Source organism: Nannobrachium achirus, assembly GCF_963921795.1.
Source record: "Nannobrachium achirus genome assembly, chromosome: 5".
Classification (NCBI taxonomy): Eukaryota; Metazoa; Chordata; class Actinopteri; order Myctophiformes; family Myctophidae; genus Nannobrachium; species Nannobrachium achirus.
The window spans coordinates 3837215-3909303 of NC_137814.1; the positions used below are offsets into that span (position 1 = coordinate 3837215).

Genomic DNA, 72089 nt, shown 5'->3' on the forward strand with positions numbered 1-72089 from the left:
CGTTCAAAAGACTCGATTCGTTCGCGAACGTCCCACCCACTCGCTTCCGTGTCACAAACACTGAAACAAAAACAGAACGGATTGCACTGACCTACACAAACCAACCCACGGGAATAATTTAGGAGCACTTCATGAGAAAATATAACTGGTAACACTTGTGTACTGTATGTTAATCTGACTTCAGTATAGGCTATTGTTTTCTTCCTGGACGTTTGTGGCAGGTTAGTCTGCAGCTGGGTGCTATTGCTGCACGCCGCCATGGCAGCTTGCCAAGGCACCCGCCTTAGTAACCTGTCGCTAAACGTGGCATTGGGCAAGCACGGCTTTAGGAGGGGCATAGCGATCGGTCAATTGGCAGCTGAGAGCCATACTGCTTAAGTACTGCTGTCAATCAGTGGACCAACCAGTGGGAGGAGGATGGGTGGTGGAAAACGCCCATACTGCTACACAGTCAAAACTGCCTACAAATACCTACACGTTCTTCTTCATTCAAGGCGTTAGTGTGGTGGTTCACAAACTTCGGGTCATTGTGAAAATAGCAGATCTACAAGCTCACAATCTACAAGCTCACAACGTTGTGACTTGTGAGCTTATGTAGATATGCTAGTTTCAATTTTTTTTATCTATGGAACCGAGTCACATTAAATGCAATAGGCCTACCTACAATTCCAAGTGCTTGTCAGGGTGGAGGTCCCCAGTTCAAATATGTTTATGTTGGGGGTCACGGCCTAAAAAGGTTTGAGAACCCCAGCGTTAGTGTGTCGAAGCTTGGAAACAAAGTGCAATCTTATTCATCTTTGAAATGGACCTGTCTATATTAGTGGAGCGAAAGCCTCGCGCTTCAAACGTGTAGATCTGCTATTTTTGATGCTTTTGTGTGAGCGCTGCGCTGTTCATTTGCAGAGGAAAAGGTAAACAAAAAGTTCGAACATGGCAGTCCCAGTCTGTCTGTCTGTCTGTCTGTCTGTCTGTCTGTCTGTCTGTCTGTCTGTCTGTCCAGGAGGTGTGAGGTAGAAGTTGGCGCGAACGAATCGAGTCTTTGAACGGCTCTTTAAATGAACGATGAGATCCGGTTCACACTATAGGGAGCCGTTCCCTTTTCTTTCATTTTTTTTTCTTTTATTGAGGAGGGGGAATAAATTCTTTACTTAAGTAAAAGTATCAATGGCCTACTGCAATGTAGAAATAATGTTACAAGTAAAAGTGTGGAATTCAAAATGTTCGTTGAATAAAAGTACAAAAGTATCGGTATCAAAATGTACTTAAAGACAAGTAGCCTACCAATAGTAGAAAGTATTCATTATGCAGAATGTCCCATTTCACAGGTTTTCCAATTAATACAATTTAGAAAAATCATCTGAAAATAGCCGATCTACAAGCTCACAATGCGTCGCAACGTAGATCGGCTATTTTCAAATGGCGGAAATGTAGGCCTATATATGGCCGAAATGTATATAGGGTTGAAGTGATTTGTAATTACAATCCAAATCTACAAAGTAACTGGTAACTAAAATGAGCCAGTCTTTTGAACAGCTCTTTGAAAGGAACGGCTCCCAGAGATCTACTACTCACTTCAAAGAGCCATAAATCCCATCTCTAGTGTGAGGTTTGTGTTGTTATCCAGTGATTGTCCTGTGGTTACCGTGGTAACCCAGTGTGAGGTTTGTGTTGTTATCCAGTGATTGTCCTGTGGTTACCGTGGTAACCCAGTGTGAGGTTTGTGTTGTTATCCAGTGATTGTCCTGTGGTTACCGTGGTAACCCAGTGTGAGGTTTGTGTTGTTATCCAGTGATTGTCCTGTGGTTACCGTGGTAACCCAGTGTTTGCATTAGTGAGCTTGTTGCTCAGGTTGACCTCTCACTGACCCTGTCCTGCCTGAGGTCGCCTGGCTGAGTGCCAACCAGAGGGCGTGGTTCTCAACCTGTGGGTAGGGACCCCCAGAGGGGTCCCCAAATTATTTTGGGGGGGGGCAAATATTATAGGCAGAAATTGTGAAAATAGCAGATCTACATGATGGGTTACCCTAACCCAAAGGAATGATGATGAACACAGGAGGACTGTAAAGCCCGGTCACGGAAAACAAATAGCCCAGTCAAACAGCATAATGTGGCGGAACACTGCATTCAATCCACATTGTCCCCCAAATAGCCCAGTAGAACACTTTAGTGGGGAGGGACACTTCAGACTAGCCTGGTTAATAAACCAGACTGCACAACACCACCCCCTGGCGGTAGTGGTGGTGTTGTGTAGTCTGGCCCTTCACATTAAATAAGCTTTTTCCACCAGCCCTCAGAAAGTGCTAGCCAATCAGGGCTGTAGGCTTGGGGCACGTGGTGGGTGGTGGCCTGGTTCAGAACCATTCAGCCAATCAGGCGAGTCTGTGTGTATTCAAACACATTCACCACTCCACTCTATTACAGACATCACACAGATCGTAGTCTTTGATGCTTTCATTGAACTAACGAGCTATTGACACTTGTAAGGCTCAATCAATTACCACAGCTCACAACCCCTTTGAAGTTCAGAGGGAGCAATTAAGAGCAAGTCACCTTGACATTTTTTTAAACCACCCCTTGGAAATGAAAATTCTGCTCCCGAGTCCAGACTAATATCCGTCACGCAGTGAGGAATTAGTACTAGTAAGATACCTGAGGGTGACATGCGACCTCAGGGTGACATGCGACCTCACCCTAAAGGGCGAGGTCGCACCAATTCTTGGCCATCTGGCCATTCATGATAGTTATGTTTCATGATAGTTATATGTCCTTAATATTAATAACATAATATCCTTAATAATGTCCTTAATATTGACAATATAGGAATCTCCATTTATGGCCATAAAATGTACGTAGGTAATGTCAAGCAGGGTCTTGGTGAGTTAGGGCTTTGGTTTGATGCCTGTGGATCTCCATATATGGACATAAGGGGTTACACTAACATTCTCATTTGTTACCTCTGAAGATACCCAGACAGTCAGACAGACAGCCATTGACTCTGGCCTAACAATGGCCTACTGTCTATGACGGTAGTCCCATATGACATGATGGACTGGACTATCTCCATATATAGTGTTCTCCACATCTCCATGTTTAGGCCAAACAGGTTCGCTCTATTTCTCCATGTATAGGTCCAAATGCCCAACGTTGAGCTTGACAACGAAACGTTCTTAACACAGTCGCCCCCATATTTACTTTAGAAAATATGTTAAATTCTAAGAACGTTTCGAGTACCGGTTTGATACAAGAGGGAATAAGCGCTACACTTCTGGAATCCTGTACGTCGACTTAAAGTCGGATCCAGGCCTAACGCCCCGTTGCCACCTCCTTGTTACATTTTCTTTTATCCAGGTGGATGGACATTCTTTCATAGGTGATCTAAGTCCAGCTGCCCCGTATCAGATCGGAGGATTTTTGTGTTTCTTAGTCTTGTGTATCCTTCTCTTTTTTTGTGTCTTTCTTAGTCTTGTGTAGCCACCCCGTACAGGAAGTGATGTCACGACTCACTGACATCACACTGACATCACTTCCTGTACAGAATACACTCAAGCGACAAGGTTTTTGAGGATAAATGCGACCTTCGGTCGCAATGAGCAATGCCAGGCTAACTTCAGACCACATTACCCACCGTGCTTCTCTTCTGCTTACAACTAGCGGATAAGAAAGGCGGGGCTACTAAAAAGCAACTAGTAGAAAACAGCAGGAGCGCTTGAATTCACCTCCTTTGCAGCGCCGTTCAATGGAAACGAACGTGCTGTGAGCCTAGCTCCGCCTTCTGTCTCATTTTTCGAGCGCTTCATGATGTCGCTTCGGGACAGTTTTGGAACCTGGTTATTGGTTTTGTCGCTTTCAGCAACAAAACAATAATGTGAGGATACTCTTTGTGTCTCCATAGAGAGGGCACCTACACATTGTGGGCAGCTTGTAGATCTGCATTTAGAGTGGGAAGCTTGTAGATCTGCATTTAGAGTGGGCACCTAAACATTGTGAGCAGCTTGTAGATCTGCATTTAGAGTGGGCAGCTTGTAGATCTTTATTTAGAGTGGGCACCTACATGTTGTGGGCAGCTTGTAGATCTGCATTTAGAGTGGGCACCTACACATTGTGGGCAGCTTGTAGATCTGCATTTAGAGTGGAGCAGGCTCAGAGCAGCTCACGAATACAACTATTTCTGAACAATTGAGACCTTTATAACATACTCAGCTCAGGAAAATAAAATAAGGCATGTCACACATTTTCTTTCTGCTGTGTTGATTTTCGATGTGTGCACTGTGTCAGTTATAGCAGTATCTAAAGAGCAACAATTATTTTCTCTTTTATATTCCTGAACAGATTATATGACAAGGTCTCAGTCGTTCATAATTAGTGTTTGTTCCAGATTTGATCTAGCCGGCTCCATTCACTGTCACGTTTTTCCACACTTCCGGTGCGAGTTTTGGAACCCATGGGGAGCGTCCATGGAGCTTCATGGCCGGTGGTCACGTGTTTCCCTTCCCTTCCTTCAGAAAGAGTTTCCTTGTTTGATACCATGTCTGACGAAGACCCAGTGTGGGTCGAAACGTTGCTAATAAACTTACCTGGGAGCCTAAGACGGTGTGCGAGCCTCTTCCTTCACATTCTGTATCTGTGACCACAAATGTACAGGTTTACCAGTCTGAGAGATGTTATACAAACATGTCATCAGGATAAGAGGCAACCTTTGTTCAACTTTAAGGTTATAAGGGATCATAAGGTAGTATAGGTTCAGTAACAAGGGAACAAAAGGTGTGTGTATGTGTGTGTGTGTGTGTGTGTGTGTGTGTGTGTGTGTGTGTGTGTGTGTGTGTGTGAGAGAGAGAGAGAGAGAGAGAGAGAGAGAGAGATGTAGCGCTTTATGGACTATTGTCGGTTTAAGTCCAGACGCCAAGTTTCAAGACGGTACCATGCTGTGAACTGGAATTATGCATGTTTAAAGCCCAGCCAATAGGAATACAGAGGGGCGGGGCTTAATCAATTACAGCTTGTCCCTATTGGCCGGAAAAAGTCCAAAGTCGTGTGAGGGTTTTAAAGTTTAAATCACGTTGCTAGGCAAAAGTATGCCAGAGTAATGTGGCGCCAAAGTTTCTGTTTTTTGTTTTCGGAGTCCCCAATTCAAAGTGAATGGGGTTTTTGGGCGTTGTTTTTTGTAATAGCACCCCATCCCCGGCCAAGTCGCACGTTTTGATGTATATATTGCGGGGGTGGTGTAAATTGTGCGGCAGTTATTACGCAGCGAATTTCGTGGCGACATTACTTACTTACTTACTTACTTAAGTATTGCTGATTACAATAAGTGTTTTCCATTGCATGGCAGGCACACATAACATACTGGTCTATAAAGTATAACATAATATACTGATATAACATACTGGTCTATAAAGTATAGTACTAGAAAAGAAAATGTATAAAAATGTTAAGTGTGCCTGCAGCTCGCTAAGTGTGTGCAACCTTGTGTAGTGGTTGATGTTAGCATTAGCAATTTTAGCATTACCATTAATATCAGCATTAGTATTAGAATTTTTAAAATGAAAATTTTTAGCATTAGCTTTAACATTAGCATTTTTGCATTAGAAATTTATTAGCATTATCTTTAGCATTTTTTTGCATTATCATTAACATTTTTGCATCAGTGTTAGCATTTTTAACATTAGCTAGCATTAGCATTTTAGCATTAACTAGCATTAGCATTTCTAACATTAGCATTGTTAGCGTTAGAATTAGCATTTTTAACATTAGCATTAACATTTTTAGTATTACCTTATGTTAGCATTAGCATTAGTTATCATTAGCATTAGCATTTTTAGCATGAGCATTTGTTAGCATTAGCATTTGTTAGCATTAGCATTTGTTAGCATTTCGCAAAAACCCCATTGACTTTGAATGGGGGAAAGCAGAACAAAACAGATACTTTGGCATACTTTTGCCTTGCAACGTGATTTCAACTTTAAAACGCTCACACGACTTTGGAATCTTTCTGGCCAATAGGGACAAACTGTAATTGCTGAAGCCCCTTATTACTTAGCCACGCCCAATTTGACTTGTTCTTAATTGGTTTGACGTAGCCCAGGGTTCCCCAATAGGCAGCCCGCGGGGGGTTCTGTCCGGCCCCCACCAACCCCAGTCAAAAAAAATATTTTCGGGGAGTAGTGAAAGTTACAGGTAAGGTGAGTGCGATATGAAACGTAAGCTTACCATAATCACAGTAATCCTTACTCATTTTCAATCATATTCAAGGGCTTTTGGAGAAATGAGAAACACAGAACCCTGCAGAGGGAAGGTGATTCTGTGTCCAGCTGGCAGCTGATGCCAATAAGTAATAACGGCCCCTTGTTAATGGATCAAAGGAAGGCAATTATGTCTCTGCACTGTCAACTAGCTGCAACAGATGCATACTTTTTATACAGTTTGTTGATTATTTTTGATGCTGTAATGGTCTATTTTATTTTATTTCTTGAGGTATTAAACAGGTTTTAAAGTCCTTCAATCATGACTTCACTGTCAAATTTCAAAGGCCACACCAAAGGCACTTTGGAAACACTGCACTACTAGGCCTATATCTGAATTGTCGCTGGAGTAGCAGGAACACCGCCGTCGCCACCCGCAATGTTGTGGCCCTCGGCTTGGTACCCTAGACATAATTCGGCCCTTGGCGAAAACTAATTGGGGAACCCTGATGTAGCCCCTCCCCCTCTTCTGATTGGTCGAAACTTGATTATTCCTCTATTTGGATCTAACTCATCAACCGTTTGTCGTACAAACTTTTGGGTGGCGTCATTTGACTTGTTTCAGAGTTCTTCACCTTAATTGATTTAACTTAGCCCCGCCCCCTCTTCTGATTGGCCGAAACTTTGTTTGGCTCTAACTCATCAACCGTTTGTCTTACAGACTTGTGGGTGGTGTCATTTGACTTGTTTCAGAGTTCTTCACCTTAATTGGTTAACTTAGCCCCGCCCCCTCTTCTGATTGGCCGAAACTTAATTTGGCTCTAACTCATCAACCGTTTGTTGTACATACTTGTGGGTGGTGTCATTTGAATTGTTTCAGAGTTCTTAACCTTAATTGGTTTAACTATGTCCCACCCCCTCTTCTGATTGGCCGAATCTTTTTTGGCTTTATCTCGTCAACCGTTTGTCATACAGACTTGTGGGTGGCGTCATTTGACTTGTTTCAGAGTCCTTCAGCTTAATTGGTTTAACTTAGCTCCGCCCCCTCTTTTGATTGGCCGAAATTTTATTTGGCTTTATCTCGTCAACCGTTTGTCATACAGACTTGTGGGTGGCGTCATTTGACTTGTTTCAGAGTCCTTCACCTTCATTGTTTTAACTTAGCCCCGCCCCCTCTTCTGATTGGCCGAAACTTTATTTGACTTTATCTCGTCAACTATTTGTTGTACAGACTTGTGGGTGGCGTCATTTGACTTGTTTCAGAGTCCTTCACCTTCATTGGTTTAACGCCCCCTCTTCTGATTGTCCAAAACTTTATTTGGCCATAACACTTCCCAACACGTTACTGGTCTCAAACTTGGTGGGTGGTCCCAAGGCCTCGATGGCTAACCGCTAATGCTAACCGCTACTTCCAATAATGCTGAAGCTAAAAATGCTAATCATAAAAATGCTAATTATAAAAAAATGCTAATGATAAAAAATGCTAATTCTAAAAAAGCTAATGTTAAAAATGGTAATGGTAATGCTAATGCTAACAAATGCTAATGCTAACAAATTCTAAAGCTAATATGTTAATGTTACAAATGCTAATGAATGCTAAAAAAATGTAATGCTAATGCTAACACCAACCGCTACACAAGGTTGCACACATATAGCGAGCTGCAGGCACACTTAACATTTTATTTTCTAGTTAATAGATGTTTGCATCTCTGGCCAGACTGCATACACCAGGGGTGTCCAAACATTTTTCAAAGGGGGCCGTATTAGATAATGTACTTTTGGTCGCACCATAACAAAGTCACATACATATGCATCACATTTAAACGATTTTATTTAACTATCATCATCAATATTTAATATCAATGCATGGTCTTTTGTCACGTGTCTTCTCTTGACAAAACACAAATAACTAAGCCTTATTTAGCGTTATTATTCACACAAAATAAAGATAAAATAGCCTTTCTTTGACTCAGAATAGGGAACAATCCTTACAAATTATACACTGGGGAAATATATTTGATGGTGCTGGCGGGCCGCTTATGATATAATTTGGGAATGAAGCCCCGTGCCGTATAACATTTGTCCTCGGGACGCATTTGGCCACCAGTACGGACTTTGGACACCCCTGGTATACAGTTATTGCTACTAAAAACAACCTTTATTATCAGAGATTTTCTGCTTCTACATCTATGTGGCACCACGGCCCATGATGGATTTCTTAGTGTTTCTCTCAGGTTTGAAAAGCATTAAATAACACTTTGGTGCAAAGAGCACCCCTAAAAGGCCAAAACTCGATGCTAAAATGGCAAACACCTCCACTACATCTGCATATTTGCCAGGAGAGCTGATATATGCTGGGATGAAGGCTATCCACACGGCACAGAAGATCAACATGCTGAAAGTGATCAACTTGGCTTCATTGAAGTTGTCTGGAAGATTCCTTGCCATGAATGCAAGGAGGAAGCTAAGGAGAGCCAGTAAACCGATATAACCCAGCAGCACTGCAAAACCAGCTGTTGATCCCACATCACACTCATATACTATCTTATGATTGTGGTATTTTGTGTTTTTATTAGGAAATGGTGATGCAGATGAGAGCCAGACTAAGCAGACAATTCCCTGAATGACAGTAAGAACCAGAACCGTTCCTCTCTGCTGCACGGCACCGAAAAACCTCATAATGTATGCTCCTCCAGGCTCGGAGGCCTTGAACACGGCCAACACCACCATAGTCTTTACCAAGATGCAAGCCACAGCCCAAACAAATATGATCCCAAACGCTGCATGCCTCATTTGGCAAGTCCAGAGCCGAGGACGTCCAATGAACAGAAGAGAACACAGGAAACATAGTTTGAGTGACAGCAACAGTTGGAAGCTGAGTTCTGAGTTGTTGGCGCGCACCATGGGCGTGTCTCGATGATAGATGAAGATCCCCAGGACAACGGCGCAGAGAAGCGTGCCTAGCAATGACATGGTTGTCAAGGCGATACCCAGGGCCTCGTGGTAGGAGAGGAACTCCACGCTCTTAGGGACACAGCGGTCACGCTGGGGATTGGACCAGAAGTACTCTGGACAACTGGTGCACTCTCTGGAGTCTAACAAAGACAGCAAGGACAAGTAAAGTATTGTCTTTTATATATATATATATATATATATATATATATATGTCACGGTTTGATAGAGAAACAGTACGATCGAGAAACGGAGCACTCGTCGTGCGGCACGGGGCGGAACAAGCGGTCGCTTTGAGCCACAACAACGTCGCGTCGGCAGGAATGATAGCGCCTCACCCCACGGAGGTTAGGGTTAGGGTTAGGCATAGTTTTACTGAGGTTAAGGTTAGGGTTAGGGTTAGAGTAAGGCATAGTAAGCTAATGGCTAAACACTGCCGAGCTAGGCTAGTAAATAAAGAAAGAGAGCAAACGAGTGACGTCAGCGCCTTCACTAGTGAATGGCTGTCGTCGCCATCTGGTGGTGATTGGTGTGTGGTAAACGACAAAACAAGCGCTCTTACCATGAACGTACTGAGTTACCCAAACGTACTGTAACATATATATATATATATATATATGGATCCTATTGGTTCACGCCACATGTATTTTTTTTACATACAATACAATACATATACTCACACACATTCACTCACATTCACATACATGCTTATTGAAAATAATAATACAAATTAAAGCTGCAAGCAGCGATGACCGGGCCCTCGCAGCTCTACCCATGTCACAAGAGGCAGCAGCCAATCAGAAGAGGGGTGGGGCTAAGTTAAAATAATTAAGCTGAAGGACTCTGAAACAAGTCAAATGACACCACCCAAAAGTCTGTACGACAGACGGTTGACGAGATAAACCCAAATAAAGTTTCGGCCAATCAGAAGAGGGGGCAGGGGCCAAGTTAAACCAATTGAGCTGAAGGACTCTGAAACAAGTCAAGTCTGTACGACAGACGGTTAACGAGATAAACCCAAATAAAGTTTCGGCCAATCAGAAGAGGGGGCGGGGCCAAGTTAAACCAATTGAGCTGAAGGACTCTGAAACAAGTCAAGTCTGTACGACAGACGGTTGACGAGATAAACCCAAATAAAGTTTCGGCCAATCAGAAGAGGGGGCGGGGCTAAGTTAAACCAATTAGGCTGAAGGACTCTGAAACAAGTCAAATGACTCCACCCACAAGCCTGTACGACAAACGGTTGACGAGATAAACCCGAATAAAGTTTCGGCCAATCAGAAGAAGGGGCGGGGCCAAGTTAAACCAATTACGCTGAAGGACTCTGAAACAAGTCAAATGACTCCACCCACAAGCCTGTACGACAAACGGTTGACGAGATAAACCCGAATAAAGTTTCGGCCAATCAGAAGAGGGGGCGGGGCCAAGTTAAACCAATTACGCTGAAGGACTCTGAAACAAGTCAAATGACGCCACCCACAAGCCTGTACGACAAACGGTTGATGAGATAAACCCGAATAAAGTTTTGGACAGTCAGAAGAGGGGGCGGGGCCAAGTTAAACCAATTAGGCTGAAGGACTCTGAAACAAGTCAAATGACTCCACCCACAAGCCTGTACGACAAACGGTTGACGAGATAAACCCAAATCAATTTTCGGACAATCAGAAGAGGGGGTGGGGCCAAGTTAAACCATTTAAGGTGAAGGACTCTGAAACAAGTCAAATGACTCCACCCAGAAGTTTGTACGACAAACGGTTGATGAGTAATACCCAAAAAAAGGAACAATCAATTATCGACCAATCAGAAGAGGGGGCACTTGATGTGTGTGAAAAGTTGCGCAACTTTTGGAGTACGTTTTGCGCCTCAAAAACGCGATTCTTTATCGGGAATAATAATTAGGGCCCGAGCACACACAGTGTGTGAGGACCCTATTGTATTTGCAAAGATTATTCTTCTTCTTCCACCGAATTAATCGTGTTGTTGAGGCGCCAAACGTACTCCAAAAGTTGCGCAACTTTGCACGCACATCACAAGTGGCGAAAAATTACGTATTTAAAAAAAGGATTAAGGGGGCGTGGCCTAATGGCGCAACAGTGCCCCCTACGTGCCCTTCAACGGCGCAGCCCCACTATACGGTTTCACCTACACGTTCAAAAATCGGTAAACACCTGTATCATGTCCGGACTCACAAAAAAGTCTCTTGGCGCCACGTCCGAAACCAAACAGGAAGCCAGCCATTTTGACTAATTTGTGGCATTTTGGCGCATTTTTGGCCGTTTTCACGTGTCGCACTTTAACAAACTCCTCCTAGGGGGTTAATCGGATCCACGTCAAATTCGCTCGGTATACTCAAGACACCTTAACGATGAAAAGTTGTGCGAATCGTGAGTTTTCGTAAAACGGCGTGCCCGTGGCGAAGCGTCAAACTTCTTTCGCCAAACAGGAAGTGCCCTTCACCAAACAGGAAGTGCCTCTTTATCTCATCAACCGTTTGTCGTACAGATAGTCTTGCGTAACCAGAGAACTATTCCACAATCTCTGAATGCTATATAGAGTCTGGAACAGCAGCTCCCGAAAGGTAATGGAAACGGGCATTACCGTTCAAGAAAAATGTCATCTATGCTAAGCAGCAAGCTAAACATGTTTATATGATTTTTATTTATATAATGATAAATGTGTGCGATGTGAGACGGAAACGGAAGTGACGAGGAGGCTTCACTTCCGCTTTATCTCGCACTCATCGTACAGACGTGTGGTTGGCGTCAAATGACTTGATTGAGAGTCCTTAACCATAATTGGAGCCTATTTCGCCAAACAGGAAGTGCCCCTCACCAAACAGGAAGTGCCTCTTTATCTCATGAACCGTTTGTCGTACAGACGTGTGGTTGGCGTCAAATGACTTGATTAAGAGTCCTTAACCATAATTGGGGCCTATTTCACCAAACAGGAAGTGCCCCTCACCAAACAGGAAGTCCTTCTATCTCAAGAATCATTTGTCGTACAGATGTGTGGTTGGCGTCAAATGACTTGATTAAGAGTCCCTAACCATAATTGGGGCCTATTTCGCCAAACAGGAAGTTCCTCTCACCAAACAGGAAGTGCCTCTTTATCTCATGAAACGTTTGTCGTACAGACGTGTGGGCGGCGTCATATGACTTCATTAAGAGTCCTTAACCATAATTGGTGTTTCCTTCACCAAACAGGAAGTGCCCTTCACCAAAGAGAAAGTGCCTCTTTATCTCATGAACCGTTTGTCGTACAGACGTGTGGGTGGTGTCATATGACTTGATTAAGAGTCCTTAAGCTTAATTGGCTTAACTAAACCCGCCCCCTCTTCCGATTGGCTGCTGCCCCTTGTGACGTGGGTAGAGCTGAGAGGGCCCAGTCATTGCTGCTTGCAGCTTTAATAATCTTTGCAATTACAATAGGGACCTCACACCGTGAGGTGCTCGGGCCCTAATTAGGGCCCGAGCACACACAGTAGTGTGTCTTCCGCCGAATGAATCGCGTTTTTGAGGCACCAAACGTACTCCAAAAGTTGCCCAACTTTGCACGCACATCACAAGTGGCGAACATTTTCGCATTAAAAAACAAACAAAAGGGGGCGTGGCTTAATGGCGCAACAGCGCCCCCTAGAAAATCTTAACGGCGCAGCCCCACTATACGGTTTCACCTACACGTACAAAAATCGGTAAACACCTGTATCATGTCCGGACTCACGAAAAAGTCTCTTGGCGCCACGTCCGAAACCAAACAGGAAGTCAGCAACTTGATTGTTCCTTTTTTTGGCTAGAACTCATCAACCGTTTGTCGCACAAACTTGTGGGTGGTGTCATTTTACTTGATTCAAAGTCCTTGTTCTTAATTGGTTTAAGTTAGCCACGCCCCCTCTTCTGATTGGTCGATTATTGATAGTTCCAATTTGCTATCTTTTCAATGGTTTGTAATAAGTGCAATAGTGTAACTGTGTCTAGGTGTAATAACTGTAATAGTGTAATAGTGCAATAAGTGTAATAGTGTAATAAGTGTAATAGTGTAATAGTGTAATAAGTGTAATAGTGTAATAAGTGTAATAGTGTAATAAGTGTAATAGTGTAATAGTGTAATAGTGTAATAGCGTAATAAGTGTAATAGTGTAATAAGTGTAATAGTGTAATATGTGTAATAGTGTAATATTGTGATAAGTGTAATAGTGTAATAAGTGTAATAGTGTAATAGTGAAAATAGTATTAGAATTTTTACCATTAGCATTTTTAGCTTTAGCATTAGTGGGAGTAGTGGTTAGCATTAGTGGTTACCCATTTGGGCCGTGGGACCACCCACCAAGTTTGAGACCAGTAACGTGTTGGGAAGTGGAGTTATGACCAAATAAAGCTTCAGCCAATCAGAAGAGGGGGCGGGGCTAAGTTAAACCAATTAAGGGAGTCATATGACACCAGCCACAACTCTGTATGACAAACGGTTGATGAGTAATAGCCAGAAAAGGAACAATCAAGTTTCAGCCAATCAGCCAATTAAACCAATTAAGGTTAAGGACTCTTAATCAAATCATATGACACCACCCACACATCTATACGACAAACGGTTCATGAGATATAGAGGCACTTCCTGTTTGGTGAAGGGCACTTCCTGTTTGGCGAAGGAAGCACCAATTAAGGTTAAGGACTCTTAATCAAATCATATGACACCACCCACACATCTATACGATAAACGGTTCATGAGATATAGAGGCACTTCCTGTTTGGCGAAGGGCAATTCCTGTTTGGCGAAGGAAGCACCAATTAAGGTTAAGGACTCTTAATCAAGTCATATTACCCCACCCACACATCTGTACGAGAAACGGTCGATGAGATATAGAGGCACTTCCTGTTTGGCGAAGGGCACTTCCTTTTTGGCGAAGGAAGCACCAATTAAGGTTAAGGACTCTTAATCAAGTCATATGACACCACCCACACCTCTGTACGACAAACGATCGATGAGATATAGACCCACTTCCTGTTTGGCGAAGGAGGCACCAATTAAGGTTAAGGACTCTTAATCAAGTCATATGACACCACCCACGCGTCTGTACGACAAACGGTTCATGAGATATAGAGGCTTAATCAATTACAGCTCATCCCTATTGGCCTGAAAAATACCAAAGTTGTGTGTGCATTTTAAAGTTTAAATCACATTGCTTGGCAAAAGTATGGCAGAGTTATGTGGCGCCAAAATTTCTGTTTTTTTTTTCCCAGAGTCCCCCATTCAAAGTCAATGGGGGTTTTTGTGCATAGTTTTTTACGAATTACGTTTCCATGGTAACGCGGATCGGAAAGAAAGGTAATAGCACACCATTCCCGGCCGAGCTGCACGTTTTGATGTATATTTTGCGGCATTAGCATTTGTTAGCATTAGCATTTGTTATTATTAGCATTAGCATTTGTTAGCATTAGCATTTGTTAGCATTAGCATTAGCATTAGCGGTTAGCCGTTGGGACTGTGGGACCACCCACCGAGTTTTAGACCAGTAACGTGTTGGGAAGTGGAGACATGGCTGTTTAAAGCCCAGCCAATAGGAAGGCAGAGGGGGCAGGGCTTAAGCAATTACAGACAATTCCTATTTACCATGTAAGTACACACAGCGAGTTTCGAGACGGTAACATGCTGCAAACTGGAGATATAGCTGTTTAAAGCTAAGCCAATGGGAAGATGGGGTCGGGGCTTAAGAGGGGCCGGGGCTTAAGTAATAAGTCCCTATTGGCCGTTTAAGTCCAGACACCAAGTTTCAAGACGGTACCATGCTGTGAACTGGAGTAGTGGCTGTTTAAAACCCAGCCAATAGGAATGCAGAGGGGGCGGGGCTTAATCAATTACAGCTCATCCCTATTGGTTCTGTGTGCATTTTAAAGTTTAGATGACATTGCTAGGCAAAAGTATGACAGAGTTATGTGGCGCCAACGTTTCTGGGGTTTTTTCCGAGTCCCCCATTAAAAGTCAATGGGGGTTTTAGCGCATAGTTTTTTACGAATTACGTTGCCATGGTAACGCGGATCGGGAAGAAAAGTAATAGCACCCCATTCCCGGCCGAGCCGCACGTTTTGATGTATATATTGCGGCGGTGGCGTAAATCGTGCGGCAGTTATTGCGTGCCGAAATTCTGTCAGAACATTATATATACTAGAAAAGACAATTTCTAAGAAATTTTAAGTGTGCCTGCAGCTCGTTAGTGTGTAGGCACCAATTAAGGTCAAGGACTCTTTATCGAGTCATATGAAGCCACCCACGCGTGTTTACGACAAACGGTTCATGAGATATAGGGTCACTTCCTGTTTGGAGAGGGGCACTTCCTGTTTGGCCAAATAGGCCCCAATTAAGGTTAAGGACTCTTAATCAAGTCATATGGCGGCACCCACGCGTCTGTACGACAAACGGTTCACGAGATAAAGGGTCACTTCCTGTTTGGTGAGGGGCACTTCCTGTTTGGCGAAATAGGCCCCAATTAAGGTTAAGGACTCTTAATCAAGTCATTTGACGCCACCCACGAGTCTATACGACAAACGGTTCACGAGATGAAGGGTCACTTCCTGTTTGGTGAGGCGCACTTCCTGTTTGGCGAAATAGGCCTTAATTAAGGTTAAGGACTCTTAATCAAGTCATATGACGCCACCCACGCGTCTGTACGACAAACGGTTCATGAAATAAAGAGGCACTTCCTGTTTGACGAAGGGCACTTCCTGTTACAGAGGGGGCGGGGCTTAATCAATTACACCTCATCCCTATTGGCCTGAAAAAGACCAAAGTTGTGTGTGCATTTTAAAGTTTAAGTGGCAAGGCAAAAGTATGTCAGAGTAATGTGGGGCCAAAGTTTCAGGGTTTTTATCAGAGTCCCCCATTCAAAGTCAATGGGGGTTTTTGAGCGTAGTTTTTTACGAATTACGTCGCCATGGTAATGCGGATCGGAAAAAAAAGTAATAGCACACCCTTCCCGGCCAAGCCGCACATTTTGATGTATATATTGCTGGGGTGGCGTAAATCCTGCAGCAGTTATTACGTGCCAAAATTTCCCCCATTCTAAGTCAATGGGGTTTTTTGGCGTAGTTTTTCGCGAATTACGTTACAATGGTAATGCGGATCGGAAAGAAAAATAATAGCACCCCATTCCCAGCCGAGCCGCACGTTTTGATGTATACATTGCGGCAGTGGCTTAAATCGTGCAGCAGTTATTACGTGCCGAAATTCTGGCAGAACATTATATATATATATATATATAAGTATGGCGGATTACAATAAGTGTTTTGCCATTGCATTGCATGGCAGGCACACTTAATTAAGGTTAAGGACTCTAAATCAAGTCATTTGACGCCACCCACAAGTCTGTACGACAAACGGTTCATGTGATATAGGGTCACTTCCTGTTTGGTGAGGGGCACTTCCTGTTTGGTGAAATAGGCCCCAATTAAGGTTAAGGACTCTTAATCAAGTAATTTGACGCCACCCACAAGTCTGTACGACAAACGGTTCATGAGATAAAGGGTCACTTCCTTTTTGGTGAGGGGCACTTCCTGTTTGGCAAAATAGGCCCCAATTAAGGTTAAGGACTCTTAATCAAGTCATATGACGCCATCCACGCGTCTGTACGACAAACGGTTCATGAGATGTAGAGGCACTTCCTGTTACAGAGGGGGCGGGGCTTAATCAATTACAGCTTATCCCTATTGGCCGGAAGAAGACCAAAGTTGTGTGTGCATTTTAAAGTTTAAGTGACGTTGCTAGGCAAAAGTATGTCAGAGTAATGTGGGGCCAAATTTTCTGGGGTTTTTTCAGAGTCCCCCATTCAAGGTCAATGGGGGGTTTTGAGCTTAGTTTTTTACGAATTACGTTGCCATGGTAACGCGGATCGGAAAGAAAAAGTAATAGCACACCATTCCCGGCCGAGCCGCACATTTTGATGTATATATTGCGGGGGTGACGTAAATCGTGTGGCAGTTATTATGTGCCGAAATTTCCCCCATTCTAAGTCAATGGGGTTTTTGGGCGTCGTTATTTGCGAATTACGTCGCAATGGTAACGCGGATCGGAAAGAAAAGTAATAGCACCCCATTCCCGGCCGAGCCGCACGTTTTGATGTATATATTGCGGGGGTGGCATAAACCGTGCGGCAGTTATTACGTGCCGAAATTTGCAAGAACATATACTTACTTAAAGTTATACCATGTAACTTTTTTTATAAAAACAAATCTTAAAATTGTACTAACTGTTAAATCGCTAAAGTTTTAGAACCCCCAAGCCTTCTCTTTAAATGTTTTCTATGATCCCTACCGGGGACCGGTTTTCGCGGAAAAATTGCGTCATCACACTACCAGCCAATCACAGCGAGGGTTATACACTGCCGGCCAATCACAGCGCATCTTGAAGTGGGGTCGCTATGGCGGCCATATTTGTAGCCGCCCGTGTGTCTCTATACTCGGGTGCACGGTGAAGCATGGGTGAAGGAGTGTATCTCCGGAATGGCTGAACGCACAGGAACCAGGGACCCCTCAAAAGATAGATCTCGGCGAGGTGGAGGCAGACGTGGGGGTGTGAGAACCGAAAAACGGCCGAAAGACGCGGACGCGACCGAGGTTTGCTATAGAGCTACTGACCACAAGTTGAGCAACTTACACAGTATAGCTTTAAGTATGGCGGATTACAATAAGTGTTTTGCCATTGCATTGCATGGCAGGCACACTTAATAAGTATGGTGGATTACAATAAGTGTTTTGCCATTGCATTGCATGGCAGGCACACTTAATAAGTATGGCGGATCACAATAAGTGTTTTGCCATTGCATTGCATGGCAGGCACACTTAACTAACCGGTCTGATTGCTGATCTCTCCATCCGCACAGGCAAAGCAGTCAAAGAAGCACACAGGTTTTCCTTTCCTCAAGGCCTTCCAGGTTCCAGGGGAGCAGCTCTCACTGCACACTGACCGAGGAGGCTGCAGAGGATATTATCTACGATCAGTCTGCAATCTCAGTCTAAACTCACATTCACATCATGAGATCAACATTAGTTATTTTAGAAAGCTGAAGTGACCTCTGTGGATTCAAAGCTCCAGAAGATTCTGTCTTCATCAAGGATGAGTTCTTCATCTCCGGAAGCTGACTTCTTGAACACTCCTACATTTTTTACTGTTACATTTCCATCAGGGAGCCACTCCCAGTTCATGACATCATAGGTCGGTAAAGCAGTTCCCTGCTCATCAAACAATACATTTTCCCCAGTTGTAGTCGTGAAGTTGACCTTTTCCATGTAATACGCAAGCTAGACATTATGTATAAGACAGACTTTCAATGACACCCTTGCAGTTATTATGCAGCTATTTACAAAACAACATAAACATTATATTGCAGTGGTGGACGGGGAATTGCTCACCCGCTTTCTGATCTAGTCTACTTGCCAGCCCATAGAGCCCCATTGTGAACCCGGACATGTTGAGTACACCAATGTTTTATGTTAGAAATGTTGAGTATGGGTCCCCAGCATTTAGAAACTGCCGGATGCTAACTTGCATATGTTGAGCAATTTTCAGAATTTGCATACTTAGCTTTAATTAGCATAATCACCTATATGGATAATATGTCAAAAACTGATTGGACGATTTGAACAATATTGGAGTGGTTTTGGGAGTAATTGAGGATGCTGAATCCATTTCTGACATTTTCTAAATTCAAAACAGACGTTTTAAACCCGAAATGGCTATATACCAATTAAATTCCCAGATAGCAAAAAATGTAGATTCAACGTTGACATATAGTGGGTAGTGTTGAATTTTGGTTACGATTGAAGACTGATGGTTTTTCTACATTGATTCACTGTTGTATTGCAGCGCAACATTCAAGGCTCGTTTGCCTTTTTCTTTTTCTTTTTTCTTGATGGGGGGAGGGGGGAGGCACACCCCTCCTCACACCCCCCCCCCTCCCCCCATATAATGATTGAAATGACAACATTGATTCAACGTTTTATCCATGCAGTTTGCCATTTTCTTTTATTTTTTTCTTGTTGGGGGGAGGGGGGCAACCCACTCCTCCTCCTCCCCCCTCCTCCCTCCCCCCTCCTCCTCCTACCAACATTGATTCAATGTTTATCTATGACATTTGCCTTATTCTTTTTTGACGGGTGAGAGAGGGGGGATGCCTTCGCCTCCCCTCCCCTCCTCCCCCTACCTTCGCTAACCCTAACCTTAGCTGCCCTTGGGTTAGGGTTAGCCTTCTGGAGCCCATGGAGTGAATCTAAAATCAGATTCTCGATCAGTGCGTCGCTCCGATTCGCCCAATATAAGTTTCCTTCCACACAGACCTACGGTTTACAACTATAGGCTCTTAAAGGACAACTCCGCCCTAAATCACTTCTAGGCTGTGTTTCTTACTTGTTTTGATCCAAAATGACTGTCCATGGGGTCTATTAGGCATAAATGCTCCTGTTGTCTGATTTCCACAGCCAAAGCCAGCAGTCCGCAAAGCATAAAGTGGAACCCATAAGCCTCTTGCTTTTACACTCTTTATTTCTAGTCAAAAGTAATTTTCTTTTTCATGAATGTGTTACTAGTTGTCATTACAAACACATCCATGCCTTTGTTATCCCATACAAGCCACCACAGTCTCTAAAATCATGTTTTGAGGTCAGCACTCTGCTGAACTGTCAATCAAAGTGAACGTACTGGCCAATCACAGTGCGTCTTTTCCGGGACTTGGCAAAAAGCATAACAGCCTAACATCTGTTTAGCAGTGTGTGGTGTCTTTTTTTGAGACATCCAAGGCATGGATGTGTTTGTAATGACAACTAGTAACACATTCATGAAAAAGAAAAATCACTTTTGACCACAATAAATAGTGTACAAGCAATATGCTTATGGGCTCCAGTCTATGCTCTGAGGGCTGCTGGCTTCGGCTGTGGAAATCGGACAACAGGAGCATTTCTGCCTAATAGACCCCATGGACAGTAATTTTGGATCAACACAAGTAAGAAACACAGCCTAGAAGTGATTTAGGCGGAGTTGTCCTTCAATTTCCAAGTGCAGCGGTTCTCAAACTATGGGTCGCGACCCAAAGTGGAAGGAAAAAAAGACGATGTCCCTCACTCGGATATTACACCAGGCAGTCGTCTCGTGCATCAACTGACGACGATAGGCCGTGCTTCAATACACAATGTCACATCATGCATGTATAATTTGGGGGGCTGCGTCCACGACCAACGTGAAACCTCTCTCTCTCTCTCTCTCTCTCACACACACACCCCGACACCACACACACACACACACACACACACCCACACCCACACCCACACACACACACACACACACACACACACACACACACACAACTAGGCAGGAAATATTATTCATATTAAAGAGATGGAAAATTCAATGGAGTTGGTCCTGAATGACTGCGACACTTGTAAGTGTGAAAGGTCACTGAAAATATTGAAAACGTGACCTTTGGGCCTAAACAAATCATGAGATATTAGAAAAACATCAAAGGGATGGTGGGGGTGATCATCACTTGGATCTCAATACATAAATATCACAACACTGACCTCATCAAACCCTACATAGTCATACATGGAGATGACTGGATCATCACCTAGATATCCATATGGAATGACAATGACTCAACATCTCATGTCACCCTCGGGGATCTCCAAATATGGGCATATATGGGCCCATATATAGGTAATGTCCATATGGACACATTCGGAGATCCCTTATGTGTCTCTCCATAGATGGAGCTGACTATAATCACCTGCCATATCCCTGCCCATATATGTTTCTATGCATATATGGAGCTGACTATCTGATCCTCATATATGAAGATCACGTCACTGATCTCATCAAACACTGGCCTACGTCATGTTGTAGTCATCAGATGGACTACACTTTAACTTTATGCATCGGGTGGAAGCAGTTTACCCTCAAATACTTCCATGTGTTCAAGGGCATGGTCATTTTAGTTCCTACAAAATAAAACAGATGAGGTGTAGTTTAGCTTATTCTTTTAAGATGCAAAAATAAATATATATGTGAGTGTACTTTTCAGAGTAGCAATTGATTGCTGTTCAGGTGACAACAGATTGAATATTAACACAATATCTTAATGCTACTAAGTCAAAGAGAGTCAGTTAGTGTATAAAACGACTGTTTTTCGGTATAAAAATGAACTCTGCTCTGGCCAGGAGAATTCGGCAAATCTTTTATGGCCTGGGAACAAGTTTATTAATGGCCAACTATTTTCCTACGTTGATTCAACCATATTTTGCTATCTGGGTAGTATCAATATTCAAGTAGTAGTAGTATTAATATGCAGCCGGAACAGGGGGTCCCTGGAGCTCCGGGGGTCTTGGGAGGGGTGGAGGTTGTGGTTTGCCAGGCAAGGACTGTGTGTGCAAAGTTTGGCATGGTTGGGGCAACGGTGGCAGAGATATGAGTTGGGGAAAAGTGTGACGTGACGGACAGCCAGCATTTTCACGCGACAGGACCAACTACATCGGACTCAATGTCAAAAATCAAGTCAGAATAAGTGTATTTTATCTGAAAAAATATATAATTGATGCTGTGTGTTTTTTTATAACATTCCTATGTAAAATAAAATCCGGATTTATTAATATAATTATAGGCTATTAATGATATTATTAAAATTATTTATAGTATGTATTATAATTATAATAGTTGTAATAATTATTGTTATTATCATTATCAATCAATTTATTATCTAATATAATCTTTGCATAAGTGTTGTTCATCACATGAGAAACAATGCATTGTTGCATCAGCAGTTACAGGGTTAAGTTCGCAAACTTGGTTAGACCAGTGACATCACACAGAGTGACATCACACGGTGCTTTGATGTGCCTGCAGAGTGAAACTGGATTGAACCGGTTTGTTTGAATTGACTCAGTGACTCACTGCCACTGCTAGTGAGTGTGAATGCAGGCTGAAGGCTCTCTCATGGACTATATTTATATCTCCTTTTGGTAGGTGAAATTTAAACAATACTTAACCACTGGATAATGTATGTTAAGAATGTTGTCTGTGGTGTTTTTGTTTGTGGTGTTTCCTGAAGGGCCCATGCTAACCAGTAGACAAATACAAAGCTAATGCTAACTGATGCTAAAGTTACAGTACATCCTAAAGGAACTGAATGTTCCAACTGTGTTGAATAACTTATACTATGCCCTTTTGATAGAAGTGGCAGTTTTTTGGTTTTGTGTTATCATAGGTGCTTTGCTGTGTACTGTAGTATGTGTGGCTAACAAAGCTAACATTAGTTAGCAATTGTTCCATGTTAGCAGCATGTGTTGTTTGTAGCTAGCTAGCTAATGTCAATGTGCTAGTTGTTCAATGGTAGCAGAGAGTGTACAAATGGAACCAAACAACTCCTAACAGGTTAATTTGGTTCCATTTGTACACTGTTAGAGTTAAGGGGAGACCTTGACATTTTAATCTGTTGTTGACTGTTAGCCCCCAAAATAATCACATTTGAACTGCATGGGGAGTTTTGGGGACCTCCCAAAATATTCACATTTTATGGGGACCCTCCACCCACCAAGCACTTGGACTGCAGTGAGCTTGTAGATCTGCTATTTTCACATTGCCTCTTTCTTATATCAGCTGACAATTTGGCCAATGTTTGACCAGTTTGTATTTAGTGTTGTTTACTTTTGATGTTAGATCTTATAGTGGAGCTGATGTTAACACCACTGACACCAGCCAGACAAAATGACACATCTGACACTCAAAGGAGGCATGTGCTTGATCCATCATCATTTGTCAGATCATTTCATTTAATTTCTGGAATCAAATTGGTTTAATTAATTGATAACGTGTGTGTGTGTGTGTGTGTGTGTGTGTGTGTGTGTGTGTGTGTGTGTGTGTGTGTGTGTGTGTGTGTGTGTGTGTGTGTGTGTGTGTAATTGATAATGTGTGTGTGTGTGTGTGTGTGTGTACACTGTAGGAAGAGTCCTTCAAGGCGTGTTAAAGAGGACTACGCAAATCACTGCCTTGTTTCCATACCTGGCCGATCCCTAGGGCACTTTGGGCTATGTAAGTACATAATACAAGTCTAACTTCTTTACTCCTCACTCCTGGAATTGCTCGAAAAGACAAGAGTGAGATTTCAACTAAATTTCAACAAATGTTCTATATGCTGACCCCAACAAGTTGATCGCCACAGATGTCAGACCTGTTGACCTTGATTTTAGCAATTCTCCAGACAAGGGCATGTGTTTAGTTTTTTAAGGAGAAAAATAAAACACGTTCTTGTTTTTTAGGAGCAGTATTACAATCCAGTAGATGGGAGTGGGTTTCTTGCATGGAGAGTTAAAACACTTCAAAACGAAGCCTCAGAGGGACAAAAGAAGAGAAGAAACACTCAGCCACTGACAGGTATGTGATTTTGATTATAGTTTGAATTTCACATGTTAAGTTATTTTTTAATGTGCAGGCCTATAGTGCATTTTTGCTACTGTGGTGGGCATCGCAAGGGGGTCCAGTAAAAAGACAAGTGGCCCTCTGGTGTAAGGGGTATAAACTGTCTTAACGTTTTTGAGAAACTAAACCCAACATCACATTGTAGCAAATCGCGTGGGTGCCCACTAGGCCACTTGTTCCCAAGCAGTGGGTCGGGATCCATATGTGGGTCGCAGACAATTTTTTTAACGTCCCTTATATTTGTATAAAAAAGTAGTTAGTGAAAATGGCCTAAACTAGTGAAAACAGCAGATCTACAAGCTCACAATGCGTCGCACCGCATTGTGAGCTTGTAGATCTGCTGTTTTCACTAGCTTGGGTCCTGGGCAAATGTCTAATTTCTCTTGAGCTAATAGTTTGGGAACCACTGCTCCAAGCCATGGCCCATTGGTCAGAACTAGTCCCAAGTCCCAACATACCTTTCTCCTAACCCCTACAAGTACATACCTTTCTCCTAACCCCAACAAGTTGATCGTCACAGATATCAGACCTGTTGACCTTGATTTTCGCAATTCTCCAGACAAGGGCATGTGTTTAGTTTTTTTAAGGAGAAAAAATAAAACATGTTCTTGTTTTTTAGGAGCAGTATTACAATCCAGTAGATGGGAGTGGGTTTCTTCAGCTAACGACAGAAACCCAGTGTCTTGAGGGCATCGCACTGATGATGGTCAAGGAGAAGATGAAACAGACCTTCACCCATCGCCAAACAATGGTTCATGACCCAGTGAAGTCCTCTGAAATATTCACCACCTTTACAAGATTTCTTGACATTGCAGGAATGGTATGTCGCTCTTGAACTGTCTTGCCTTAAAGTCAAACTGAAATAAAAAATGACTTTAAACAGATCACATCCCTGGTCATAGGGTGAACCCATTAAAATGTATGCCATGTTGTTTGTATTCCATCCTGTCTGCAGATACAGGATTTTCTGATGTTTGGTGATGACATCGCTGCAGAAGTGGCCTACTTACTCACTACATGCAGTAAGTCCTTGAACAAAGCTGTGGACTCGCCCAGACAGGCGACCATGTAGATCTGCTTCATAATGCTGAATCCACAACAGAAGAACTGGAAAATGGTACGCTGGAATTAAAGGAATAATACTAATGGAAGAGGGGATGGTTTTGAAACCAAAATGTAAACAGATTTTAGTAAAAATGTCTTTGTTTCCCCCCACCCTTTTATTTTCAGGATGGGACAGTGAGATGTCCTCCATCTTGCCTTATCCACCACATGCCACCCTCACCTCAAGGCCGCAACGAGACCAGGAAATCTCTCAGCCCGACAAGCCATTGACCACCTTTTGAAGTTTATCTAGGTAAGGTTACAGTTCAATTAAAGTTTTTAAGATGGCTCACTGTACTGTCCCTAATATTCACCCTTAAAACTATACTTTTCTGAAATTATGCGATGACCATGCTCATCTGTAATCAGCGACTGCCCTGTGATATGTGTCTGCTTCTAAATCTAAATACAGAATGAAGAAATTCAAAAACTGTCCTGGGTGTTCCCAAAATTAGATGCTAAAATGACAAAAAGTAATTTTGAAATTGGAATATCTCTTTAAGTTACTCTAGACCCCCGGGTGTGTTGTTATAAATATACCCTACCCTGGCTGGGTCACCCACCATTCACAAAAAATGAAGCATAGTGTTGCAGTTGTCAATTCTGTCAGCTCATTTCTTTGTCTCACTTGAAACTTTACATTTTCTGTTTACTGGAGAGATGGGGAGAGAAGGTTGCCATTGAACAATCCCTGCTACTGAGAAAATAAATATTCCATAGCAATGGCATAGCAATGACTGTTATCAGAATATAGCGCTATTTAACACTTATTTGTTGTTACTCAACCTTTGAATATGTTGGGATTGCCATAATATTTTTTCCTCTTCATTCCAGGCATTGAACACCTGCAAGCTCTACAGGGACTTGTTGAGATGGTTGGGGACATGGAGATGGCAGATCCAATGTGAAAAGTTTATGTGTTGGCCATTGAGGTGCAAGAGCTATATCCAGGTATGTATAAATGTATTATGGATTTTACATTTTTGATGGTACGATTATAGTCCAGGTAAAAATTTGGGAGGTAGACGAACATGTTCAATATACATTTCACACTACAGTGAGAAGATTAACTATCTTAACTATATCCCATACTACGCGTTGTGATCTGTTAGAGCTAGAAAGTTAAGTTTCCTTTAGGCCTGCTTTACACTGGCAGTCAAATCCAGCCTAAATCAGATCTGAGTCACATTCAGATTGGAATCTGATTGGCTTAAATGGTCACATGGAACCAATCAGATTCCAACCCGGATGTGACACAGATCTGATTCAGGCTGGGTTTGGCTGCCAGTGTAGTCTGTTTCCATGGTCCACTTGAAGAGCAGAAACTTTGTGAAATGTGTTAATCATGGAATCTCTGTTCACTGGCTGTGGACTCTGTGTTCTCGTTGGAACAGGTAGCCATTCACCACAGTGCTAAGAAGGACTGCAGTCGCCTGTTCCACCAGTTGTTTGACAAATTCTTCACGACTGAAGAACTGAAGGATGCAGTTGTCACAGGGAGGCATGGTGTTGTTCCAGAGCTCGAGGGCAAACATATGCTGGACCCCACCAAAGTGGAAAAGATTCAAAGTAAGTTTATCTTACACTTACACGTTTTGTAAAGTATATTCCGATATACAGTATGATGTCACCATTGCATTGGTTATATGTGGGAAATAATGTGTCTGATACATTGTGCAGTAGTTAGTAAAGAAATGCTGCCCAGCTTCAACATGATGTTGCAGTGGTGAGAGTCTCTCCCAGTCTAGTCAAATACTTTTTAATGTAATATTGTAACATCCCCCACTGACTGAGCAAAGGACCGAACATGGGGACAACTAGCCCCATATAGAACCTCACTCTCCCCTGCATACCGTTGTGCTCCTCGAGATGAGGTCGTAAGCGGATATCCCTATGCCTCCACAAAAAGTAAAGGTAGTTCCATGCTCCCAGAGTATGATTTTCCATCCCGCGGTGCATAACAGTATGCAGCAGAGGTTCTATATGGGCTAGGGGAAAACATGTTTAATGTGCTATTATAGCTAATTTCATCTTCTCTGTCTCCAATCTTACGGTATAGCACCGAAGCTGGATGGAAGGCAGTATCGGTGGACTGGTTGGACAACGCTGAGGTGATTCACCGCAAGGGGAAGAGCAGGCTGTTCTTCCTGAGAAGACTGGGATCGTTTAGCCACCAAACTGTTATGCCAGGGTTTTTTTTTAAATTAATGTGGAATAACGTGCTGGGGAGGAACTGAGCGAGTGACACCTTCAACTCAACAGACTGGTGAGGAAGGCGGGCTCCGTTGTTGGGTTCTCCTTGTAGGGGGTGGAGGATTGGCCAGGGTGGAAGCTGGACACAAACTTGAAGAAATCCTCCCACCCCCTCCACCTTAAGACAGAGGAGCCGATAGATTAATCTACCCAGGATGGAGATGTGAGAGACTGGGAAAGTCCTTTGTGAATGTTATACAATGAGAGAGAGACACAGCGGTCGTTTGGACAACTGTAACTTAACTGGAATAATTGTTACTGACTGTTCCTGTGCGGCTTTGCTGGGAGTCCAGCCCATGTCACTTCTGCTTTTTTGCACTGACCAATGGACATTTTGCATTCTCTGTAAGTATGTGCCTGTATGTTACAGTTTTTTTCGATTGCTAAAACACATTTTTCAAAACTGTACGTTTGTTTCAAAACTGCACACACAAAACTCCAAACATCAAACACAAATTGCTAAACCCTGGCATCCCTTTGCAAAACAACTCTTTGCCATCAAATCTCTTAACATGTTCACAAAATGGAACTCGTGTTTTCATTTGGTAAACACAGCCATATTTTCACATGACACACACATGCATTCATTGAATAAACACAACTAGCTTTTGGCTGAACACTACCAAGCATGAACAGAACACTGAAGAGCAAAATTGAAAACACAATTGTCGAAATGGAACACACTGAATGAATGTCAATTACTCTGGTAAATGAACCAATTCCCTTTTTGTAAAATGACCCAGTGTATGCCCACTTCTCTCATAGACAAACATAAAACACCACACAAATATGCAGACAAAACATTTTATTGACTGTAGGTCTAAAGGTTTACCCCCAAACACTCCAAACAAGCCCACAACGCGTTGTGTGCTTGTAGATCGGCTGTTTTCAATAGTTTTGTGCGACAGTCTTGTATGATGTAGCAGGGCTTTTCTTTACCAAAAGCCGTACACATTTGAAACTTGGAGATACAAGTTTTCTGCCCGACAGTGACGATATTTTTGATTATGTTGCGAGGAAAACGTTGAGCCATTACATAATAGCCATTTTGGTTAGAACTGACTGAAAATAACTTTGTACTTCAAGTTTAAAATTATACTAAATAATATTTGAGTGTCCAAATAAATTCCAAATATTATCAAATGATCTCGCGGCACCCCTGGACTGCCGTCGTGGCACCCCAGGGTGCCCCATCACCCACTTTGAAAACCCCTGGCCTAGAGTGCCGCATGAAGCCCTGACAGGCCTCAAAGCCCACATCTCCACAAGCCTCCTCCATGGCCTGAAGCAGTGGGACCTGGCTCTGAATTGCTCGCCTGACCCGAAAGTTTAGAGATTTGAATATTTGTGTGTTGTGGATTGATGCTATGAGATTTTATGTGAGAAGTGTGTGCAAACCTGAAAAGTGTGTCTTGTGTTTTGACAACAAGGTGATGTGAAATTTGTCTTAACCCATCTAGACCGGGACAGCGTTTTGTTTTTGAACTTGGACTTTTTTTTTCCTTCTTTTTGCAGATTTATAACCTTGTATGTTCTATATTTCATCTGTTTTGTTCTATATATCATCTGTTGAAGCAGTTCAAAGCAGGACTAAATGCCTTCAATTCAGTTTAATAAATGTGAAGATTCTAATCTCATTGTATTTTTATATTTTCACATTTTGGGAAATGTATGGTAATTTTGAACAAGATCTAGCCTTACAGTGATCAGCATACACATAATTTAAAATGTACATGCAGATTACCATTAGGTTGTTGGATGATCAGGATAAATATTGATTCCTAACATGATTCAGTATGATCAATTTATAAATTAAATCTGTGTTCTATTCCTGATGTTGATTCAACATAAAATCAACTAAAATGTGCATGCAGATTACCATTTAGATGATGGTTGAATCAATGTTGATTCCTAATGTTGATTCTACATTAAATCAACTAAAATGTGCATGCAGATTACCATTTAGATGATGGTTGAATCAATATTGATTCATAACGTTGATTCAACGTAAAATCAACTAAAAATCAGCTTGCAGAATACCATTTAGATGATGGTTGAATCATGGTTGAATCAATGCTGAAATAGTGCTTAAACACCAATGTTGAATCAATATAAAATGGCGTTGTGATTTCAGCATAGTTTCAACGTTGGTGTTGAATATTGATTCAACCGTTCTGGCCAACTATTTTGCTACGTTGATTCAACCATATTTTGCTATCTGGGTTGGGATGATTTTGATACTTTTTTGTTGATTTTGATCATGAATTAAATTATAAATGTGGTTATTCATATGCTTATACATTATCTGCATTTCAAAAGCAAAATATAGACAATCCACACTAATTATTAGAACAATGACTGCCACAATAGCCTACCAAAAATAGTCACTTCATCATTTGGAAAATCAACAAAAAAGTATCAAAATCATCCCAATTTAAGTTGGTATATGGCGAGGGTGGTCCCTGGATGTATGGTGGTTCCAGGGACCCCTTGGGATATGGCCATTTCCGATTTAAAAGGCCATTTTGAATTTAGAAAATGTCACAAATGGATTTAGCATCCTCAACAACCCCCAAAACCACTCCAATATTGTTCAAATCGGCCAATCAGTTTTTGACATATTTTCCATTATTATAGGTGATTATGCTAATTAAAGCTAATTATGCAAATTATGAAAATTGCTCAACATATGCAAGTTAGCATCCGGCGGTTTCTACATGCTGGGGACCCATACTCAACATTTCTAACATAAAACCTTGGTGTACTCAATATGCCAGGGTTCACATTCTGGCAAGTGGACTAATCTGGGAGAGCCTGGCTTAAAAGTCTGAATTCATATCATACCTGCCATGGTTGTATTGACTGCAGGCTGGCACAGCTGTGCCCAATGAAAGGCCCTCTTCCTGGCACACATTGCAACATGTCATGAAGTGCATGGGCCAGTGCATACACAGCCTTGTACACACTGTACTCTAGACTGTCTGAATTATCAAACATGTATGATACTTCTGCCAGGTCCTCTTGTCCAGTACACTCCGGTAGAAAACCATCCCATGGAGAACCCGGAAACGCACACCCAAGCATCAGCTCCCAAAACTCCATCAGCTGATGACACCAAACCATGACAATTAGTTTAAATCAGTTTAACATTGCAGCTTAAAGGTAGGTTAAGTGATATTTTTGTTGTTAAAAAATAGACGTTTATTTTGCCACATTTATTAAGTGTGCCTGCCATGCAATGGCAAAACACTTATTGTAATCCGCCATACTTAAAGGGGGAGTTCAGTCAAATAAAGATGATAACAAGGGTATTCCCAGTTTGTCACACAACAGAGTAATGTATTATTAACCAACAGACAAAATTTGAATGATGAAAAAAATCTAAAAGTGAAAAAAATTACGTTTCAAAATGTGTCAAATCCAATACATATTTTTCTGTCCTTTCTGCCTAGGGCTGTAGGGGCGTGGCCTATGTACAGTATGAAGCCACGCCCATTCACAGAGGTTTCTGCTTTGGTTTTCAGTGATGTTAAAAAAAAAAAAAAAAAGGCACTAAAGTACATTTACTCAAAAAGAAAGTAACTAAGTACATTTACTCAAGTATTTTGTACTCAGGTACTTTGTCTTTACTTGAGTATTATTATTATTATTATTTTCAAATTAATAAAGAAAAGTAAAAAGCTCACAATGTGTCAAGCTTGTAGATCTGCTATTTTCAAAATACTTGATACATTTGAAAACGTTTGCAGTAGTAGTGATACTTTTACTCAAGTATTTGAGTACTTTTTCCATCACTCGTCACAGGACGTGCAGCGTGCGCGCGCACACACGGGAAGAGGAAGAGGGAGAGAGGACTTTCTGAACGTGGCTAATGCTAGCTAGCAGCAGCTAAACTCTGTGGACTCGTGTGGAGGCATGGAGGCACGCGCTGCGTGTGGGTGCTGTGTGTGTGTGGGGGTGGGGTGTGGGTGTGGGTGTGGGTGTGGGTGTGGGGTGGGGGGGGAAGCACTGCAGCAACAACAACAGTGTGGAGTCTGTGGACGTTAGCGTTTGTTTAGCGTCCAGGCTAGCAGGAAGAAGGGAAGTTGCCTAGTAACTGATCTCATAGGCTATTCAGTAGTAGTAATTAACTAGAAAAGAAAATTTCTAAGAAATTTTAAGTGTGCCTGCAGCTCGCTAAGTCTGTGCAACCTTGTGTAGCGGTTGGTGTTAGCATTAGCGTTATTAACATTAGCATTTTTGTGCATAAACTTTAACATTATTGTTCTTCATATGACACCACCCACATGTCTGTACGACAAACGGTTCACGAGAAAACGGGTCACTTCCTGTTTGGTGAGGGGCACTTCCTGAAAAAAAAATTGAGAAAAAAAAATTTGAGAAAAAAAAATGTTTTGAGAAAAAAAAAATAGTGAGAAAAAAAATAGTGAGAAAAAAAAATTGAGAAAAAAAATTTTGAAAAAAAAAAATTGAGAAAAATAAAATTTGAGAAAAATAAAATTTGGGGAAAAAAAAAATTTTAGAAAAAAAATTTGAGAAAAAAAAATTGAGAAAAAAAAATTTGAGAAAAAAAAATTTGAGAAAAAAAAATTTGAGAAAAAAAAATTGGGAAAAAAAAATTGAGAAAAAAAAAATTTTTAGAAAAAAAAATTTGAGAAAAAAAAATTTGAGAAAAAAAATTTGAGAAAAAAAAATTGAGAAAAAAAAATTGAGAAAAAAAAAATTTGAGAAAAAAAATTTGAGAAAAAAAATTTGTGAGAAAAGAAATTTGAGAAAAAAAAAATTTGAGAAAAAAAAAATAGAGAAAAAAAAATTTGAGAAAAAAAAAATTTGAGAAAAAAAAATTGAGAAAAATTACACCAGCCGCGAGTCTGTACGACAAACGGTTCATGAGTTATAGAGGCACTTCCTGTTTGGCGAAGGACACTTCCTGTTACAGAGGGGGCGGGGCTTAATCAATCATCCCTATTGGCCGGAAAAAGACCAAAGTTGTGTGTGCATTTTAAAGTTTAAATCACGTTGCTAGGCAAAAGAATGGCAGAGTTATGTGGCGCCAAAGTTTCTGTTTTTTTTTCGGAGTCCCCCATTCTAAGTCAATGGGGTTTTTGGGCGTCGTTTTTTGCGAATTACGTCGCAATGGTAACGCGGATCGGAAAGAAAAGTAATAGCACACCATTCCCGGCCGAGCCGCACGTTTTGATGTATATATTGCGGCGGTGGCGTAAATCGTGCGGCAGTTATTACGTGCCGAAATTTCCCCCATTCTAAGTGAATGGGGTTTTTGGGCGTTGTTTTTTGCGAATTACGTCGCAATGGTAACGCGGATCGGAAAGAAAAGTAATAGCACACCATTCCCGGCCGAGCCGCACGTTTTGATGTATATATTGCGGCGGTGGCGTAAATTGTGCGGCACTTATTACGTGCCGAAATTTGTGGGATCATTATTATTATTATTATTATTAAGTATGGCGGATTACAATAAGTGTTTTGCTATTGCATAGCAGGCACACTTAATTAAGTGTGCCTGCTATGCAATAGCAAAACACTTATTGTAATCCGCCATACTTAATTAATTAAGTCTTTCGCCACGAATTTCTGCACGTAATAACTGCCGCACAATTTACGCCACCGCCGCAATATATACATCAAAACGTGCGGCTCGGCCGGGAATGGTGTGCTATTACTTTTCTTTCCGATCCGCGTTACCATTGCGACGTAATTCGCAAAAAACGACGCCAAAAAACCCCATTGACTTAGAATGGGGGAAACTTCGGCACGTAATAACTGCCGCACGATTTACGCCACCCCCGCAATATATACATCAAAATGTGCGGCTCGGCCGGGAATGGTGTGCTATTACTTTTCTTTCCGATCCGCTTTCCGATTGCGATGTAATTCGCAAAAAACAACGCCCAAAAACTCCATTGACTTTGAATGGGGGACTCCGAAAAAAAACCAGAAACTTTGGCGCCACATAACTCTGCCATACTTTTGCCTAGCAACGTCATTTAAAATGTAAAATGCTCACACAACTTTGGTCTTTTTCCGACCAATAGGGATGAGCTGTAATTGATTAAGCCTCGCCCCCTCTTTAACAGGAAGTGCCCTTCACCAAACAGGAAGTGCCTCTATAACTCATGAACCGTTTGTCGTACAGACTTGCGGCTGGTGTCATACCTTTTCTTTTTTTCTCAATTTTTTTTTTCTCAATTTTTTTTTTCTCAAATTTTTTTTTCTCAATTTTTTTTTTCTCAAAAATTTTTTTTCTCAAATTTTGTTTTCTCAAATTTTTTTTTCTCAAATTTTTTTTCTCAAATTTTTTTTTTTCTCAAATTTTTTTTTCTCAAATTTTTTTTCTCAATTTTTTTTCTCAAAAATGTTTTTTTCTCAAAAAATGTTTTTTTCTCAAAAAATGTTTTTTCTCAACATTTTTTTCTCAAAAATTTTTTTTTCTCAAAATTGTTTTCTCAAAATTATTTTTTTCTCAACATTTTTTTTTTCTCAACATTTTTTTTTTCTCACATTTTTTTTTCTCAAGATTTTTTTTTCTCACAATTTTTTTTTCAAAATTTCTTTTTCTCAAAAAAGTTTTTTTCTCAAATTTTTTTTCTCACAAAACAATTTTTTCTCAAAAAACTGTCGTTAAAGTGCGACCCGTGATAACGGCCAAAAATGCTCCAAAACGCCACTAATTAGTCGAAATGGCTGACTTCCTGTTTGGTTTCTGATTGGCTGCTGGCCTTGTGACGTGGGTAGAGCTGCGAGGGCCTGGTCATCGCTGCTTGCAGCTTTAATTCATTAATCGTCCATGACCTTAATTGGGGCCTATTTCGCCAAACAGGAAGTGCCCCTCACCAAACAGGAAGTGACCCTTGATCTCGTGAACCGTTTGTCATACAGACACGCGGGTTGCGTCAAATGAAATAACGCTAATGCTAACACCAACCGCTACACAAGGTTGCACAGACTTAGCGAGCTGCAGGCACACTTAAAATTTCTTAGAAATTTTCTCTTCTAGTTAATAACTATCACCGTGATGCACAGTTTTGCGCACCACGGTGACAAGCATTAAAATATGACACCCCAGTTATGATTAAAAAACGTAAAGCAGTCTTATTCCACAATGCTTTAATATAAAGTTCCAATTTTTTTATAGGGGTTCAGAAATGACTAATTCTACATGTAAAATGTGTCTATAAAGAAATAGCTTAATTCCCTGAACTGGGTCTTTAAGTAAGTAAATAAGTAAGTACATAATGTCGCCACAAAATTTCGGCACGTAATAAGTGCCGCACGATTTACGCCACCGCCGCAATATATACATCAAAACGTGCGGCTCGGCCGGGAATGGGGTGCTATTACTTTTCTTTCCGATCCGCGTTACCATTGCGATGTAATTCGCAAAAAACGACGCCAAAAAAACCCCATTGACTTAGAATGGGGGAAACTTCGGCATGTAATAACTGCCGCACGATTTACGCCACCCCTGCAATATATACATCAAAATGTGCGGCTCGGCCGGGAATGGTGTACTATTACTTTTCTTTCCGATCCGCGTTACCATGGCAACGTAATTCGCAAAAAACTACGCGCAAAAACCCCCATTGACTTTGAATGGGGGACTCGGAAAAAAAACCCAGAAACTTTGGCGCCACATAACTCTGCCATACTTTTGCCTAGCAACGTCATTTAAAATTTAAAATGCTCACACAACTTTGGTCTTTTTCCGGCCAATAGGGATAAGCTGTAATTAAGCCCCGCCCCCTCTGTATTCCTATTGGTCGGGCTTTAAACAGCCAATACTCCAGTTCACAGCATGGTACAGTCTTGAAACTTGGTGTCTGGACTTAAACGGCCAATAGGGACGTATTACTTAAGCCCCGCCCCCTCTTAAGCCCCGCCCCTAGCTTCCTATTGGCTGAGCTTTAAACGGCTATATCTCCAGTTTGCAGCATGGTACCGTCTCGAAACTTGTTGTGTGTACTTAGATGGCCAATAGGAATGAGCTGTAATTGTTTAAGCCCCGCCCCCTCTGTCTTCCAATTGGCTGGGCTTTAAACAGCCATAACTCCACTTCCCAACACATTACTGGTCTCAAACTCAGTAGGTGGTCCCACAGGTTGCACACAAATAGCGAGCTGCAGGCACACTTAAAATTTCTTCGAAATTTTCTTTTCTAGTTATTTATTATCTTTCAATGTGGTCACACAGTGTCCATTGTGCACGATCGCACTAATGTTGTGCTTTCTGTGGTACACCGCCGTACAGAAGAAAGAAATCCTTTGTTTGTGTGACAAAGAATGTCCGGGCAGGTGGCGAGCGAGCTCTGAACCGTTTCAATAGTGAAGTCAGACAGGATCAACAAACAGAGAAATTGGCATTTTCCTGCCAAATGGGAGAATGAGCCCGAGACAATGGAGATTACATTTAGTCTAGAGCTAGAGTCTCTAGAGCGGGTCCGCACCATCAATTAAATGATGACGCATGTCTTTCGATTAAATTATATGAAATTATGTCTCATCAAACTCATTGGTGGCGCATTGGACGGACCTTTGTATCTCGTCATGTGGCAGTAAATGAGTTTTAATTGTGGGCTCGCTGAAACTTATTAGTGTGGTTGCCCTAACATGGCAACACACTAGTTCTGGGGAAACTTTATTAGTGTGATTGCCCTAACATGGCAACACACTAGTTCTGGGGAAACTTTATTAGTGTGGTTGCCCTAACAGGGCAACACACTATAGTCCTGGGGAAACTTTATGACTTACTAGAGTGACAAAAGTTTGTTCGCCATCTCCTCCCACAGTTTTTGCGCTACACACTCGCGCCATACGTCAAATCGACGATTCATCGGGAATCGTGTGCTATCATTTTGCTAAGGGAAAGGTTGTATAGTTTAATTGATATTAATTTATTAGTGAATTAATTTTCCCCATTGACTTATAATGGGAATCGAAAATTCTGCCGTTCAAGTATTTATTTCTTCTCGGAAACCGTAAGGCCTAAATTTACAATATTAGGGGGGAAGATTTATAATAATTCCTAGAATGTATTAAAAAATTATTACATCAGTCGGCCTCATGGTGGTGCTATAACAGCCCACTTTACGTTTTGGCCTATAACCCATATAGGTCCCGCCCATTTGCGTCAGGATAGATTTTCCGCCATTTTGAATTTTCTTCAAAACACACTTTTTGCTCCTTTTCCCACATATTTTCTCCAAATGTCACAAAAATCGGTACACAATATCTCTGCACCGATGCGATAAACATATTCAAGCGATATTTCGATAGTCCATACCGTTCGTCCGTAACAGGCTTCCAAAGTTAACGGGAGGTGCCTGTTTTGCAAAAAATAGCCATGAATCATGAACGAAACGTCCAGTCAACACCACATTTTCTCCACAAGTCGTGGGTGGTATACTCAACAAATTCCCAAAAGCAGTTCCACTTCGACCCATAGGGGGCACCACGAACGACACGACCCTCTCAAAACAAAACACAAAGGATCTCGGGAGCGACAGGACAACGCAATCGCTTGGCGAAACTTGTGGGAGGAGCCCATTTCTTAAAAACAAGACGCCGTATCCTTACATCACAAACGCAGCATCCGAACGGCACCTTTCAGAATCGCGCATCGCGCGCCCCCGACGGTATCCGTCCCGACATCGTCTCCCTCGGGCCCCGGCGTTTTCCTCTGGGTCACGGCGGTGCATCCCCGCGACTCGCGCCGGGCGGGGCGGGCAACCACACTCGCAATTTCCCAAATTGCTATTTTTCTAGTCTATCAGTCATATCAGTCAGTCAAGTAAGTTCTCCTCAAATCTTTGGCACCTATCAACTCCTACATATTTACACCGAAAAACACCATTCAAACTTTAATGTGTTCAGCTTACTGTGGTGACGTGTGCTATTACTTTTTACAACACTTGGCCAAAGGGTGGCGCTGTAGGAAGCCTTTGAAAGTGCAAACTTTTAACAGGTATAGCTCATGCTCTATTTGACATACAGCCATGAAACCTGGACACATATGCGTCTCCTCATGCCGAACAACTTTGCCACACAACTGTTTTTACATGAACTTTGGACCAAAATCTAAAGATCGGTCTAATCGGATTTCTTTTAAATTGAAACATTCTTTTTTAATAATTCAATGAATATTGCAGTTTTATGAAAATTATTCTTCTGCCTCAAAAACATACATGCAAAATAACATTTTCATGATGAAATACTGTAGAGGGTTAGTCCAAATAGCACTGAAATCAATCTTACCCGAAATGGCCAAAGGGGGGCGCTATATTATTTTGAGCAGTTTGTAAAATGCTTAAACCCGTTTTTATCCTGGGATTTTTGAGCGATTTGCATGAAACATTCTACACGCAATCTAAGGACCTTTATCTAACATGCCTATGAAGTGCACCAAAAATAAATAAATAAATAATAATAATAAGGGTAATAATAATAACAATAATAATAATATACCTGCAAGCAGCGATAAAGTGAACGCCTCAAATCATGAACACATGAACATAAATGTTGCAGGCACATTCCCACTAGGTCAAGGAACAGATGCCACCCTTCTCACATTGGCCTGTTATAGCTCCACCAGCGGGTCAACTTTTGCATAACACATTTTTGGAACAAAATGCCTCAAATCACGAATGCAGCGTCTGATTGCCGTGAAAGGCTCAAGAACACGTGGCACCCTTTTCACATTGGCCTATTATAGCGCCACCAGGAGGCCAAAAAAACCTACCTGACCTGCCGGAGACCTGTACTCAGAAGAACACTGCTTTTATTTTTTCTTTGATTTCTTTTCCCACTTATCTTGCTTTTCCTGCTTTTTTCCTGCTGCTTTTTTCCTTTACTACTTTTTCCTGGCTTGGCCACTTTATCGCTGCCTGCAGCTATATTTATTATTATATTAGAACCAATTACAGAGTAGTAGCTAACTCAATATTTTTTGACTAGTATGAACTCAATAGTTTTGCCTAGGTGTTACTTAATTTTAGTACAGTGGATAACAGGAGCAATCGTTCACTTAGTGATACAAGCGTGAAAATTGGTACACATCATCGTTGGAGGCCACTCTTCGATTTAAGAAACCGAGACACTTGAAAATCAAAGATGGCGGCCCCCAAAATCCAAGATGTCTGTCCGAAAACGTGGTTTTTCCATTATAACTCCAAATGCATTGATTTTAAGACCCATAAATGTATTGAAGTTGAATATAAAGCTGGGCATTGCGGATGTTTTGGTACCAAGTATGTGTCTCTATTGCAGTTCTTGAGATACAGCATATAGGTACTTTTACAGACTCTGGTGCACCTATATGCTGTATCTTAAGAACTGAAATAGATACAGACATGTACCTGGTACCAAAATATCCGCAATGTCCAACTTTATATTCAACTTCAATACATTTATGGGTCTTAAAATCAATGCATTTGGAGTTATAAAGGAAAAAACACGTTTTCGGACGGACATCTTGGATTTTGGGGGCCGCCATCTTTGATTTTCAAGTGGCTCGGTTTCTTAAATCGAAGAGAGGCCTCCAAAGATGATGTGTACCAATTTTCAGGCTCGTATCACCAAGTGAACGGTTCTTCACTTAGAAGCAAACAAAGCTGATTTCTTCAGACAGGACTCGTCTTCTGCTGAACCCTCAAAGCAGAAGCTTCTCAAGGAGGACTGTCAGTACACCCCTAGTAAAGTATGTCCAAATTGGGCCCAAGTGTCAATATTCTTGTGGCCACCATTACTTTTCAGCACTGCTATAACCTTGGGCATGGAGTTCACCAGAGCTTCACAGGTTGCCACTGAAACCCTCTTCCACTCCTCCATGATGACATCACGGAGCTGGTGGGTGTTAGAGACCTTGCACTCCTCCACTTTCCATTTGAGGATGCCCCACAGATGCTCATTAGTGTTTAGGTCTGGAGACATGCTTAGATGCTCAATAGTGTTTAGGTCTGGAGACATGCTTGGCCAGTCTTTACCCTCAGCTCCTTTATTAAGGCAGCCTCGTCTTGGAGGTGTGTTTGGGGATGTTATCATGTTGGAATACTGCCCTGCGTCCCAGTTTACGAAGGGAGGGGTTCATGCTCTGCTTCAGTATGTCCCAGAAAAAGTTGCCATTCATGGTTCCCTCAATGAACTGTAGCTTCCCAGTGCCGGCAGCACTCATACAGCCCCAGACCCAGACGTTGAAGGGGTGAGGGGTCAGCATGTCAGTGCTGAGACCGTATGCCGCACTCTGCATCAAATTGGTCTGTTTGGCTGCCGTCCAAAAAGAAAGCCTCTTCTAATGATGATGCACAAGAAAGCCCACAAACTGTGTAGAGTGCCCCCTGGAGGACTGAAGGTGCCCCGCAGCCAAGATCCCTACAGACCACCTGAAGACAAGCAAACGAAGAACATGGATTACTGGAACCCTGTCCTGTGTTCTGATGAGTTATGATGATGACTTATTTTGTTCAGATGGTGTCAAGCATGTGTGGTGGCAACCAGGTGAGTAGTACAAAGACAAGTGTGTAGTGCCTACAGTCAAGCATGGTGGTGGGAGTGTTATGGTCTGGGGCTGTATGAGTGCTGCTGGCACTGGGAAGCTACAGTTCATTGAGGGAACCATGAATGGCAAAATGTTCTGGGACATACTGAAGCAGAGCATGATCCCCTCCCTCCGGAAACTGGGCCGCAGGGCAGTATTCCAACATGATAACGACCCCAAACACACCTCCAAGACGACGCTGCCTTAATAAAGGAGCTGGGGGTAAAGGTGATGGCTCAAATGGAAGGTGGAGGAGTGCAAGGTCTCAGTGGCAACCTGTGAAGCTCTGGTGAACTCCATGCCCAAGAGGGTTATATTATAGCCGTGCTGAAAAGTAATGGTGGCCACAAAAATATTGACACTTGGGCCCAATTTTTTTCAGCAGAAGAAGAGTCCTGTCTGAAAAGATCAGCTTTGTTGTTTTTTAAGTAAAGAACCGTTCACTTGGTGATACGAGCCTGAAAATTGGTACACATCATCTTTGGAGGCCACTCTTCGATTTAAGAAACCGGGCCACTTACAAATCAACGATGGCGGCCCCCGAAATCCAAGATGTCCGTCCGAAAACATGTCTTTTCCTTTATAACTCTAAATGCATTGATGTTAAGACCCATAAATGTATTAACGTTGAATATAAAGTTGTGCATTGCGGATGTTTTGGTACCAAGCAGTTCTTGAGATACAGCATATAGGTACTTTTACAGACTCCGGTTCACCTATTTGCTGTATCTCAAGAACTGAAATAGATAAAGACATGTACTTGGTACCAAAATATCTGCGATGCCCAACTTTATATTCAACTTTAATACATTTATGGGTCTTAAAATCAATGCACTTGTAGTTATAATGGAAAAACCATGTTTTCGGACGGACATCTTGAATTTTGGGGGCCGCCATCTTTGATTTTCAAGTGTCTCGGTTTCTTAAATCGAAGAGTGGCCTCCAAAGATGATGTGTACCAATTTTCAAGCTTGTATCACCAAGTGAACGATTCTCCCAAAATACTGCTGTTAGCCGCTGTACTATTTCGTTTGTTCCAATTTAAAAATACTCATATTAAATGTGTTAAACAGTGTAGAGTGTTTGTTAAGTAACAGGGTTATCCTGTCTGAGTTCTCTATCCTGATTGGATAAGATTGGCACACCGACCTGAACAACAATTTTATGTTTAATTTCAGAGCTGGAGACTTGGGGACTGGAGACATGGAGACTCCCATTGCTGAACAAACTCTCTATAGCAATGAGTACTATAAGAATACATCAATACAGAGCTATTTAACACTTATTTTAACCAATGAAAAATCACTTACCCTACCTTTAAAAATAGAATGAAACTAAAGACTCACTAGGGCGTTGTCAGGACGTATTTTCATCAGGAAGTCCCTCAGACCAGGCATGTCCCCATCATGGGGTTCCAAACCCATATGTCCAGTCATGAAGTTCTTGAACATAGGGTCCCGGAGTAGACGGTTTCCTGTATAATCGGTCAACCACTGTAGACCGGTCAAATTCTGCTCTCTCGCCTAATGCAGGGGTGGGCAATGATGGAGAGGGACACTATATTTTCACAGTCACTCCAGAGGGCCACATCCACAGAATGGCAGAAACCTCTTACCTCTATATTTTAACTTTTCTTTAAAAAGAAAAGAAAAAGAAAAAGAGGTTTCTGCCCAACAGAGACGGCCATATTGGTGAATATCATTGCTGTCATAAAGCCGGCGGCTACAGAGATAATTGTTCACTTTGTGATACAAGCACCAAATTTTGCGCAAAGTTTCCTCTGGACCTACTTTTTCCAAAAAGCAAGTTAGCCACTCAATTAAAAACAAATAGGGTTGGGGTCCCATTGACTTTCTAACAAAATAAATCTGCTTTAAGTAGCAAGTGAGGGGTCAAACTAGGGGTTTTTCATGAGCCTGAATCCAATGCAAGCATTTGTTTTGCACGAAAAACATTCCTTGGGCAGAAAGGCCCCCACAAAAGCGTGAAAACCATGGTGAAAAGTGATGACTCATCACTAAACCATAGTGTTGTGGTGGCCTTTCTAGCCCAATGAGTGTTTTTTGTGCAAAACAGATGCTTACTATGGATTCAGCACCATGAAAAACCCCTAGTTTGACCCCTCACATGCTATTTGAAGCAGATTATTGTTTTTGTATTATTTTACTGTATAGAAAGTCAATGGGACCCCAACCCTATTTGTTTTTAATTGAGTGGCTAACTTGCTTTTTCTGAACAAGTAGGTCCTAGGCATTGTTCATGCCAAATTTGGTGCTTGTATCACAAAGTGAACTATTCTATCAATAAATTGACTTGTGGCTGCTTGACTGAAATGGAACACTTTTGTAAAATCTCAACCAATATCAATCACCAGAACCAGGGGCCTGTGTTTTCAGCGAATCCATCATGTTTAAAACACACAGACGGACAGAGATTTTCACATTCATATTTAAATGCTTACCACATTTCCTTTCTGCTTACCATAAACGTGCCAACACGTCTGTATATCGTCTCTCGGGTGGAGACTTAAAGCTGTATTATCATCCATGCCTTACCTCTTATACCTACATTTCTTTGCTTGTTTTATTATTTTGAAAAACCCTTCAACATCAACATGTGAGTAGATCAGATCAACGGTGAAGATGATATAAAACCCTATGCCAATTGGTATTATTAGATATAATGTACCGAATTCAAGACTGCACTTTTGTGCAGTTTATTTAAACCAAAAATCAACCCTTGGATGCATGACCTAGCAATACCTACACTCTTCCATGAGTGGGGTCAACAATGCAATAAACTACTTGGCTCTCACCAGGGGCATAGTTCTGCCGATTTAAAATGACTCCAATACGGAACTAAAACTTCCTATGATTGGCCGCTAGTTGCGCTGTTTTCCCCCCCGGCCGATCGCAAAAATAATTGCCCTCCATTGGATCCCATTCATTTTCCCCTTTCGTTTTCTAACCTTAATTAACATTTTCATGAATACTGTATTGTTCCTATCGCTAGTTAAAAATTGCCTTTCGATCACCATCATATTCGTTTTGTCGAAATTTGGTCCAATGTATTTTAAAATAAATGATAAAGTTGCGGGGGAGGGGGGGGGGGGGGGGGGGGGGGGGGTGGCCAACTAAACTGATACCAGCCGGCTGTGTTCTTCTTCGTGTGCTGTATTTCGGGAGGCTCCGACCACATTCTCCCATGTATCCCTGCGTTGCACGTGACCGTTGGCAGCCAATAGCATCTCTGATGCCTTTACAATTCTATGATGGCGACACCCATTCCAAGGGGTAGAAAGGGCCATTTGCGCTGCATAGAAACCAATGGCTTTGCTTCATCCATATTTTTCTACAGTCTATGGCTCTCACACATAACTCTGCCGTACTTTTGCCTAGCAACGTGATTTCAACTTTAAAACGCTGTCACGACCTGGCCCGTAGGCAATGACAAATTGAGGAGGACACATGGTAGGGGTATAAATAATAACAATAATTTATTAACTAAAAGGGTTAAATCATATTACAAGAGTATGAGGTGTGTAAGTCAGTAATCAGTAGTGTCAGCAATGCATGGATGTGTGGTAAGTATGATGTGGGGTGTTGTAAAGAGTGTAAACTCAAAGGGTGCTGTCGTCTGGGGAGGGAGAGAGACTGGTTTTCCACCCAGTCTTTTATAGGGAGCCAGGGAGCACTGGTCAGGTGCTCCCAATGCACCTAATCATCATCAGGCTCCATTGGCCAAGGGGCCGTGACAACGCTCACACGACTTTTGCCTTTTTTATGCCAATAGGGACGAGCTGTAATGGTTGAAGCCCCGCCCCTCTGTCTACTAAACGCGTGCAGCAGCTGTCACACTTTGCTGTCACACTTTGCTCTCACACGTAACTCTGGCATACTTTTTCGTAGCAATGTGATTTCAACTTTAAAACGCTCGCACAACTTGGCACTTTTTCCGGCCAATAGGGACAAGCTGTAATTGTTGAAGCCCCGCCCCCTGTCTTCCTATTGGCTGGACTTTAAACAGACATAACTCCAGTTTGCAGCATGGTACCGTCTCGAAACTTGGTGTCTGGACGCTCGGCCAATATGGACGAGCTTTAATTGTTGAAGCCCCGCCCCCTCTTACAAGTCTGTTGTTTCCGCCCGACCTGAAGGTCGCTTCTCTCCCTTAGGGTGTCTTACTGGTAATTGTAATAAGAGTAGTAGTAATAGTAGTAATAGTAGTTGCGACCATAGGTCGCAAGTTTAGTATGTGAACGGTCACAGCTTGTCCGTATGTATGTATGTATCTCTGTCGTGCCTGACACTGTGGTTCTATGGGTTTGTTGCTCTGACATCATGCCCTGATGTCACTGTGATGTCAGGGGAACCACTCTAACAGATTGGGTTTGCCGCTCTGACATCACGCTCTGGCTTCACTGTCATGTCACACTAACAGAATCCCTTTATGCCCATTCATGGAGATCCCTGTCTTGGCCATCTGTCTTGGCCATATATGGGTATTCCCATATGAAGACCTGTTAGATATGGGCGTAATATTGATGACATCAGGGAACTCCATGTATGGGCATAAAACAGAGTGTAATGTCAGAGCAGCAAACCCTTTCTGGTAGTGGTTCCCCTGACATCACAGTGACATCAGAGCATGATGTCAGAGCGACAAACCCATAGAACTACAGTGTCAGGCGTGACAGAGATACATAAATACATACGGACAAGCTGTGACCGTTCACATACTAAACTATTATTACTACTATTACTACTATATTACTACTACTATTACAACTATTACTACTATTACCAGTAAGACGCCCTAAGGGCGAGAAGCAACCGTCAGGGCGGGCGGAAACAACAGACTTGTTAGAGGGGGCGGGGCTTTGACAATTACAGCTCGTCCATATTGGCCATCTAAGTCCAGGCACCAAATTTTGAGACGGTACCATGCTGCAAACTGGAGTTATGGCTGTTTAAAGCCCAGCCAATAGAAGGAAAGAGGGGGCGGGGCTTCAACAATTGTAGCTCATCCCTATGGCGGTCTAAGTCCAGACACCACGTTTCGAGACGGTAACATGCTGCAAACTGGAGTTATGTCTGTTTAAAGCCCAGCCAATAGGAAGACAGGGGAGGCAGGGCTTCAACAATTACAGCTCGTCCTTATTGGCCGGAAAAGGTGCCAAGTCGTGTGAGCGTTTTAAAGTTGAAATCAAGTTGCTACGCAAAAGTATGCCAGAGTTACGTGTGAGAGCAAAGTGTGACAGCTGCTGCATGTGTTTAGTAGACAGAGGGGGCGGGGCTTCAAAAATTACAGCTCATCCCTATTGGTGGAAAAAAGGCCCAAGTCGTGTGAGCGTTTTAAAGTTGAAATCACGTTGCTAGGCAAAAGTATGGCAGAGTTATGTGTGAGAGCAAAGTAGTTTATTGCAAAAAACACATGGATTTTAATTGGGGTCATTTTTGAGCCACTCATGGAAGAGTGGGGTAGTGATACAAAAACAGCAATTTCTTAAAATTAATGAAAGAATAAATAAAAATGCAAATGGCCTCATGTCACAAACATGTTTCATGAGGAATACCTGGAATATGGGGCGCCCGCTGGCCTGGTGGTCAAGGCGCATACCACATACTAGGCTATGATGCCTGCTGGTGTCGCCGGTTCGATTCCCAATCCGGACGACCTTTGCCACATGTCATTCCCCATCTCTCTCCCCATTTCCTGTCAGTCTACTGTCCTATCAATAAAGGCATAAAAAGCCCAAAAACAAATCTTAAAAAAAAAAAAAAAAAGAATACCTGGAATATGAAAATATTAACACTTTTACTTTTAAAGATTTTGAAGAACAACATTTTTGACCCCACTTATGCATCTAAGGGTTAAAAAGGCAAAGAAGTTTAAAAGTATGTGACTTTTTAGGGATTCAAATTCAAAAGCATCAAAAGCATCAGACCTACAAGCGATCTTCAAGATCACTCTGCGTTTCAAGCTTGTAGAGCAGAGTTGGGGTCCGTTACTCAAAAAGGTAGTGCACTACATATTACATATTACTTTTGAAAAAAGTAGTGCCTTACACTACTTCATTACTCCCTGGAGAAAGTAACTAGTTACACTACTCGCTACACTACTTTTGCATTACTCCATAAAAAAGCCTGAGATGCATTGCCAACATATATTAGATGTATTAAATATTTATTATATATTATAATAATATCTAATACAATATGTTATGTTGTTCAATGAAGTGAGTCCCAGGGCTCACTGGTGGTCATTTGAATGAGTATAATTATAATAATAATAATAAGAAGAAGAACAATAAATAAAAATGATAATAATGTAATTATTTCCGAGCCATACTGTAGCATTCTAGCTGCGGAAAACTTCCCATTTGCTTAAAAAAGCAACATAACAGCGATGTTTTTTGCATAAGGAATATATTTATTAATTGTCCGTCATCATGACAGCGTCATGTCAGAGTCTCAGAGCTAGGTGAGGTGCTCTTTTTCCCTCTCTCTCTCAGCCTACATGGATTTCCATGCAGTAGGCTAATTCATTCCTGTGGCTCTCTGGATATTTAATATTCACTATTTGGGGGGTTTGGTTTATCTTGTCACATGTAGGATATTAATCTATAGGCTGTGATTCAAACGTCGGCTTTGCACACCTCGTGATATGCGCTGCCAGCTAGTGCCACTCTTTTTTTTTCTCTTTTCTCTCTCTCTCTCTCTTTCTCTCTCTCTTGAATCATAGGCAAAAGGTAATTCATTTCTTTGCTTGATATTATAAATCTCCTTATTTGGGGGTTTTGCTGTATTTAGTCCCTTGTATTAATCTATGTGCGACGGTTATCAAATGTCGGGTGGCTGCTGCTTGATTGCCACAGTGTCACCGTGACCTGCTGCTGCACTGAAAACTGCAACTGCAAACTAACTCTTCTCTGGTTAGTTATTTTAGGGAAATGACAGTTCCAATGTTCTATTAAGACAAGTGATGATGTTTACAATCGGTTCCTGCTGAAGGCAGAAGCAGGAACTGCAGGCACGAAAGTAGCGAGTAGCGAGTAACCTGTTCTTCTTCTTCTTTCGTGTATCATCATCCTTGATGATTGGTTGACAACATTTTATTTCACAAGATTTCTTGTTACTTAGGGGAGGCCATGGGGCTGGCTGTCGTCTTCTCCCCTTGCTGACGTCGGCAGGGTTTGAACCACTCACCTCCAATAGGAGCTGATCCAGTCTGATTGCGTAATAAATGACCACACAAGCTTTGGATTCCTTCATCACAGTGACAATCCTCTCCACGTCGTCAAATTGATAGTTAGTGTCCTGTCTCATATACTCCACATATGCCAGACACCCCGCATCAGTACGCTCCAGCTCTGACCGCATGATCCTGACGATATTGTGGCCATCATGGTCATCATTGACCACCAGTCCTACACAGGTCCACCCGAACCGCCTCATCATCTGGACGACACCTCGCAGCTGATAGGACGAAGCAAGGAGGAATATTTCATTAGTCTAGATCAGGGTTATTATTATTATTTCATTTATTCATTTTAAGCTCCATTCGCCCTGGATTAACATTACCTGAGAACGTGGGGTAAAGTAATCTTTACCCCACCTCCCCTGTGATTATTATGGCAGATACGGACGGGATAAGCCATGTCTGTAGTTCCTTTACTTTACGGACATTAATCCATTGCGTATAGCGTTTTCTATGGGCTACAGAGCTCCAGGGCACAGCTGTTGTGTGTCATGGTCGGCACTGGAAGATGACGTCAGTGTTTACTGATTTGCGTGTCGCATGCACAGTGGTGAAAATGTACTCTAATGTTTTACTTAAGTAAAAGTACCAATAAAAATACCACAATATAAAAAGGCCCGCTCTGTGTTCAAAATGTTACCTGAGTCTGCTTGAAGTGTGTTTTGGAAATACTCCAGTAAAGTAACCAAGTACATTTATGTAAGTACTGTACCTACATTTGAGCTATTCATACATACTTTACTTTAGTAAATCCAATTTCCAATATTTTAATTTCTACTCCACTACATCTCGGATCCAAACTTTTACTCCACTACATTTAAAAACTTTAGTTATTAGTTACTTTGTAGATTTTGATTTTTACAAAACATACATAAAGCACTTCAGCTGTAGCTTCAACTGTACATTTTGGCAATTGAAAATAGCTCACATTGTGAGCGTGTAGATCTGCTATTTTTAAAATATTTTTATTTAATAGCGGACTTCTACTTGTAACAGATTATATCTACTGATACTTTTACTTAAGTAAAGAAGTATTTTTTCCTATAGTGGCACAGAGTTCTATAGGGCACTGTGTAGTGCATGGACCGGGTAGCCAGATAAGACATTTTAACTACCGTAAATACCATATTCTCAACTCTCGAGGTCCAAAGGAAAATAGTTTGCTGCTGTGCTGTTTTGACGAAGAGCGGCTGTGGCAAAGCTGCCAAACTCTGTGAGTGAAACAAGCGACCAGGTCTATGAAAACAAGCCCAAGAGTTTCACCACTTGAGCTCTATTACATTAGCTATTTTGTTAGCTAATGTAATTGTTAAAAGCAACATATTATTAAGACATGACAGTAATATGGGTGCCCCACATAAACGTAAAATATACTCTCCTCCCTAGCTGTATGCACATATGAACCTGTCTGTCTATGTTAGCTTGCAGATCTGTTCTTTTAAGCATGTGCCACCGTGCACGCGCGCACACACACACACACACACACACACACACACACACACACACACACACACACACACACACACACACACACACACACACACACACAGAGAGAGAGAGGAGAGAGAGAAAGCGATCGAGGAGGGGAGAGACAGACAGACAGACAGACAGACAGACAGACAGACAGACAGACAGACAGAAGATGGGACAGACATATTAAAGAGGTTATTATAGGCCTAATCGGCAATCACTCATCACTCGCGAGCGCATCCCCCCACAACACCCCTGCCTAGTATGTTCATAGCCTTTTTACAAAATAATTCCCAATTTTGCATTGATTATATAGGCTACTTTCAGAGTGTTCCACCGCGCTGTATTCCATGACGCTTAAAAAAAACAATGCAAAAAAAGGTGATTTTTACCCCGATTACGGAGATGTCGATTCGCGCTGGATTAGTTTTATCAGAGGACGTCTGTAAAGTGATTATTATGGTAGGTAAAACGGCCTGCAATCTTTACCCCACATCATCCGTGATTATTACAGACATGGACGATTCGCGTGGGATTAAGAACACAGAGGACCTCAGTGATCTTTACACTTTACCTGGGGTCCTCAGGTTAAACTAATCCAGGGCGAATTGGACTTATTTCGAACATATTAGTAAGTAGTAAAAAAGTAGGGCTGGGACTCGATTAAAAAAAATAATCGAATTAATCAGAGGCTCAAAACTTTCTCCAGTATTTTAGAAAACTGTGGAAGGGGGTTATTGATGATGATGATGATGATGATGATGATGATGATGATGATGATGATGTCATTAGTGTGGTTGCCCAGTAGGGGGAAAACATTATAGTGGTACCATGCTAATCTTCTCTCTATCGTTACAATTTGTGTCCCAATTTGGCTGGGAGCCAGTCATTGGATTTTTATTCATTTTTATTCGAAATTTCATTTCATTCGAAAGCTGGGGATCATAGCTACAAAATGATATATTGGTTGTGGAGATTGACCCAACAGTTTTGAAGATATGGCTTATAGAATGATGCCATGCTGAAATACTACTTTTGAGATATTCAAGTTCTAAATAAATTTCTAACCTGCAAATGACCTGACGATCTCACACATTAATTAAAAAAAGTCTTATTTACATGCAGAGTTTAAGTGAAATGTAGCCTGAAATTTATGAAATGCTTTAGTGGCTTTATCACATTTTAGTGAGAAAAAAAAAAAAGGTATTTTCAGTCCCTGTCTAAAGCTGTACTTTCCGAGATGACTGGCTCTCAGTGAGATTGGGACACATTTTAGCCCAAAGACAGTGCCTGTTGCCAACAAAGGGCATTTGGTATTGCATCTGAAATGGCTTGAAATTAGAGACAGACAGAACATGACATTTAAATATCTGAGTGGTTGTTTAGGCTAAAACCTGTATAAAACCGTATTATGGACAAATATTTATATAAAATATATATTTTGAAAATTCATGGTGGGCCCCTTTAAACAAAGAGTAGCCGTGGTGTTGAGATTTACTCACAAACACTATCTAATGTATATACAGATGAGACCCTGAGAGCTATAAAAGCTGCAGTTTTCACAGCAAAATATAACATCTACAAATACGTCATTGAATAGCTTTTACCCCTGTTTAATAAAGTATGAAATGGCAGTAACGATATAAACTAGAAAAGACAATTCCTACAAATTTCCTGCAGCTAAGTGTGTGCATTGTGTAGTATTATCATTTTTAGCATTAGCTTTAGCAATTTAATATTAGCATTTTTAACATTAGCATTTGTAGCATTAGCATTTTTTAACATTAACATTAGCATTTGTAGCATTAGCATTTTTTAACATTAACATTAATATTTTAGAGTTAGCATTAAATAGCGGTAAGCATTAGCGGTTAGCCGTCTGTTTGAGACCAGTACCATGCTGCAAACTGGAGTTATGGATGTTTAAAGCCCAGCCAATAGGAATACAGAGGGGGCGGGGCTTAGCAATTACAGCTTGTCCCTATTGGCCGGCTAAGTACACAGACCGAGTTTCGAGACAGTACCATGCTGCGAACTGGAGTTATGGCTGTTTAAAGCCCAGCCAATAGGAAGACATAACAATTACAGCTTGTCCCTATTGGCTCGTCCCTATTGGCCATCTAAGTAGACACACCAAGTTTCAAGACGGTACCATCCAGTTTCACTGCTATGCAGATGACACGCAATTATACATCCCCCCAGCTAACAAGGCTCCGCCGCTGATGACGTGACGCTGGTATTTTAAGAGCGGGTCCACGCCGTGCGGGAAACGCCGACGCTCAGCTCTCCTCACGCCGATCAATCCCGCTATCTAGAATTCCTTAGCGTGACGATTTTGAGTGGCGTATAGCAATAGTGTAACGACCTCCTCACGTCCTCACGCAACGCCACCCTTAAAGCCATAGGATATTCTCTCTCTCTATCTCTCTCATTGTACAGCACTTTTGTAATTTCTTTATTTTTTGCCATTATTATGCCAATATTATTATATTGGTGTTATTTACTGTTTCAAACAAAACAAGATGACTTCGGTAATAATACTGATTCAATTCCAATGAAAACTGTCTTCTAAATAAAGTTATTTTATTTTTATTTATTTATGTTTTTCCTTATTTATTTATTTTTTCATTATTGTGCTGTTGCTATTTTATTTATTCATTAGGCTTGCATTGTCAAATTGTATTTTGTAGGGTTTTAATGTTTACAACTTTTTTATTCATCACGGAATCCACAGACAGGAAGTGGTCACCGTGCTATGCTTCGGTGCCTTTCCGTGTCGTATCTTTTCTCGGTCAAAGAGAAAACGTGAGTACTGGACCACAGGACCATGCATTGGAGAGATACATGTTGAATTTTATACTTAATGCTTCTACTCCTGGAAATGTAATTCATTTGAAAAGGTGAGTGTATATGTGGGGAAGTGTGGTCTGTGTAGGAAAGTCTAAATGTCCGTGTGAGACCTTCCTTTGTTTGCCTTCTATTTGTAGCTTGTTAGCTACATAGCATGGTAGCCTCGTTGTAAACATTCTCTTATTTTCATTTGCGGTATTATTGCGTCGTGGTGCAGTGCTTGAAATCATACCCACTCAGTCATAACATACTAATGTTTGTTTGATAGATTGGTAAACAGATCTACGTTTTGTATATATATATATTTTGTGAGAGAGAGAGTGTGTGTGTGTGTGGCTAATGGGCTAATGTTAGCAATGTTTGCATCAAGCACTAGGAGCCATCCCTTTGTTGTTGTTTTGTTTTTGTTTTTTTGTCAGCAGACAAAAAGGCTGCTTATTTTATTAATGATTCCCTATTTATGTGTGTATTTATATCCGACCTGCACATGTAAAGATAGCCAGTGGTTCTCAAAGCAGATTACAGGGACCCTTAGGGTTCATTTGGTTCCATTTACACTGGCAGACCACAAATCATCTCTGTGTGTAGGTAAACCTCTATCTGTAGCCTTAAAATGTCTTGTCTAATGTTCCCCATCTGGCCATTTTTGCTTTTCAATTTATTTTTTAAATGTGTTGAGTATGAGAGTGTAAAATTCCACCACCAAGCCCAAATACTCTATTTTTATTAAATATTTTACCAAACAGAAGACCTACAAGCTCTGCAGATGGGCTATTTTCACTACTTCTGGATGGACCCTAACATGTCTGTAACTCTGAGAGTGTACAAATGGAACCAAATTGACCCTTACAAGTCTGTAACTCAGAGTGTACTAATGAAACCAAATGTACCTTTACAGGTCTGTAACTCTCTGAGTGTAAAATGGACCCTGCTTTTTGTGGGCTTGTAGAACAGCTATTCTTTGAATAGTTGAATACTTGCATATATGACTCTTTCTATCTCTCTCTGTTCCAGAGCAACAGCATTCAACAAAACACATCATGGATGGACCTTTTAATCTTAATGGTAAGTGCACAATCACAAAGTTAGCTGTGTTTGGCTACATGTCTGTAACTCTGACAGTGTACACATGGAACTGAATGAACAGTGCACACTGTCAGACAGTGCACACTGTCAGTTTTCCCTTGTGGGAAAATAAAGCTTTCTATCTATCTATCTTAGGTCTCCAGCCGTACCCGCCCAATGCCTTCACCTCCTGTCCTGACGTTTACGTCGACCTCCACCACTATGCCATCGTCAATGCAGCAACCCAAGGTCAGACGCTTATGTAGCACTGACTGTTAATATGGACACTTAATTTGATTTTACCTATGTGTACTATTTCTCTGTATTGATTCCTATTTTTGTTTTGCATTGTTTGCCTTGTATGTCCAGCTGTAACCCTAAGCTGCCCATGCCGCCACCTCCTGGCCCGAAGCCTAATCTCCACCAGTATTTACTTTTGCATGGTAAGCAATCACACCTCACAGTAAGCTGAACATTAACTATCTACAAGCTCACAATGCTTCACACCGTGAGGCGTTTTGAGATTGTAGATCAGCTTTTTTTGGCTTGGAGATTACTGTAATTTGGGAAAAGAAATGTATTGAAATGCATTTATTCAATTATTGACACTCTCTCTCTGTTCATCATCCTCCTGCAGGAAGATCCGGTCCCCACACCAAGCTGAAGACCTTCCTGCATAAAGTCCTGCATCCATCTCCCTGGCCAGCAATGGACCACACCGAACCACATGCCCCCTATTCAGACCACCCTCATCCCGAGACACGGCCACGCGACAGAGTTGGACCTCCGACGCCATACGAAAGAAGCACAGCACAGCCCAGGATACCACAGTCGCTCAGTCCCCACGCCCACCTACTTCATCCATTTGGTTCCATGTGTACACTCTCAGAGTTACAGACCTGTTAGGGTCCATTTGATTCCATTTGCACACTGTCAGAGTTAGGAAGAGTGTTTTCTGCTGGTGTTTCAGTCAGTGTATCAAAGGGTGCGTTCGGAAATGCGCACCGGGTGTGTGCTCAGTGTAGTGGATGCCTAAACTTAACCCTAATCCTAACCCTAACCTCAGTAAAACTATGCCTAACCCTAACCCTAACCTCAGTAAATCTATGCCTAGACCTAACCCTAACCAGAACCGGTGCGCATTTCCTAACGCACCCTTTGATACACTGACTGAAACACCAGAAGAAAACACTCTTCCTAACTCTGACAGTGTGCAAATGGAATCAAATGGACCCTAACAGGTCTGTAACTCTGAGAGTGTACACATGGAACCAAATGGACCCTGACAGACAGTGTGCACTGTCAGTTTTCCCTTGTGGGATAAGCTATCAATCTATCTATCTATCTAAGGTCTCCATGCCTTCACCTCCTGGCCCCAAGTCTAAACGCTCACCACCCGTACACAAAGTTCATTGACCTTCCCACTGTTCTCTACCTAAAGGATGTTTTGTGTTTAAACCTTTTGAATATTGTTTCTAGAGTTCAAAATATTGTTCATCCCCACCATTACCCTACCATCTGGTGTCTTTTGACTTGGGTCTTTTGACTTCATGTTAAGTGGATCAGTTTAACTTTTCTATTTGAATTAATTTTACATACCCTTCATGAAACAAACTGATGATGGGAATTTGGTTCCAATTCTGTCCAATGCCAGCTCTGATGGTACTGTAATTCATGTTTAGGGTTGACAGCATGCACACAATCTGTCTATAGAAAGACTAAATACTTTTAATGTTTACAATGTCCTCCGATATACATGTGGTAATGTTATTATATGTTGTACCTCTTCAGTGCCACAGTACAGTTTAAACTATTATAGAAAAGTTACATGTGTATTGAGCTTGGATATTGGCTATGTTTACACCTTTCTGTTTTTAGCATACAGGATAAATGATTAACCTTTCCCAAAATAATATATAGCAGAGCCTTTAGGATATCAAAATGTACTGTTAACCCACCCATACTGTGTTTAAATTCTTTTCAGGCAGGTTTACCAGTTGTCAATGATATAAAGATTGCAACCTTTGTGTAATGTGATTGCTTGAAGTTTTTATTGGAGGTTTTGCAAGGGCTTATTTTCATTGATATCATTCTCTAACTCAGTGGTTCTCTCTGGTTCCCTTAATGTGCAACATTGTTTTCTCACTCAACACTGCAGAGGGTATCTGCACATTTCTAAAGTGACAATTGAAGGACTTTTTAATTTAAAATGACAAATTAAACATGGGCCAAATTGTCAAAATTAGAGGCAGAAATTGTGAAAATAGCCGATCTACATGCTTGTGAGCACGCAGATTGTGAGCATGCAGATTGTGAGCATGTAGATCTGCTATTTTCACAATAGAACTATGTTCTACAAAATGTAATGTCTCAACTCTTAGTGCTCGTCAGGGTAGGGGGTCCCCAGTTAAAATATGATTATTTTGGGGGTCATGGCCAGAAAAGGTTGAGGACCACTGCTCTTAACTCATTAAATGAATGACAGACAGTACACAGTACTATGCAGTAAAGCACTTGTAAACAAAAGAACAAAAGAGATTTACATCAGTACAACTGATATATCATCCTGCCTTGTACATAATTGTGATTGATTGTTGCTTGTGTACATTTAAATAAAAAAGAAGAAAACGAAGTTAATGTCTGTGCCTCAACTGATTGTATAAATACTGTATGGGTGAAGGGAGGGGAGGAGGGTACACAATATGGGGGGGGGGGGGGGGGGGGGGCATAATGATGTTGCTATACGACGGTGTCACGCTATTCGCTCGCTATTGCCGCACGCCGGGCTCCGCCGGAGTGACGTCGTTTGGAGGCTTGGCGTAAAGCTTGGCGTGCGCTGATCAAGGACGTGACGTCAGCGCAGCGTAACACGCCTGGCGAACGACACGCTAATGGCGATCGCGAGGCGGCGTGACGACGTTCTCACGTCAGAAATATCGGGAAAATTGTTAGCTGGGCCACTACAACCAGGTGTTTCAGGAAATCTATCTAGTCTTTTATCATGTCTGGTTAGCCGTCTGTTTGAGACCAGTACCATGCTGCAAACTGGAGTTATGGATGTTTAAAGCCCAGCCAATAGGAATACAGAGGGGGCGGGGCTTAGCAATTACAGCTTGTCCCTATTGGCCGGCTAAGTACACAGACCGAGTTTCGAGACAGTACCATGCTGCGAACTGGAGTTATGGCTGTTTAAAGCCCAGCCAATAGGAAGACATAACAATTACAGCTTGTCCCTATTGGCTCGTCCCTATTGGACATCTAAGTAGACACACCAAGTTTCAAGACGGTACCATCCAGTTTCACTGCTATGCAGATGACACGCAATTATACATCCCACTACAACCAGGTGTTTCAGGAAATCTATCCAGTCTTTTATCATGTCTCTCTGAGATTAAGAGCTGGGTGTCAAATCATTTCCTACAATTAAATGAGGCAAAATCAGAAGTTATAACTTCTGACCCCCCAAATTCTGCACAGTCAGACTCAGTGATCTCTGAGCTCGGCAGCTTGTCCCCCTATGACATAGGGGCCGCCTTTACATAGGGCCTATGTAAAGGCGGTGGCCCGTAATCTGGGCGTGCTCTTTGATTCCGGACTCTCGTTTGTTCCACAGGTAACACGAACAGTGCAAACATGTTACTTCCAACATAGCTAGAGTCAAAGAATTCCTATCAGCTGCAGATTTAGAAGATGTAATACATGCTTTTATTTCTTCTCTTTTAGATTACTGTAACTCTATTTATTCCGGCCTCTGTAAGAAAGCAACATCACGTCTTCAATTAGTGCAAAATCCAGCTGCTAGACTGCTAACAAACTCCAAGAAACATGACCACATAACCCCCATTTTAGCTGCCCTACACTGTTTACCCGTTTTATAATAGATTTTAAGATTTTACTGGTGACTTTTAAAGCTGTGAATGGCCTGGTTCCAAGTTATATTTCCGACATGCAACCCTACAAGCCGATGCACACTCTAAGATCCTCAGACAAAGGCCTCCTGGAGACTCCCACACCAGAGCTTGTCACAAAAGGTGTCCAGGCTTTTTCAGTCAGGGCCCAAAAGCTTTGGAACGCCCTTCCTGTTGACCTAAGACATGCAAAATCAGTGTCATCTTTTAAATCCCTCCTGAAAGCCCACCTTTATATTAAATGTTTTATTCTATTTTAATTTGACTGTATTTTGCTGTGTTTATCGTATATTGTATGCCGACTGTGCTCGTTATATGCCTACCTCTTTTATCCTGCTCCGTAAAGCACGTTGTGACTATATCTAGAAATGTGCTCTACAAATAAATTCATTATCATTAAATAGAACAACAGATGACCTGTGAGTTTCATGAAGGAAATCTTACTAGCCTACTACTAACAACATACTACAACAACACCATATAAGTAACAGTAAAACTAAAACCATGAATTAAAATAAAACTATAGTTTCACCTTGAAGTCTATACTTGGCGCTGTGCTAAAGAAGGAAGGGAACTGGGACTGCTGATCGTCACTCAGAGCTGTGAGGTGATTGACCTGTAAAAGATACAAAACATCTGGTTTATTGTAAAAGGTACACAACATAATTCTGGTTTATTGTAAAAGGTACACAACATAATTCTGGTTTATTGTAAAAGGTACACAACATAATTCTGGTTTATTGTAAAAGGTACAACACATCTGGTTTATTGTAAACTATGGAGATAAGTAACCTCTCGTCTCCATATTTTAATATGTTTTTATTTTTTTCTCTCTGTAAATGAACACCACACGACTGGTGCACCATCGTGCACAATGGACACGCACACGCCCGTGTTCAAAGGTACGAAAATCGTAGCAGCGAACCCTGAAAGTCGACTGACACAAGGCATGAACTATTTAAAACAAAATAAGGACGCACTGCATGGATCAGTGGCTCATAAGGGTAATAATAATAATAATATAATAAGGGTAATAATAATAATAAGGGTAATAATAATAATAAGGGTAATAATAATCTATATCTGCCTGCTCCGCTCAAATAAATATATTGTCGCTGTCAGGTGAAAATATCCAATGTAGTTATTATTTAGTCAAAAGCTATTGTTAATACATTTCATTAGTGAAATGTAACACACACACACACACACACACACACACACACACACACACACACACACACACACACACACACACACACACACACACACACACACACACACCGAAACAAAAAGCTGATCTAGGATCATGCTATAACTGTAAATAAATAACCAATATTGAGCACAATATTGAGGCAAAAAGCGATTCAAGTTGTAAACTTACCATGGGCACTCTGTACAAATCCAACACTTTAGCAACATCAATATTGATCGCCGACGCCGACCCCAGGATCCCGAGCACCGGGGGGGTCCCACTCCCAACACAGCTCTCATTCAATTGAAACCACTCCTCTTTCCCATTGACCAATAACATCGCTGCATAGAAAGCCTCTCTCTCCAGCAAACAGGTATCATAGATCTCATAGCCCAGAGTCACATTGGGCAGCAGGCTGGGGTTTCTGTTAATCTCTGCGATGGCAAACGCCATGGTCTGGGCTTGTCTGAACTCTCTTAAGAAAAACCTAACACAAACATTCCACTTATATTTGTAACAAAATATACAACATACCATCCAAATTTACAAAACAATTTGCTCTGTTTTCTTGTTTCATTTGTGTGCTTATTTCGACAGGGACAAAAAGGGATCAAGTACACTGATGCATTGTACGTTGGGTTTGTAGCTGAGCCTAATTTGCAACCCCAGTCCTTGGTAAGGCAGGGGTCCTCAACGTTTTCAGGCAAGGGACCCCCAGACTGACGTGGAGATGATCACATCATGTGTTCTTTACTTTAGATCATTTTCCAGTTATTTTATTGTTTTAACATTTTGGACAAAATGCCAGTTTTACATTGTAGCCGGGGAGCCACAGGCCCAAAAGCTCAAAGAATAGGATGTTACCTGTGATGTCATGACATACTTTTAATTTTTGTTTTTTCTATTAATTTGGTCATCAAGGTCCACAGAATGAGAGGCCTGCTCTGCCGGAAATCCTGCGAAAAAAAGTTATGGCCATTTGTATATTCACTCCATCGACTTCAATATAAAGGAAAGAAACACACCAAAAAAATATGCTTTAAGTAGCATGTGAGGGGTCAAACTAGGGATTCTTGATGATTCTGAATCCATTGCAAGCATTTGTTTTGCATGAAAAACATTCCTTGGGCTAGAAAACGGACCAAAATAACGGTGAAAAGTGATGACTCATCACTTTTCACAGGTTTGAGAGGCTGAAATCTAGCCCAAGGAATGTTTTTCATGCAAAACAAATGCTTGCAATGGATTCAGAATCATGAAGAACCCTTAGTTTGACCCCTCACATGCTACTTTTTTTGGTGTGTTTTTTTCCAGTATAGTGAAGTCAATGGGAAACTTTTTTTCGCAGGATTTCCGGCAGAGCAGGCCTCTCATTGTGGGCTCGCCTATAAGGCGAGCACACTTTAGATATTGTCATTATTTATCTATCAGTCAGTCAGACAGTAGACGGGAACTTCGGTTCCTTTCTACTCCTACATACTTAGTGAGAAAATGAAAATAAAAACATCAATGTGTTCAGTTTACAGTGGCGAAGTGCGCTATTATTTTTTATAGCAATCGGCCAAATGGTGGCGCTGCACGAAGCCTTCGAAAGTGCGAACTTTGAACAGGTATAGCTCATGCTGTGTTTGAGGTACAGCCATGAAACCTGTATACACTTATGCGTCTCCTCATGCCGAACAACTTTTACCCTCTAACTTTTGACCTCTGACCTTTAGGTCTCCCACAATTCGGAATTATATGAAAAACAGTAAAAATCTATCTCCTCCTGGGATTTTCGCGTCAAGTGCACAAAACTTTTTTCACATGAACTTTGGACCAATACGGTCAGATTGATCAACCAGATTTTTTTTAAAGTGAAATATAATTTTTTAATAATTCAATATATATTGCGGTTTTATGCAAATTATTCTTCGGCCTCTAAATCATACATGCAAAGTTACACGTTCATGGCATTTGGCAAAGATGTGGAGGGTTAGTCAAAGTATCACTGAAACCAATTTTATTCCAATCGGCCAAAGGGGGGCGCTATACGAAGCGTCTGAAAATTCAAACTTCAAACGGGCATAAGTCATGACTCGTTTCGTTTGAAGACATGCAACTTGTTACACGCGTGCTTTGACTCAAGCGGAAGACATCTGTGTCGTTGTTAAGTAAGCTCCGCCCTTCGATTTTCCGCCACTTTGAGCAGTTTGTAAAACGCGAAAACCCGCTTTTATTCTGGAATTTTCGCGTCACGTGCACAAAACTTTTTTTACGTGAACTTTGGACCGATATCTAAAGATCTGTCAGATCGGATTTCTTTAACATTGAAACATGCTTTTTTAAATAATTCAAACAATATTGCATTTTTATGCAAATTATTCTTCTGCCTCTAAAACATACAAGCAAAGTCACATTTTCATGACAAAATAGTGTAGAGGGTTAGTTCAAATATCACTGAAACCAATCTTACCCCAAATGGCCAAAGGGGGGCGCTATATAATTTTGAGCAGTTTGTAAAACGCTTAAACCCGTTTTTATTCTAGGATTTTTTTTTGCAATTTGCATGAAACATTCTACACGCAATCTAAGGACCTTTATCTAACATGCCTATGAAGTGCACACAAAAAATTTATAAAATAATAATAATAAATATAGCTGCAAGCAGCGATAAAGTGTCCAAAGCCAAAAACACCTCAAATCATGAACACAGCCTGGGATGTGCGTGAAATCTTGCAAGCACATTCCCAATAGGTCAAGGAACAGATACCAACCTTCTCACATTGGCCTGTTATAGCGCCACCAGCGGGTCAACTTTTGCACAACACATTTTTGGAACAAAATGGACCAATCTTTGACGTCAGTAACGTCAAAGAGAGCACTGCCTGCGATCTTGACATTTTGTGCTTTTATAGCCATTGTTTTCCGGCTTGAAGCGAGCCCACAATTGTTTCGAAGGAACAATATTTTTCTAGTTATGTGTACCTTATTGATCAAATTAATTGGACAAACAAAAATTTGGAGTATGTCATGACATCACAGGTCCTCTCTCATTTTGGCCCAGTGGCTCCCCGGCTATTGGGGTGCTTAGCTTAGTGCCCACTCTTCTAGTGTCCCTATAGTATCAATATTACATGTTTTTTTTTTATTAATTAAAAACCTACCAAGTAAAAAAGTTCATTTCAAGACCTACTAAGACAAGCATCATGCACTCTCTCTGATGATGCGCGCAGCACATGTGCTCACACTAATGCTGCAGGCACAGAGACAACTCTAAGAACGGAGCATCTGCGTCCCAAACGCTGAGGTAAACTTGTTGTGCTGAAGGGAGCTTGCAGAGCTTGTTGGCACAGTGTTCCCCTCTACTGTCCCTTGCTCTGGAAGTTGCGGCGGTTGTGTGCAGTGTAGGCCTACTGTGCAAGCCTTGTCCGTCCAGCACACACACATCACCCAAGTAAATCCTGGATTATACTTTGCTGTCACGGCGTGTTCCATGCCAAAAGTGGCTGGTCTACATGATCACAACGCCTCGCATACGTTGTGAGCTTGCAGATCGTCTCATAGGCAGAAACTAGCAGGATGAGTGTGTAACGATCGATGCAGTCAGAAGTGCAGGGCACATTATTATTTATATAATTTAATAATCTACGTATTTAACAAGCAACAGTGTGGCTTAATATTCATATTAAGGGTAACAAGCAGGCAAGCTGCATGCACAGCACAACGGGTGGGATTTCAGAAAAAAGGCCTTCTATAAGGAGGTTAGAGGCATTTGGTGGTAAAAGTTGGGTACCAGGCCGTTTTACAAAATGTAAGGTTGCTGAATCTGAATAACATGGTACGCAAGCAAAATTCTGAGTTTTTAACCTTCTAATTTGCATATCAAAATGGCTGCAGATTTTGCTCTATTTCTTCAATAACTTTATAACAAAGCATGCAAAACTGACAAATAAAATGTACATATCTATGTTCTGAGGGTTAGAAAATGTGTGTTAAGTATTTTCTTTATGTAATTAGTGGTAAGCTTACTCCTAAACATGCAAATTAGAGGCCACCTTTACAGAAAACGGTATAGTACTCAAAGGGGTCCATCGGCATCCTCCTGATTTCATTTTCTTTGCTACTTATCTGTATTTTTGGCATCATTAGGACATCTAAAATACAGATTAGATGACAGTTAGTTTGATTCAATATTTAGATATTTGATTTTGATCAATTTGATCAGACATATGGAGTGGTATATTTTGTGGGGGACTTCCGATTCCTATAACTCGGCCCATGAACCACTCACATAGTTCAAGGGGACCAGACCCAGGTATCAATACCAGTTTTGTAGGTGTAACTCATTCTAGTGGTGAGTTAAACAAGGCAGAAATTACACTAGTACAGTCCGAGTGTATCAAAGGGTGCGTTCGGAAATGCGCACCGGTTCTGGTTAGGATTAGGGTTAGGGTTAGTTTTAGGCATAGTTTTACTGAGGTTAGGGTTAGGGTTGGGTTTAGGCATAGTTTTACTGAGGTTAGGATTAGGGTTAGGTTTAGGCACTCACTACACTGAGCACACACCCGGTGCGCATTTCCGAACGCACCCTTTGATACACTCGGACTGAAACACCAGCAGAAAACACTCTCCCCAGGCTATACAGACAATTAATTTTATTGGCTTATAATTGCGCATCCCCAGAATGACATCATAAAAATATTAACTTGTTTTTTAAGATTATTCTTAAAGTGAAAGTAACCCTTTAGGCAGGAGTCGACATTAGAACCAGCCCGCTGGCCCGTATGTACTTTTTAGAGTGACAGGGCCACCAGAACTCACCAGGGACTTGCCCGTTTGGGCCAGTGAATTTAATGCCTTGAAAATAAAAAAAAGTAATAACGTTTATATCTAATTTCACATGTTCCCTGTGGTACTGTTTTGTAATAATTTCTGTGAAATCGCCTCGTAATTACTGCTAAAATATAGCGTTGCGTGAATGCGTGATCCAGATCAAAGTTACCTTCTGCGTGCTTGCGCACAGCAGCTGCAGTCACAGTTCAGAGCAAGGGCTCCACTAGAGATGGGATTTATGGCTCTTTGAAGTGAGCCGGATCTCTAAGATCCGTTCCTTTCAAAGAGCCGTTCATTTACAAAAGGAACGGCTCCCTATACTGCGAACCGGATCCCATCGTTCATTTCAAAGAGCCGTTCAAAAGACTCGATTCGTTCGTGAACGCCCCATCTCTACGCTCCACGCTGACACGCTCATTCACATCCATGCGTTCGGCTCCGTTGATGCTGCTAACAGCTAAACAGCGTTAGCTTCTAGAGATTGTTGACAACGGAGCGCTGTTGCCCTGCTGTTCAGTATGTCCACCGCGGGTCAGAATCAGAAAGTAGGCCTACAATAGACAAGTTATGTTCTTGAAGTTGGGGAAAGGTCATTACTATACTGAAAGAAGACGCGGTCGCAAGTCGCTGTGTGTCTAGTGAACGAGAGAGAGGGGCGGTCCTGTGTGTGTGTGTGTGTGTGTGTGTGTGTGTGTGTGTGTGTGTGCGCGCGCGCGCGCGGAACGCATTCGGCAAATTAGTTTCTTTTAACTGTTGTAAATATTTAGAATCAACGTGTACTGTAGCCTATTGAGAATATGTATATCAAACGAGAAGATGAGAATGGAGTGTCTCAGTGTCAGAGATGGGTGGATGAGGGACAGACAGCTAGCATGTAACACAACAGTCAACAGTGGGCACTAAGGAAGAGTGGGCACTTTGATGTCAAATTTGGCAATTATTTTTCTACATGTTAAAAAAGTCAAATATTTAGAAAATGGCCTTAAGTAATGTAACACATAGGCATACATGATTGAACATTCCACAGTTAAGGTCTAATATTTCTATAATTGCTGTCCTATCTTCTGTATAACTGACTAGCTGGAGCAGGAATGTATACACAGTTTATAAATATGATGCAATTATGCCAGCATAAAACCTTAGCCTTGGATCAAGAGATAGATGTATTTTATTTACATTTTTATATAATCTATAAAATACAGATTTGATAGCCTTGATCCTAGGCTAATTAACCCCAAATTAGGAGATCCTGGGAAGGCAGACAGACAGCTGTCAATCTGGGCTGGGGCCCTCACCAGTTAAACAGGCTACAGCTGGTGTTAGATGTCGGCCTATATTTATGGGGGATGATATTTTGAATGGCAAAAGGGACAGGACAGTACAGTTCACTGATACAACTTATACTGAAAGGATTTAAACCACAGAAAGCTCAATGGCTTGTTTGGCATTGGGGTCCTATGTACTCAATTCATAACCAAAAAAAAGACGCTGGTATCGAGGGTGAACGAGGACGCAAGTTTTGCATGCACACGCGTGTCAGGGCCAGTGATCATCAAAATCCACTGGCCCTGAGGGCCAGTAGTAAATTTCCCTTAATGTCTACCCCTGCTTTAGGTGACAGGCCCCTTTTAAGTATGGCGGATTACAATAAGTGTTTTGCCATTGCATTGCATTGCATGACAGGCACACTTAATAAAAATAATATTACAAATAAACTAAAAGAGTTATCGAAAAAACACAATGTGCTCAGGTATTAGGAGGGCGTCAGGAGTCACCAGAAAAAAGGACGGCTGTTTTCATTAAATCTATCATGGTTAAAATGGAGTTTGAAGTTAATGGGTTTGTATAGGAAGGGGGGCGTGTCTGATAAAATGAATGTTTAAATCTAAACTGATTCAAGCAACTCAAAAACGGTCCTGGGTATTCCCAAAAGCCTGATTATACGATAAAATTACACACAGAAAACTAAATTGAAAGATAAATATCCCTTGAATAAATACTACAAAATTAATGTACAATTCTGCAGCAAATTAGACGGTCAAAAACTCAAAATTTAGCTTGAGCATACGATCCCTTTTATGCCCATACATGGAGATCCCTGTCTGAACCACACAGATATGGGCTGTCTTCCTCCATATATTGGCATTCTCATATGAAGTCCTGTTAGATATGGGCTTAATATTGATGACATCAGGGATCTCCATATATGGGCATAAAAGGGATTCTGCTAGAGTGGTTCCCTTGACATCACAACATACAATCCATTTTATGCCCATACATAGAGATCCCTGTCTGAACCAGCCACACCACTGTGAAGTCCTTACATGGGTTGGCCCCGCCCCCTATATCACGGAGCTCATAGAACTCTATTGCCCAAGCAGGGCTCTGAGGTCCGCTGACCAGTCACTCCTGGTGGCTCCTCCCACAATGCACCTCCGGACTGTGGCCCTGCTCTCTGGAACGCCCTTCCTCTAACAATTTGAAGGGCTCAGTCCATTGATGTTTTTAAATCTCGTTTGCTAGCCTTTAATGTTCCTTAACTATCCTCATATCTTATGCTCTGTTTTGTAATGTTTTTATTTATGCTGTAACCGTGATTGTTTTACATGAATTTCCATTTGATGCACCCCGTACAGCACGTTGGGCAATGTTTTTTGTTGTAAATGTGCTATATAAATAAAGGTTGATTTGATGGTTAAACATCATTTATTTTATTGAGCGGGGTGGGGGGTGCTGGGGTCGGCCAATCATTTCCCTCATAATATGGGGACGTGGTATAAAAAGGTTTTAAACATTATTTAAAACTCATTAAAGGACAACTTTGTTTTTTTTTACAACAAGGGTTCATATTTTAGATTAGAGAAAAGAAAAGGTGAGTGTTAAAATCAGTCAGCAGTTTCTTTATTGCTATTTACATTAACACTTCTAGCCCCCATAGTCACATCCAACCATGAAAGGTTGCATTGTATCTTGGGAATGGGCTTATTCTGTGTAAAATGACATATTTAGCCACTTGTACGCATGCCCCCAACCACTGAAATAAGAATCTCTAAAACAATAGAAAGAAGTAAATGAAATCAATTTAACACTCATCTTTTATATTCTTTAATTACAATTGTTGTAAAAAACCAAAGTTGTCCTTTAAAACATTATTTATTCTGTTTTTATTTATAATTAAATAATGTAATTTAATGTGTAGGAAATCCTTTTGAAATGTTGTATAAATGTGGTATAATGATTTATTTGTGATTTATAGGAAATCTTAAACATGTAGTAAGACGTGCATGGCATTAACAAACCTTTTCTATGTTATTATTGCATATTTTCTATATGTACAAACTAAACATTTAAAAAGTATCTGCATGTCCTTCTTTCCACATGATACATTTTATCTAAGGGTGGGGAAGTTAACGCGATATTAACTAATTAACGCAAAATCCTTTTATCGGCGATAATATTTTTAACGCGCGATTAACGTGGTGATTTCTGCCCCCCGGTGCAGTGATTTTTGAGCCTCGGTGCACCCCGTAGTCAGGAAGTGAATGCAGCCTGCAGAGACACGCAGTAGTAAACAAGGCAGTCACACAGACAGTCAGAGCGGTGGAGGTTTTGGGACACAGGCAGGGGCAGACAGACAATCACGGTTGCACTCATTGGAGACTATTGGACTTCACTCAGTAATCACAGTTCCCTCGAGAACACAGCGCATTATTTTGATGGGGAGTGGAGGCTTCTGTTGCATGGGCTGACTGTTATGAAGACGTTAGCTTCACATTAGCTTCAGACGTAGCCTACTAGCCTACTAGCCCTGGAACTTGTCTGTGCTTGTCTGCCTCAAAGCCTCTGCCATGCGAGTAGCCGGAGAGTGTATCATTGAAAATAAAGTCAGCAAACTGCTGATCACCGACAGTGCACACAACATGATCGCAGGGGCCAGGGAACTGGATTGGCATAATGCCTTGTGCCTAGGGTTGCCACCTTTCAGAAATTGAAATAAGGAACACCTCTTCCTGGCACGCGGTGCGTGCGTTCCGTGCGCGTGGTACAGCCGCCGGCCGGCGAAAAAATGCAGTCCCAAACCCATGAAAAGCATAGAATAGTTATAACTATAACACACAACATGGTATAACCTATATTGTTTTGCAGTTTGAACTGGCCAATTGTTTCTAAAATATGAATAAGTTAATTTTGTATGAAATAAAGCAATGTATGAATGATTTGAACCTGGCTCTTGTATTGGGTCACTTGGTGGTCAGTAAAGAGAAGGTAGTCAAGAAACCATTAAGTCATATACTTAAAGTTTAAAGTGCTTTATTAGCAACGAAGATTAAACATGTTTTACTTTAGGCTGAATAGGCTTCACTAGCCTAAACCTGAGCATAGCCTATTTTATGAACATTGAACATTTTTACTTTAAGCTGAATAGGCTTCACTAGCCTAACCTGAGCAACTTTACAGAAATAAGAGCCCAAAATACTTATAATAGTCAGATTTGGCAACACTGCATGGTATTTCATCCAACCTAGCCCAACATGGCTTATATTATCAGACCTGGCAACTGCATGTTATTTTTCTCCACACAGTGTAGGCTAGGTTGCTTGGCAAGCAACCTTCACTGACGCTGTCAAGCCACGGGTTTGTTTCTTCCCACTCGCGTCTGTACCTTTGTAGGCTTCTGTCCTTTTTTGAGGCGGTGGAGTATTGTCTTCAGACGACATTTTTAAAGCGCGCGGTGTGCAGTGATCACACTGACTGTAACTAGGCAACGGTGATTGACAGCGACATGCAGTGCATATGCAGACAGGGGCCGGGGTAGAGGAGAGGAGAGGAGAGGAGAAAGCGACTGCGAGCCGCCTCACATGCGGTCCTTCGTGCCTCTCCCTCCTTTTGCTGTCTTTTCCTGTGTTTTATTTCATTCATTATTGTTAAATTCTGTGTTGAGGTTTGTGTGACAGTCTGACAGACCTTTATGGGGCATTTGGTTAAATACGGAACAAACCGCGTTCCGTATTGGTTCAATACGGAACGCATCTTTTAATTGTCCAATACGGAACGATTCCGTATTATACGGAACGGGTGGCAACCCTACTTGTGCCACACATCTTCAGCGAGCTATAGCCTATAATCTCCAAGCAATACCACCGCAATTTGTGGCGTCGTCACGTTAATGTTAATGTATTGTTAATCTAAGGCTACCAACGAGCCATCACAGTGTCTACATAATAACAGGGTTTATCAAAGTGAACTAGGGGTGCCATAATCGTAACACCAGTCCAGGGTGTGGTGCCTCAGAATACTTTGATAATGTTTCAAATGTAGCCTATCAATATTACTTCAGTTAAACCTAGAGCCTCTATGCTTTGTAAAAGGCTGCACTGTACTTGAGTAATTTTTCCATACACAAACTAGATTACAAGCTCACAACGCATCTTATGTGAGCTTGTAGATCGTCTATTTTTGGTGAATGTTCCACCCAGAATAGGGATGCTGTGGTTAAAGTGATTAAATGCCAAGTAAAAAGTTAATTTATTTCTAATCTGTCCTAATGGAAACGCACATTTTGCCCCAGAATACTTTGATAATATTTAAAATGTAGCCTATCAATATTACTTCAGTTAAACCTAGAGCCTCTATGCTTTGTAAAACGCTGCACTGTACTTGAGTAATTGCCAGACCCAGGGGGTCGGCCTACATAAGGCTTTGTCGGTCTGTCGGTCGGTCTGTCGGTCTGTCGGTCCCTCTTTTCCTCAGTGTGCCTGTCCCTTTTTTCCTCAGTGTGCCTGCTCATCTGCCCCTCCCTTCCCTTGCTGGGCTGATTGCCTTGAGTGCCGTCACCTGTACAGGACCAGCTGAGTTGAGTTGGCTGACGAGCTGCTGACACTATAAATTCCTCAGCCCATCTACAAGCTCACAAACATTTCCAGCTGCTCAGCCTATACAATCCTGTGTGTTCATGTGTTAGTTCAGTGCCATACTAGTGAAAACAGCCGATCTACAAGCTCACTACGCTTTGTTGCTGAGACTATAAAATCCTGTGTGTTCATGTGTTAGTTCAGTGCCATACTAGTTTTCATTGCGGGTCTGGCACGACCAGGTGACCTGGTCTAGTTTTTCCATACACAAACTCTTCACAAAATAAAAGATTAAAAGCTCACAACGCATCTTATTGTGAGATTGTAGATCAGCTATTTTTGGTGAATGTTCCCCCAGAATAGGGATGATGTGGTTAAAGTGATCATTAAATATATAAAAGTTAATTTAAATCTGTCCTAATGGAAACATTTTCTCGAATATTCTGGACAGTAAGCCTATTTGTCATATAGAAACTAGGTATTTGTCTACCTCCCATGTTGATATGAGTATTATATATCTGTTTAAGGTAGTTTTAGAACAGATAAAAAATATGCGATTAATTTGCGATTAATCGTGATTAATTATGGACAATCGTGCGATTAATTCGATTAAATATTTTAATCGATCCCCAGCCCTAATTTTATCATTTGGGAAACGTATGACTCAATGTTTGTTCATGTTTAACATATGCTCTGTAAAACATTCCTACAATAGACATAAATCATTGGTAGATGTTATCAAAGAGCCCTAATGTAAAGTGAAGACAATCCATTATTCACAACTGTCTGTTAATGTGACCTCCATGTTTGTTCATGTTTAACATGTGCTTTGTAAATCATTTATAAAATAGATATAAATTCATTGGTAGATGTTATCAAGTGCCCTAATTTAAAGTGAAGACAATTTAATTTTTTACAACTGTCTGTTAATGTGGACTTTTTACTTACCTGTTCCAAACTACATCATAAATTATCATTCATGTTTAATACATGATTTGTTAGACATTTGTAAGGGATATATAAACCATTTGCAGATGTTATCGTGTGCCTTAAGTAGACTTTTCATCATTATTTCACATCAAACAATGATCAGTAAAATATCTACACAAGTTGACATCATAAAGTGACAAAAATAATGTTATAGAATATAACAGAATAAAACAATGAATTACAATTATTATTGTATTATTAAAAAATAAAAACCACACACACACACACACACACACACACACACACACACACACACACACACACACACACACACACACACACACACACACACACACACACACAGACATTTAAAAAGACAAACAAAGAGCCAAGACTAATGCTTGTTGCAATGAGTCCATGTAAGTGTGGTTTGAGTTTTGCATTTTACTGGGTATTCAGCGACTGCAACTTGACGGTCTAAACACATAAACATGAATTAGACACACTTCTGTCCAGTCTGCATCACACTGCAATACAGGATGCAATGACTTCCTCTAGTGCTAAAATACTGTAACTGGACTGGATATCAAACTGAACAATACATAACAGAAATAACATCATAGTCAAACTAATTAATTTTAGACTATATAACATGACACCCAATTATTCAGTTGTATCCAAAATAGCATTACTATTACAGTGGGGTAGAATTATTTCATTCATCACAACCCAGAATCAGTAGCAGCTTGGGACCTCTGCAGTCACTACCTCTCAGTACAAGTTAGCTTTAGCGGCTAAGCTAAAATGCTAAGCATGGAGGACATTAACAAACACAGACAACTTTAACACCATCAAAATACCACCTGGTCAAATAAAATGCTGCTTCATGTGTGTAATATTACCCATAGTTGTTAACTCACCTGCAACAAGACAGTTCAAACACATAAAACATGAATGAGACACATTTCAAGCATAATACATGCTTTGATGTCATATTCGACCATAGCCCTAATACTGCCTATTAATTTGTTATTTACCCCCCTATAGGGGATATTTCTCATGTTTTTTATTAACAGGCTTAAAAACACATCGTGCAGGGAAGAGACAATGAGAGAGATTTACATTACAATGGAATACTCTGCCCTATAATGTATTCCAGTAGTCCAGTGTGGTCCAGTCTAGCTTGCTGTGAGCTCAAGTTAAAGATCTTCAGCAACAATCAGTGCACCTATATCAACACCTGCCAGTCACAATGTGGGACAGAGTCTCAATTTGGGGGACGCCTGAAAAGTCATGGTAATGTGGGACTGTCCCTCGTATGTGTTCCATTCCTTGAAGAGACAACACATACAGTATGTGTTGTCTCTTGAAGGAATGGAACACAGTGACTATTTCAGAAAAGACAAATGAAATACACCTATGCATGAACCTTTTAACCTTTTAACTTGTACCACCATTTAATCTATGAGGAATGTTGTTATGAATAATTACAATGAATAATCAGCCAAAATACCCCAATACCCAATAAACACACTCCTAGGTTTATCCTAGACTAACAATGACATAGCTTCTCACCTTGTTCTCATATTTTGAACCTCCTCAAACAATTCATTGTACATGAAATAAACATGAAAAGTCATTGCTTCAGATCAGAACAAGGGACACAATAACATCTGCAAATGGTTTGTGTAAATGTCTTACAATCAATTGCTAAACATAAGATAATTCTAGTAATTGTTTTGTGTCTGCACTCATGAAAGCCAGGTATAGGTAACCGTTAAGTAGAAAGTTCACATTAACAGACATATAATGAATTGTCCTCACTTTTCTACCAATGGTTTATACATATTTTAGGGATGTTTTATTAAAGGACAACTTTAGTTTTTTACAACAAGGGTTCATATTTTAGATTCTAATTAAAGATGATAAAAGATGAGTGTTAAAATGATTTCATTTACTTCTTTCTATTGTTTTAGAGATTCTTATTTCAGTGGTTGGGGCATGCTGCGTACAAGTGGCTAAATATGTCATTTTACACAGAATGTTAAATTATTCTTAAATGTTCTACAACGTTATTACACATTTATTATGTCAATGTGTCATCATAGATAGCCTATACATAATATATAAGTTACAAAGTTACAAAAGATTTAATAATCATTTACAAATGTATGGCTTATCCATGAATAATTTACTATTTACTAATAGTGTATGCATTATGTTTAACCATATTTATAAATATTTAAGTAAACATGTATGAATGTCAACAAACATTCATTGTTCATGATTATTACTAGTCTGTAAACTGCTTATAAATGGTTGTAATAAATAAATGCTTTATAACAGGTCATTATTGTTAGTGCTGCCCGGATGTCTACCAACTTGCTATTTGCATTTGTGTCACTCACAGATTGCAAGAGGAGTCCAGGTTCACATCAAAGAAGAAAGACTCGTAGTGTATGTATCCATTGTGGATGGGAAACATACCACCCAGAACAACGTCTCCAGCCTTGTGTAATCTGTTGAGATGAAACGCCAACGGTACCTGTAACTCACAAGAAGAAGAGGAAGAGGAAGACAAAGCAGAGCATGAAGAGAACAACAACACGGTCAGGTTCAGGTATGAAAGCAGGCGTGCGTCTAGAGAAGCCCCCATGACTGTCCTCCTCCGACTGACCCCCACCCTCTCTAAATCCTTTGCCCAGTCGGTTAGTTTTATACACACATTGCTGTGCCATCCCCCGTGCCACCTTATGGCATTACGTAATCTTGTTGCTGTGTATGTAAAACATACGTGTGTGTGTGTGTGTGTGTGTGTGTGTGTGTGTGTGTGTGTGTGTGTGTGTGTGTGTGTGTGTCTCAATCCCGTCAAATAAACAAATTAAATTACAATGGATGATTTAGCAAGGCATTGACCCATGTGCTATTTAATTGGTGTTATTGTATTTTTGTATTCCAATGGTCTGAATTAATTAAAAACAACACTGTGGCCCTCATTTATCAATGGAGTGTAAAAAATGGTCTATTTTTTTCACCAAATTTTGCGTAGGGCAACGTGTGCACGGCATTTATCAATGCTTCCTAAACAGACACACCTGGCGTACATTTGATCCCAGCGTTGATAAATGTGCAGCCTGAAATTTAAATAACACGCCCTTAATTATTCTCGAAACGCCCCCATTTTACGACCAGAACAACCCGAATACGAACTAACAACCAAAGAAAAGCCATGTCCGCGTCCCACACAGACCACGCACACATGCACG

At 41.2% G+C, this 72089-nt stretch overlaps 2 long non-coding RNA genes across 2 annotated transcripts; both read left to right on the plus strand.

The window, feature by feature from the left end:
* The first annotated feature begins 23075 nt into the window (after nucleotides 1-23075).
* LOC308285706 lies at nucleotides 23076-24882 on the plus strand. The gene is made up of 5 exons (XR_013962080.1): nucleotides 23076-23188; nucleotides 23416-23530; nucleotides 24195-24395; nucleotides 24531-24692; nucleotides 24806-24882. It is a non-coding gene; the product is annotated as an uncharacterized lncRNA (long non-coding RNA).
* Nucleotides 24883-25511: 629 nt separating this feature from the next.
* On the plus strand, nucleotides 25512-27046 carry LOC308285667. Its single transcript, XR_013962077.1, has 3 exons — nucleotides 25512-25630; nucleotides 26074-26248; nucleotides 26739-27046. It is a non-coding gene; the product is annotated as an uncharacterized lncRNA (long non-coding RNA).
* Nucleotides 27047-72089: the final 45043 nt, after the last annotated feature.